This window comes from Miscanthus floridulus, chromosome 8, assembly GCF_019320115.1.
Source record: "Miscanthus floridulus cultivar M001 chromosome 8, ASM1932011v1, whole genome shotgun sequence".
NCBI classification, from domain to species: domain Eukaryota; kingdom Viridiplantae; phylum Streptophyta; class Magnoliopsida; order Poales; family Poaceae; genus Miscanthus; species Miscanthus floridulus.
The window spans coordinates 73,294,077-73,366,165 of NC_089587.1; the positions used below are offsets into that span (position 1 = coordinate 73,294,077).

The 72,089-nt window shown below is 43.9% G+C and overlaps 2 protein-coding genes, 2 non-coding genes and 1 pseudogene across 4 annotated transcripts; all 5 read left to right on the forward strand.

Annotated features, from left to right (window-relative positions):
• Window positions 1-21,588: 21,588 nt before the first annotated feature.
• On the forward strand, window positions 21,589-23,005 carry LOC136469384 (uncharacterized). Its single transcript, XM_066467596.1, has 3 exons — window positions 21,589-21,828; window positions 22,784-22,849; window positions 22,943-23,005. Exons 1-3 carry the CDS (start codon window positions 21,589-21,591, stop codon window positions 23,003-23,005), a joined length of 369 nt encoding a protein of 122 aa, XP_066323693.1.
• On the forward strand, window positions 21,861-21,941 carry LOC136478771 (small nucleolar RNA Z195/SNORD33/SNORD32 family; annotated as a pseudogene).
• Window positions 22,053-22,134, forward strand: LOC136478774 (small nucleolar RNA Z196/R39/R59 family). Its single transcript, XR_010764482.1, has one exon. It is a non-coding gene; the product is annotated as a small nucleolar RNA Z196/R39/R59 family (small nucleolar RNA).
• LOC136478896 (small nucleolar RNA F1/F2/snoR5a) lies at window positions 22,193-22,332 on the forward strand. Its single transcript, XR_010764556.1, has one exon. It is a non-coding gene; the product is annotated as a small nucleolar RNA F1/F2/snoR5a (small nucleolar RNA).
• A 3,137-nt stretch (window positions 23,006-26,142) lies between the features above and the next one.
• LOC136472582 (transcription factor HEC2-like) lies at window positions 26,143-27,507 on the forward strand. The gene has a single exon (XM_066470279.1). It carries the CDS (start codon window positions 26,309-26,311, stop codon window positions 27,359-27,361), a length of 1,053 nt encoding a protein of 350 aa, XP_066326376.1. The 5' UTR covers window positions 26,143-26,308; the 3' UTR covers window positions 27,362-27,507.
• The last annotated feature ends 44,582 nt before the right edge of the window (window positions 27,508-72,089 follow it).

Below are 72,089 nucleotides of genomic sequence, written 5' to 3' on the forward strand. Positions count from 1 at the left end.
AAACTTCTGCCTGCATCCTTGCAAGATAACATTGTTATTTTAATTGGTCAAATGGTTATTCATTGATATATGGAAAAAGTCCATTTTTGGCCCTCTAACTATGGCTACAGTTCGTTTCTAGCCCTCTAACTCGAAAACCAGACACACGCAATCCCTTAACTCTCAAAACCGTTTAAAATTGGCCCTCGCGACCATTCAACCGTGGTTTCGGCCCAGTCAACCCGTCACGACCGTGGTTTCAGCCCAGTCCTCGTCCCTTCGCGACTGCCGTGCGGTCAATGAGCGAGAGCAGAGAGGGAAGGAGAGAGAGAGCGCGCATGGCGGAGCGGAGGGGGCAGAGGGCACTGGGGCACCGGCGGTGGTCTGGGGCCTCGGCGGAGCAGGCTCCGACATGAGCTGGGCGGCAACGGAGGTCACATCCACCCCTCCCTCTCTAGAAGCCTCTAGAAACTTCGCCCACCGCTCACCTGTGACCCATCCTCGCCATGGAGCCCGACGTCGCATCGCCGAGCTACTTGACATGGTCGCAGCCTCCCATGAGCACGCGCGCGAGGCGGTCCGCCATGGTTAGCTCGGAGGCCGCGATAGTAGCCTCCTCCGCGTAGACGAGCGCCGCCATCCTCTTGGTGAAGCCGATGTGGGGCTCCTACGAACCGCCACTGGCGTCGGCAGAGAAGACCTCGAAACGCATGCTCCTCCCGGCACGGAGGCGGACACAGCAGGGATGGTGCGTAGAGACACCTGCTGCTCCCGGTGACAGCGGCAGCGGCCAGGCCAGCCCAAACCCTTCACCAGGCCACCCCGGTTGCTGGCGCGACGGACATGGCAGGCTGCTATCCAATCTACTGCTGCTGTGCTTAGCCTCCTACACTCATGGCGGACATGCCAGGGAGGTGCTAGCCTGCTACACTCATTGCAGGCTGCTATCCAATCTGCTGCTGCCATTCTCCTCCTGCTCGTCGCCTTCAAGCTCTGATTCCGAGCCACCACTCCCTCTGTTCCTCCGCAACAGAGCATGAGTAGCATAGCCGTCGCTACTGTTTACAATGGTGGAGCCCAAGTCGTCCAAGAGCAGCCACGACGGGGATGGCGGGGCGGCGTCTAAGAAGTCCAAGTCTAGCAGCGCCTCCGCAGCCATGCCGGGGACGCTGGACGCGCACTTCGCGCCGTGCACGGACGTTAAGGGCCTCTGCTTCGGCGCGCAGCTCGTCACGCGGGCCACTGGAGCTCCCGCACCTCCTCCGCGCCACGCCCTCCCCCACCCCCTCCCCCACTGGCGCCGGCAACGCCACCACGGACGCGCTGTCGTTAGCGCCTCGACGCCCGCCCTCCCCACACGACTACTCGATGCCATGGAGCTCTGGCTGTGGCCGCTAGATGCCATGGAGGTCCGGTCACGGCCTCGACGCCCGCCCTCCCCGCGTAGCTGCTCGACGCCATGGAGCTCCAGCTGTGGCCGCTGGACGCCGTGGAGGTCCGATCGCGGCCTCGACGCCTGCCCTCCCCACGCAGCTGCTCGACGCCATGGAGCTCCGACTGCGGCCGCTGGACGCCGTGGAGGTCCGGTCGCGGCCTCGATGCCCGCCCTCCCCGCGTAGCTGCTCGATGCCATGGAGCTCCGGCTGTGGCCGCTCGACGCTTGCCTCCCCGTGCATGGCCGCTCGATGCCGTGAAGGTCCGGCCGCGGCCGCTCCACACCCGGCTCGCGCGTCTCCCCGCGCCGACCCGCCTCGACGTCATGGAGGTTCAGCCGTGGCCCTCCTCCCTGTGCCGGTGGAGGGCGCACACCACCTGCGTGGCTACGGCAGCAGAGACACCACCCGCGGCCAAGGCAGCAGTAGAGGCGGCCAGTTCCGCGACGCCGAGGCAGAGCGCAACGGAGCACACGACGCTCTTGGTGTGCCCTCGCCTGCCGCGCCACCAAGACTAAAGCCGCCGCCTCCATGCCGAGCGCCGTTGCCGCCCAGCTCACGCCGGAGCCTGCTCCGCCGAGGCCCCAGGACCGCCGCCGGCGCCCCAGTGCCCTCTGGCCCCTCCGCTCCGCCCTTCTCTCTCTCCTTCCCTCTCTGCTCTCGCTCGTTGACCGCGCGGCAGTCATGAAGGGATGAGGACTGGGCCGAAACCGCGGTCGTGGCGGGTTGACTAGGCCGAAACCACGGTTGAATGGGCGCGAGGGCCAATTTTAAATGGTTTTGAGACTTAAGGGACTACGTGTGTCTGGTTTTAGAGTTAGAGGGCTAGAAATAAACTACAGCCATAGTTAGAGGGCCAAAAATGGACTTTTTCCTTGATATATTCTCCCTAAGCTGATGAAGATGATTATTCTCCTTTTCCATCATACTGCATAAATCATGAAATAATCAATATATGCATGGTCAATTATTCAATGGAAAATCTAGCATATGTTCCCATTATAGTATTTGTTTAGGTTGACATATACAGGAAGGCCATTGAAACATACTTATTGTATACTCTGTTTCCATTTAAGGAACAGCTAGCTAGCAGAATGTACCTAGCTCCTTAATTAGATAAGAAATTAAAGCAATCTGGAGAGATCACTGCTGCATATGCATGCATAATTAATTAGCTACAGTCTGGAGTTACAAATGAACTTATTCTCAATGTCGTTGCTAGCTATAGCTACTACTATATATCAAATTAAACTTTGGCCCTCGTTTAGTTGCTCCGAATTGGCGGCGGCAAATTCACGGTAGACTACTGTAGTGTAATGTAGTATTTTGTTTGTATTTGGTAATAATTGTCCAATTGTTGACTAATTAGGCTCAAAACGTTCGTCTCGCAAAGTACAACCAAACTGTGCAATTAATTTTTGATTTCGTCAACATTTAGTACTCTATATATGTACCGCAAGTTTAATGTGACCAGAAATCTTCTTTTTGCATAGTACCAAAATTTGGATTTTGGTGGAACTAAACGCCCGCTTGGGGTGCATGCCTGGGATGGGGAGGAACCTGCAGCTCACAGGACAACTGGTATTGTCCATGCATGGAACAGAATCTTTGCATTGTCCATTACTCTCTCCTCAATCACTTATATATCTATAAGTAGTGACATTTTGGGCGTCGATATGGTCTTCAAAACACAACTTTATTTGCTGACTAGTATACTTTAGTAATAAAATATTTATGATGCATAATAACAATGGTATACTTTCTTAACTATTGTTACATGCAAATATACAAATTCAACGCGTAAAAAATGATATGCGATGATAAAAGTTTTGAATGGTTGGCTTAAAAGGCATGCATACCTCAAAGTTTGAGTTATGTGTGACAGTACAACATTATGGAGCAAGCTAGCTAGGACACTTGAAGATAAATGAAAGGGTGGTTATATTAGCAGATATATAGATTAATAGATGGTGACTAAGCTATGATCTATACCCGAGGAGGGAAGGTGCACATTGGCTGAAGCAGGAAACCTTGGAATTCAATGCTCTCCTGCTTGCTTTCGTCACATACACACACATTGACATTCATGACTCATGACAGAGAAAGACAGGACCAGAGAGAGAGAGAGAGAGAGAGAGCATAGCTAGGTTCAAGTGCAGCACCATTGTCCACAAGAAATACGCAAGCTCATGCTCCATCCATCCCATTCAGGCCTTGTTTAGATGAGCCCCAAATTCCAAGTTTTTTCACTCTCTCTCCATCACATCAATTTTTAGCCGCTTGCATGGAGCATTAAATGTAGGTAAAAAAAATAACTAATTGCACAGTTTAGTTGGAAATCACGAGATGAATCTTTTGAGCTTAGTTGGTCCACGATTGGACAATATTTACCAAATAAGACGAAAGTGCTACTATTCATCGGGTTGAAAAAATCTTCAATCTAAACAAGGCCTCAATGTTGACCAAGCTGAATTCTAGTACGGCCTTATTTAGATCACCTCCAAATTTCAAGTTTTTTCACTCTCTCTTCTTCACATCAATTTTTGGACGTATGCATGGAGTATTAAATGTAGGTAAAAAAAAATAACTAATTACACAGTTTGGTTATAAATCACGAGACGAATCTTTTGAGCCTAGTTAGTCCATGATCGGACAAAGTTTGTCAAATACAAACGAAACGTGCTTCAGTATCCAGATTACAAAAATTTGCAATCTAAACAAGGCCTACATATTAAACCATGATATGTCACTATCGATTTGATGGATGGGTTCAGTTGATGAGTACTCCTAGTTAAGGAGAGTGGCCGGATTTAATTATATATATGAGAGTGCAGGGGGTAAATCGGATTAATCTTTATATATTGGACGAGCGAGGCCGGTAATTTGTGCATGCAAGCTTGGTGAAAGATCTAATGTGTTTCATCTTCTTCATGGGACCGGCCGGCCGGCCGGCAAAATTCCCAACGACGTCATAAATGGGAGAGATCTAATTTGTACCATGAGCAAGTGAGGACAAGGAAGAGAGATGAATGAATGAAAGAAACCTGAGGAGGGAGAGGAGAGGACAGAGGAGAGGACGGAGGAGAGAAAAGAATACAGGTAAGGTGGCAGCAGCAGCAGCAGGCCTGGACTAGACCTAGGGATGCGTGAGATAAAGCCTGCAGGAGCTTCACGAGGGGGCAGGCAGGCAGGCAGGCAGGCAGGAGAGAGGAGAGACTTTTGTGTAGAGAGAGAAAGGCACGCAGGCAGCCATGGAGGAGAGCTCAGGCCTTTTCCTTCCTCTCCTTAAAGTTTAGCGCTTATTTCATCGATGTTTAAACGCATACGCTGAGTATTAAATGTAGACTAAAAAATAATTAATTATATAAATTGTGACTAATTTGTGAGACAAATTTTTAAGCCTAATTAGTTCATGATTTGACAATGTAGTGCTACGATAAATATACAGTAAACATATGCTAATGACGGATTAATTAGACTTAATAAATTCATCTAGCGGAGTACCTATGACTTCTATAATTTGTTTTATTATTACTATCCGAACACCATCCTAACGTGACATCTGATATGACATCTTAGACTTTTAGGCCCGATTGGTGTTTAGATCCGATGACTAAAATTTAGGAGATATGTAGGAAGGATGTTATATGGAGTGTTCGAATACTAATAAAAAAATAAATTACATAATCCGTCGGTACTCCACGAGATGAATTTTTAAGCCTAATTAATCTATCATTAGCACATGTTACGGTAGCATTACATTGTCAAATCATGAATTAATTAGGCTTAAAAGATTCGGCTTATAAATTAGTCGCAAACTATACAATTAATTTTATAATTAGTCTATATTTAATATTCTATACATGTGTCAAACATTTAATGGAACAACGACTAATAAAAATTAAAAATTAAAAGGGGCAACCAAACACCACCGATGCCTCACTCTCAGCTCAGCATCAGCTGCGTCTCCTTCATTCTCTCTCTCCTGCTGAAGCTCTGATAGCATGGCCATGGCCTGCTGAAACTGCTAGTACTCGCACCCACATCAGCCTTGCATATGCATGCGTCGCCTGTCTTCTTCTTCCGGCCCTCTCCTCTGGCGTGGCCTGCTCCTGTCCTGCTCCTGCTGCGTTGCTGTTGCTGTTGCTGTTGCTGCACCTGCACCCCCGATCGATCGATCGCCATTATTCTATTGCTCTCGCATGCATGCTGCATCACCATTGCCATATTTAGTAACCACCATATCCATCATGGGCAGACCCCACCTCGTGCCCTAGTTACCACGACAGGCCATGGATCTTTCGTCCTACCTGATCCCCCATCCGTCGACTCCCTTCCGCAATAAATACCCGGATATGATGATATCAGAGGAGGGAAATGGAAGAAAAATGTGGCAAATGAGAAATACAAGAACATGCAACTTATTCATATGGAGTATTGTGGTTATTGATTCCTTGGTTCTAAATCATAGTTCACTTTGGTTTTGTCTTTAGTCATACGGAGTATTTTTTTCCAACTTGTTTAAAGATATAGAAGTCTGACTTAGCATAAAACCAACATGAACTATAATTTGGATAGATGGAGTGTTAACGCCGTGGAATAGAAAGTAATGTACTCTTTCCATCTCAAAATATATATTCTTTGGCATTTAAATTTTGTCCGGGATCTTTGAGAATCCATTCTGCATATTAACCAACCATCTATATCATTGATTAGCCCAAGATGCACTACTAGAGAACAGACTTTAGAACGATGTCCTAATTTAACATTAGTCTCGGCATTTTTTTGTCCCCGGGACTAAAGGTTCGTCCCGGTTGGTAATACCAACCGGAACTAAAGGTTCCTGTCCAACGGTCGTTCGCGGGACAGGGATCTTTAGTCCCGGCTGGTATTACCAACCGGGACTAGGGACTAAAGCTTTTAGTCCCGGTTTGGGTGATGCCCCGGGAATAAAGATTAATCTTTAGTCCCGGTTTAGCCCCCTAACCGGGACTAATTATCCCGGCCTATAAACCAGCTCATTTCTTCCTTCCCGAGCCCGAGCCATTCCATTCAAACTCACTGCCTCTGTTCTTCAGCTTGCTGTTGTTCTTGCTCTCTCCCCCTCCATTGGTGTTGCTCTTCGATTTTGGAGGTAACAAACTTAATCCTCTTATATTTTATCAGTAACTTATCTTATTTTGTGATGTAGATGCATGTGTAACTTTATATGTTGAACTTTATTATGATTTTATGTCATTTTTAGCTCAAAATCACATGATGAATTGCATATATGTTTGGATAAATAAAAGTTAAATTAGTTCATCAAAATCACTTGATAGTTTAGTATTGCTAGTATATGTAGTACATTTCATGGTTTAGTTAGATAAATAAATATTTTTATTTTTTTAATATATTACTTTAGAAATGAGAAATTTACAATAGTTTGCAAAAATAAGTATAGAAAGTAACTTGATATGGTGGATTTGATTATGATTTCTATGTCATTTTAGCTCAAAATCACATGATGATTTACAATAGTAAAATCACTTGATAGTTTGGTATTTTACTATTATACATAGTACATATTTCATAGTTTAGTTAGATAAATAAATAATTTTAGTTTTGTTTAAATATATTATTTTAGAAAATGTGAAATTTATATTAGTTTGCAAAAATAAGTATAGAAAGTAGATGACAACTGATACCGGATCCTCGGCCTCTCGTTCGGTTGCGAAACGACTGAGGCCAGAACTCCCTCTCATTATCTGCGGCAAGTGTAAGCAGAAGATTGTGATGGAGTACCGAGTCAAGAGACAGGGACCCAACAAGGGTCGTGTTTTCTACAAGTGCCCGGATCGCGATGTGAGTTTCTTACGCATTTGATTATTATGGCTAATTGACCTACTTTTCTTGAATATTTTTGACTAAATATTTTTTGGCTTTAATTTCAGTGGGAGGGCAATGGATGCGATGGTTGGTACTGGGAGGAAGATTATGCTACATACGTGCAGAATTCGGGTGCGCTTGAGGTAGCGGCTGCTGATGATGAGGCAGTGAGCCAGCAGGAGAAGCCTATTGATATTCAATAGACGAATGATTTGTCTGTTTTAGTTGCGTACGGTCACGAAATAATTATGTTACTGAAGTGCATTGTAGTTTTAGTTTATTTAGTGATAGTTGGGATTACTTACGTTGTAGCCAGGCTTAGTTAATTAATCAACCGTGTGTGTGTCATCTATGTCGTGTAATAAAATACTTAATTATGTTCAAGGTTTTCATAATTTGTCGTGTAATGCAGATTATGTCACGCTATTGGATGTACAATGCCGATCGCCGCTCTCAAGACTTTATTGAGGGCGTGCACTATTTCTTAGGTGTGGCCGAGGCAAATAAGCGGGATGGTTTCATGTGCTGTCCATGTGCCCTATGTAAGAATTTAAAGGAATATTCAAGCTCAATGAGTCTTCATTCACATTTGCTTAAGTCAGGTTTCATGTCAAACTATATATGTTGGACTAAGCATGAAGAAAGCAGGGTCATGATGGAAGAAGGTGAAGGAGATGATTTAGACATTGATGACATTATTGCTCAGTATGGTGCCTTTGATGATACTATAATGGGGGGAGATGAAGAAGAGGTAGCGGCAGAAGATGATCTCGGTGATGCTCTTGGCGATGCCATTCGTGATGCAGAACAAGAATGCGAAAGTGAAAAAGAGAAAGTTAAGTTTGAGCGCATGCTTGAGGATCATAGGAAGTTGCTATACCCGACAGCCGAAGAGGGGCAAAAAAAGCTGGGTACAACACTGGAATTGCTACAGTGGAAGGCAAAGAATGGTGTATCCGACAAGGCATTTGGGAATTTATTGAACCTCATAAAGAAGATGCTTCCGAAGTCAAATGAATTGCTCACCACTACGTACGAAGCAAAAAAGGTTGTCTACCCTTTGGGATTAAAAATCTAGAAGATACATGCATGTCCTAATGACTGCATCATCTACCATGGCAATGAATACGAGAATTTGGATGAATGTCCGATATGTAAAGCATCGCGGTATAAGATCAGGCGCGATGATCCTGGTGACATCGAGGGTGAACAACGTCCTAGAAAGAAAATCCCTGCCAAGGTTATGTGGTATGCTCCTATAATACCACGCTTAAAACGTTTGTTTAGAAATAAAGACCATACAAAGTTGTTGCGGTGGCATAAAGAAGACCGTAAGGTAGACAATATGCTGAGACACCCAGCTGATGGGTCCCAGTGGAGAGTGATAGACAGGGAATTTCTAGAGTTTGCAAATGAGGCTAGAAACTTAAGGTTCGCCTTAAGTACAGATGGTATGAATCCTTTTGGGGAGTAGAGCACTAGTCATAGCACTTGGCTAGTTACTCTATGTATCTATAACCTTCCTCCATGGTTATGCATGAAGCGGAAGTTTATTATGATGCCAATCCTCATCCAAGGTCCGAGGCAACCTGGCAATGACATTGATGTCTATCTAAAGCTATTAGTTGAAGAACTTCTAGTTTTATGGAACAAACCAGGTGTATGTGTCTGGGATGAGTACAAACAAGAACACTTTGACCTACGAGCAATGTTGTTCGTAACAATTAATGATTGGCCTGCTTTAAGTAATCTTTCAGGTCAGACAAACAAAGGATATAATGCATGCACACATTGTTTTGATGACCTTGGCAGTATATATTTGAAAAAGATGTCAAAAGGTCGTGTACCTTGGCCATCGTCGATTCCTTCCTTTGAATCACCAAGTAAGAAAGAAAGAAAGGGAAGCATTTTAAAGGTAAGCCAGACCACCGGAAGAAGCCTCATAACCGAACCGGGGAAGATGTACTCGCAATGGTCAAGGATGTGAAAGTAGTATTTAGAAAGGGACAAGGCAGCGAATCTGTTCCCAAAGATGCTAAGGGACACGCACCCATGTGGAAGAAGAAGTCCATCTTTTGGGAGCTACCCTATTGGCAAGTCCTAGAGGTCCGCAATGCAATCGATGTGATGCACCTGACAAAGAATCTTTATGTGAACCTGTTAGGATTCATGGGTGTGTACGGGAAGCCAAAGGATTCACTTGAAGCACGCCAGGACTTGCAGGGCATGAAAGAACGAGACAACCTTCATCCAGAGAAGATAGATGATGGACGTTATTACTTAAGTCCTGCTAGCTACACGCTTAGCAAAGAAGAGAGGGACAGCATGTTTGAATGTCTAAGCAGCATCAAGGCCCCATCAGGATTCTCCTCCAATATAAAGGGTATAATAAATGTGCCAGAGAAGAAATTCCTAAACTTAAAGTCCCACGACTGCCACGTGCTTATGACGCAATTGCTTCCAGTTGCTTTAAGAGGAATTCTACCTCCACATGTACGTCTAGCCACCGTGAAGCTATGTGCATTCCTCAATGTAATTTCTCAGAAGGCAATCAATCCAGTGGAACTAGCTACTCTACAGAATGATATGGTTCAATGTCTTGTTAGCTTTGAGTTGGTGTTCCCTCCATCCTTCTTTAATATCATGACACACCTCCTAGTTCATTTGGTGAAGGAGATTAGTATTCTTGGACCTGTGTTCTTACATAACATGTTCCCCTTCGAGAGGTTTATGGGAGTCTTGAAGAAATATGTGAAAGTCCGTTCTAAGCCTGAAGGAAGCATCGCCCAGGGCTATGGAACAGAGGAGGTCATTGAGTTCTGTGTTGACTTTATTCCTGACCTTGCCCCGATTGGCGTTCCCGAATCGCGACACGAGGGGAGACTCAGTGGTAAAGGAACGTTAGGGAAGAAAACATATATCGGCATGGAAGACGATTATTTCAATAAAGCACACTACATAGTTCTTCAGAACTCGTCATTGGTGCATCCGTACATCGAGATACATAAGGAGTTCTTACGATCCAAGTTTCCAAGGAAGACTGAAGCTTGGATTAGGCGTCAGTACATGGAAAGTTTCAGTGGTTGATTGCGAAAAGAATGTCAAGGCGATGACAATATTGATGAGCAACTATATTTGTTGGCTAGACAACCATCGTGGCATATCCTCACGTACCAAGGGTACGAGATAAATGGGAATACATTTTACACAGTTGCCCAAGATAAAAGGAGCACCAATTAAAATAGTGGTGTTCGCATAGATGGCACAGATCCAAATGGGAATATACAAATATATTATGGCCGCATAGAAGAGATATAGGAACTAGACTACGCACCTAATTTTAAAGTCCCTTTGTTCCGGTGCCAATGGGTGAAGCTGACCGGAGGAGGGGTAACAGTCGACAAAGAGTATGGAATGACAACAGTGGACCTCAACAATATTGGGTACAAAGACGAACCATTCGTCCTTGCTGCCGATGTGAGTCATGTGTTCTATGTGAAAGACATGTCTACAAAATCAAAGAGAGGAAAAAACGAAGACATCAACTCAATGATCAATGAGCCAAAGCGCCACATAGTTCTTTCTGGGAAAATAAATATAGTGGGAATTGAAAACAAGTCAGACATGTCAGAAGATTATGAAAGAAATGTCCGAATTCCACCCTTCATAGTGAAGAAAGATCCAAGCATCATGTTAAATGATGAAGACACTCCATGGTTACGACAAGATCATAACCAAGGGTCATATGTCAAGAAGAAATTCACTGTTGTGCCCGCATGATGCAACGATGCATGTTTAATATATTATATTTTAGAGACGGATATTATGTAATATGTTATGACTTCACATTGTAATATGTTTAATATATGTTTCAAATTTCACAAGTGTGTGACATAGTTTCAGAAAGTCTATATGAGATTCAAGAATTTGTGACTAGTGTTTGATAAAACTTTCCCAAATGGGAAAATGAGCTATGTAACAATTGTAGATCTTGCTGAGATGATCAAACTTGGTATTCAGAGTTTTTTCATCTGAGGTCATTTATTGTCTCATTTGAGCAAGTTTGACCAAGTCAAATTTGGTCAAATGAAAAAACAACACTTTGACTCTAGTATTATGAACTCTAAATGACTTCAAATTGAAAAGTTTTGAATACCAAGTTTGTTAAACTCATCAAGATATACAATTGTTGTTTTGGTCAACTTTCCATTTGAGAAAGTCTGGACTGTTCAAATTTGTGATTTTTAAATTTCGACGCCTACAAACTAGTTTTAGAAACCCTAGATTATCTCAAATTGAAAAGTTTTGAATACCAAGTTTGTTCAGCTCATCAAGATCTACAATCCTTATATAGGCCATTTTTTCATTTGAGAAAGTTTGAACAAAATATAGTTCAAATTTCATAAGTGTGTGACATAGTTTTAGAAAGTCTTATGAGATTCAAGAATTTATGACTAGTGTTTGATAATACTTTCTCAAATGGGAAAATGAGCTATGTAACAATTGTAGATCTTGCTGATATGATCAAACTTGGTATTCAGAGATTTTTCATCTGAGGTCATTTAGTATCTCATTTGAGCAAGTTTAACCAAGTCAAATTTGGTCAAATGAAAAAACAATACTTTGACTCCAGTATTATGAACTCTAAATGACTTCAAATTGAAAAGTTTTAAATACCAAGTTTGTTAAACTAATCAGGATCTACAATTGTTGTTTTGGTCAACTTTCCATTTGAGAAAGTTTGGACGGTTCAAATTTATGATTTTTAAATTTTGACGCCTATAAACTAGTTTTCGGAACCCTAGATTGTCTCAAATTGAAAAGTTTTGAATACCAAGTTTGTTCAGCTAATCAAGATATACAATTGTTGTTTTGGTCAACTTTCCATTTGAGAAAGTTTAGATGGTTCAAATATGTGATTTTTAAATTTCGACGCTTATAAACTAGTTTTCGGAAGCCTAGATTGTCTCAAATTGAAAAGTTTTGAATATTAAGTTTGTTGAACTCATCAAGATCTACAATCCTTATATAGGCCATTTTTTCATTTGAAAAAGTTGTAGAAAAAAAATACTATATTTTCTTTATTTTTATAGGTTCAACAAAAATTTCCTGTCAATTTTGGTCAAAAACCGAGAAAAAATTGAAACATTGACGTTACAATAATGTGATAATAAATTTCTTATCGAATAATATTAGTTTTATTAATTTTAAGTTACAAATATATTTTTGCATTAACAAAATACTTAGTATTAGTAACATTTATATTCTATATTCATAAAAGAAATTAAAAACTTTAGGTTACAAAATTTTCCTATTTACAATAAATAATTAGTTAATCAATAGTATTTTTTAAAATAAAAATTGCAAAGTATTGAAGTTGCTATAGAATTAATTGATTAACCTAGTATTAAACAAGGAGAACAAAATTAAAATCCGAGGCCTTTCCAATTACTCTGGCGGGCTGCCAAAATTTTCAGGCCTTCAGTCCCGGCCCAGGCCAGGGACGGGGACTAAAGGGTGGGCGGTAATTTCAGCCAAAAATATCTTTAGTCCCGGCTAGTAAGCCGAGCTAGGACTAAAGGGTTGGACCTTTAGTCCCGGTTCGGCTTACCAGCCGGGACTAAATGGTGTTACTAGCCGGGACTAAAGGGTCCCGGCCTATATATATCGAACGGTTCCTGTTCTGTTCATCTTCTACTTTTCGATCTACATGTCGATCATCGCCGCCGCCACCGCCATCTTCGATCTCGCCTCTGTCGCCCAGCCCCGCCCGGCCGTTGAGCTCATCTCTGCCGCGCCATCGTCGTCGTCTACCCCCGCCCGGCCGCGCCATCCGCCTGGCCCGCATCGCGCGCCGTCTCTCCGCAGCATCCCGTCTCCGTCGCCGCACCCGAGCCCACCCTCTGTCGCTGACCGCTTCCCGCCCGGCCTCGTCGTCGAGCCCCGCTCGGCGGCCATTGAGCTCGTCTGCCGCGCCGCGCCGTCATCGTCCCTCGCCCGGCCGCGCCAATCTGCCCGCATCGATCTTACCGTCTCCGCCGCACGTCGTCCTCGCGCGAGGTGCTCCGCTCGGCCCCGTGGCCGGCCAGCACGCCCTGCCCGGCCCGCCATCCGCCCCAGCTAGCCTGCTAGCTGGCTGTTCTCGGCCATATTTTTTTACAAAGTTTCTAGTTTTTTTAGATTGTTTTTGATATATATGTTAGATTAAAATGTATGTTAAATTTAATTACTAGTTTATTTAGATAGTTTTTGATATATATGTTAGATTAAAATGTATTAAAATTTAATTAGTAGTTTATTGTTAGTTTTTAGATAGTTTTTGATATATGTTAGATTTAAATGTATTAAAATTTAATTAGTACTTTATTTAGATAGTTTTTTAGATAGTTTTTTATTATAGTTTTTGATATATGTTAGATTAAATGTATTATCTATTACTAGTTTATCTAATTTCATGTTAGATTTATTTAATTGGATTTAGTAATTATATATTCTATCTCTCTATATATGTTAATTAGATTTAATTTTGATTTAGTAATTCTATCTATGTATATATGTTTATTATATTTTATTGGATTTAGTAATTATTATTCTATCTCTCTCTATATATGTGTTAGATTTAATTTTGATTTAGTAATTCTATCTATGTATATATGTTAGGTTTAATTAGATTTAGTAATTAATTCTATCTAGATATATGTGTGTTATTATATTTAATTGGATTTAGTAATTATATTCTATCTCTCTATATATATGTTAGATTTAATTTTGTTTTAGTAATTGACACATGGATATTTTATTAGTAATTCTATCTCTATATCACATGCATATTTTATTTTAGTAATTCTATCTATATATCACTTGGATATTTTATTAGTAATTCTATCTATATCACATGCATATCTAGAGAGAGATTCTATATGTATACATATGTACATAATTATTTCTATGTGTATATATACATGTACTTATTTCCATGTGTTGAGAGAGAGAGAAAATTGTATCTGGAGAGACATTCTATGTGTTATCACATGCATATCTAGAGATATATATATATGCACTTATTTCTATGTGTTGAGAGAGAGAGAAAATTATATCATTCTATGTGTATATATACATGTACTTATTTCCATGTTTTTGGATCGAAAGTGTTTTTGATTCGATTCCAAAGCCTATACCTTATTATTGTTTATCCTTATGAAATATTATATGTTATTATATTTAATTGGATTTAGTAATTCTATATGTGTTATCACATGTACTTATGTTATGTTCCATAGTAATTCTATCTATGTGTTATCTCGAAGATACAAATGGCTGCTCCGGATGATAACTTGAATGATGACATAATGGCGGATATTATCAACGTCGGCACCAATGCGGATGTAGATGACGCGAGTCAGTACTTTGCTGATTATGACGATATCCTAAATATTCCGGTGGTTGAAGATCAACAAATTGTCGCGTAAGAAAATACTGGCGAGGTATATTCGATTATCTATCATCTCTTATAGATGTATGCGTACGTATATTTGTTGTTAATCGTTGTGTTTCTACTCATGTAGCCGGTCTCTGTATCTACATCAACCACCGGCAAGAGTAGGAAAGTCCGAGGGCCAAAAAAGCCATTAGAGGGCCATTTTATAATATCAGAATTCGACACCGACACCGGCAAACCATTGGGACCACATGCTCAGACATATGTCAATCAATGTGGGTTCATTGTAAGGGATAGGATCCCAGTTAGTGCTCGTGAATGGAAGCAGAAGATATCCGCTCCTAATGTTAGTTTTGTATCTGATCGTGACAAGAACCTAGCTTGGAGAGATATCACTCAGCATTTCACATTACAAGTAGATGATGCTTTGAAGGAGCTAGTGAGGGATTGGACAATGAAGAAGATGGCAACATTGTTCTAGAGTTGGAAGAAGACATTGTATAAAAAGTTTATCTTGAAGAATGATACGCTGGATTTCAATGCTAAGGTGTTTGTCAAGTTGGAGTCCCATTGGGATGACTTCGTAGAATATAAGACATCTCAAGAGAGTGAGGAACGTGTGATGAGGAATCAGCAGAATACCCGATAGAAGCAATACCATCATCGCATGGGATTAGGTGGTTATAGGAGTGCTATTCCCAAATGGCAGAACCTAGAAGCAGAGATTACTGCTAAGGGAATCATACCTGAAACAATAGAGAAGAACTGGCCTCAACGCGTGAAGAATTGGTTCTACGCTCATGGGGGAAGCCTAGACCCAGACACTGGCAAGCTAATTTTTGGCCAAAAAATTGAGAGAGCAACACAGAGACTAGCTCGTGCTAGGGAAGAAGCTGATAGTGGTGTTTTCAAGCCCAACAGAGAGAAGGATGAATTGACATATGCCCTAGAGAATCCCGAACACGGTGGTCGAACAAGAGGCTATGGGGTGGTTTCATGGCTATAAGCATTCCCAGCAGACAAGGATACCTACAGAAGCCGCCAGAGAAAGAAGGATGAGAAGGCAGACCGAATCCGTGTATTGGAGCAATTTGTTAATGAGTCACGACAAGCATGGCTTAAATCACGCGAACGAGAAAAATCTCTTGAGGCAAGAATGCAGGAGGAGATCAAGAGGCAAGTGCAGCTAGCAATGAGTCAAATGCAATCGCAATCAATGCCGGGAGTCACCATTAGCCCCGTTGGTCAGATGAAAAGCAGTTGTGCTTCCACGGAGCTGCCAGTTATTCAAGATGACGCTGGGTTGCGCTTCCCTGTTGATGACATTACCGAGCCTCTAACAACATGTGAGCTGCACATTCCAGATGGTAATAATGCATCAATCATGGTGGCTGTCGGGGTTGTATCTCCAATAGACTGAACGAAGACACCAAGAATCCATGGGTCAGTTATTCAACCTGGATATGCTAGCGTCTCGGTCAATAGAGTGCTCAAAGGTTACAGCAATGTTCCTCTTGACATTGAAGGCGGTGATGGGGAGAAGACACTAGGAGAAGTAGAGAAGACATTTATTCAATGGCGCAAACGCTTCATCATCATTCTTGGGGCGCCACCGCTTCCCCTACCTCACCCTAGGTACGAATGAAAGTGAATGAAATATTATTTTCCATTAATTTTCTATTGGCTTCAAAAATAATTGACTCACAACTTGTTTTTGTAGCAGGGTCTCCCCACAGCCTAGCCCAATCATTCATTCCCCATCTCATCACAGCGTTGCAGGGGGCGAGACGACTTCATCCCCACGGCGATCTCCAACTCCTACACCGGCCCCATCGCCTCCACAACGATCTCCAACTCCTACACCAGCCCCACCACCTCCACAATGATCTCCAACGCCTCCACGCCGGTCTCCAACATCGGCCTCATCGCCTCCACGCGGGTCTCCAACACCGCCCCCAGCCCCTCCACAGCGACGCACTACAGAGATGTCTAAGGTCCCAACGACAAAGAAGACCCCAAAAAAGAGTTATTTCTCAAGAAATACTTCCTAAAAAGACTGATGAGCAAATAGCAGCTGAAGAAGACAAAAAAGTGAAAGATTTTTTTATAGATATCGAAAAGCAGAGACAAGCGAAGCTTAAGGAGAAGCCGTACTTTTACATACCACGAGATCTGCTGAGGCAGAAGGTCGAAGCTCACAAGAAAAAGATGCTTGAACTTCGTAAGCCTCTGCCACTATCAGACTATGACCGCTCCCTCATGAAGTCACATGATACAGATAAGAAAAGGAAAAGAGCATCAGGGAAGGATGTCCCACAGCTCGGACAACAGAAGCAACCAATGCAAAATCTTGTTGTTGCTAATGAATATGGTTCCAACATAGAAGTCTATCGACCAGACAACTCTAGAGAAATGTCAGTTCAAGACCTTAATGCTTTTTTTGAAGATACTGGTTTAACCTTGGATCAATTGACGAGCAAAGCTCCAATCCAGAACCTGGAAGTTGATACTTGGAAGACTTATAAATTTGGCAAAAGTCTGTACAACCCTGTGGCTCTGAATGAATTGGGTACGCAAATGTACTGGCTCAACAAGTGGTACATGCAGGCGTGTGGCAGGGGTGAGGAGTGGATCTTTGTCAGATTTAGAGACCATCATTACTTCTGTGGCGATGACATCTTACATATTAGTTTCGAAGAATTGCATCAACTATACCACATGGACGCTCTGGACAAATCAATCATTAGCTGCTTTTGTTTGTAAGTGATTCTTACTTTTATTTAATAAACTCACTTCCATGCGTACGTGTATATAATTATCCTCACATGTAACTTATATTTATATATAGATTCCAGATGTCAGAGCTCCAAAGAATACAAGACACCAGTGTTGGCTTCATTGATCCTTATATAGTATTCAAAACCGATATTATTGTCAAGGTGCAGTGGGTATCTGAAGCACAGAAGAATATCATGAGGTTCTTCGTGAAGCAGCATGACAAGACAACAATACTTTTCCCGTACAACTTTGAGTAAGTGTTAATAATAATGTAGTCTACACATTTTATGTAATATCAATATAACTTATATGCATGTACGTGTGTGTATAAACTAATGCAGGTTTCACTAAATACTCGTTGTCATTGAGTTAAACTCAAGTCGGTTAGTAATCTTGGACTCGTGGAGAAAAGAGCGGGCACTATACCAAGATATGATAGACATTATCCAGGGGTAATTTCGATCTCTCGCGCACAACTATTATTGAATAGACTTTGTCATAATTTATTAACGATCGTACATTATTGGTCGCACAGGGTTTGGAAAGAGTTTATTCGGCAACACCGCAAGGATTGCAAGGCACCACTTAATGTAGTTAAAATAACAGTAAGTTGTACTATATATACTTCCCCATGTATTTAATTACTATATCGTACTTCAATTTACATGTGAGATGATGAGAATAATCTTCTTCTCGTACAGTGGTGTTTGCGGCAGCAACCAGGTAATAATTTGTGTGGATACTACATTTGTGAATTTATCACTGCGCTCATAAGAAGAACTCCTGAAGATGTCCTCAGAGTACGTATATATCAATTTTTATTTATTTTTAAATGAATAATATATATATATATATATGTATGTATTAATACTTTTCCTTTTATTTCAAATGCAAGACTGAATGGTTGAAACAAAGGGTCATACAAAAAGACCATCTGAAAGCAGTTCAAGAGTCAATAGCAGGATTTCTTCTAGAAAAAGTGCTAAATCCCAACGGCGAGTTCTACTTTGATCCTAAGGAATAAATGATTTAAATTAAATGTTTATTGATATCGTTATTTTCGAGAACAAGATTATGAAAGTGTTGTATATATACATATATATCTATAATATATATAGTTTCATACTTTATTCGAATATAATAATGCTCGAGATGAGAATTAGATGTAATTATATGCGTGCGTGTATTTATATTAGCAGCGTAGAATACGTACATAAAAACATATTATATATTAAACAAATATGTGTAACTGAACTGAAAATAAATTAAACAAAAAAAAGAAAAAGAAAAAGAAAAGGAACATTTAGTTCCGGTTGGGGTTACCAACCGGGACTAAAGGGTGCGGCCACGTTTGCTCGGCTGGAGGGCCTTTAGTCCCGGTTGGTAACACCAACCGGGACTAAAGGTCTCTCTTTAGTCCCGGCTCGATGACCCAGGACTGAAGGTTCCACCTTTAGTCCCGGGATCGTTGTCCCGGCGCGGTAACCGGGACTAAAGGCCGTTACCGCCCGGGACAACAAGGCCATCCTGTAGTAGTGATGGCACACAGGTAAGACAATCGGGAGCTGACCTACCTTTTAATCCGGGGCATGATGGACTTCACACTTAAATTACTACTTAATTTGTCCCACCTTTATATTTTGGGACGACATACGAAGTAATATATATGAGTAGCGTAAAAGGAACGAAAATTAATTTTGAATGGAAGAGGATGATCAATCTATTCATATTGTGAAAATAAAATAAGGTCTCAAAGGAAAAAAAAGAAACAATATATTCTCTCTCCCACAAGGAAAACATAGGTACAAGAAATTACATGTGAGAGCTCAACCAATTTGATTAGGGAAACAATATAGCTCAAATTAATCAAGTCAATGGAATGAGATAGCCCATGGAAAATGGTCATTACAAGAGAACATGGATGCTAGAAAATTTAGGCTTTGTAGCATGAGTTTGCGGTATGAAGCAAGTGATGGAAAGGCACATAAAGTCACCTGCAAATGATGCAAATGTAACCTCCAAGGGTGCTAATATTCAAGTCATTAATGAAGGAATGGTTCCATTGGATAACAGAGTTGGCTTGGGCTACACATACTCAAGATTAAAATGACAGTAGATTAGGGAGTGGCTACGTTAGATTGAATTCAACAAGAAATTTAAGAATCAGAAAAAGATTTGTCATTCAAAGCATGAGGTAGTTCTGATGTTAGGTATAGGCGGCTTAGCGAGGAAATACCTACAAATTGAAGATACTACATATTCAACCTCAAGTAATAACATGAGCGGGGCAGAGCCAGGACTAGACGAAGGGGGTCCGATCCTTGGTGCTTTTGTTTTGTCTAGATAGGTGCTTAACTACTCAAATTTGATTTCCTAGATATTCTTAGAAGGAATGCATATACATCAAGATTTCTTGAGTATACATGGGCTAGAGAGTGTTGTGGTATCGGCAACACCACTACTATAGGTCCATGGCCGCTGGGTACAAAATCGGTATTACTATCCAAATCGAACCTGTCAGAGAGGGTAATCGGCAATGTGATGAGCTTGCATATCACTTCCAGTTCCCAAACTCCATAGTGATAGGAAGACATCACTACCGGGTCAAGGCTAAACCCACCAATGATAGGATAAGGATCACTGTTGGGTCAAGCCTCTAACCAGCAATGAGAGTATGATCCTCATTGTTGAGTTAGTGCCTTCAACACGACAGTGCCCTTTATTTCTTAATTTTTATTGATATAATTTTTATTACATTTAAACAAAGGTTATTGTCTAACATTTTACTCATCACTGACTCCACCTCAGTGATAGGTGACATTGAAGAAGTTGTACAATATTTGGTCAAAACATCGAAACAAAACTTTAGTCATGTATATACAGGGTGAGAAATTGTTGATCACTTATATTCAAATAAATTAACAAGGAAACTTAGAAATCAAGCTCTGGAGTTATTGTTGAGCATCATAATGTCTTGGTGTCATAGAGGCGGTGGTGGAGAGGTGCGACCCACATGCCAAAAAAAACTATGACCTTTGGTGAGAGTGAGACAAAGAGAATGACAAAGTCATGGATCAACATATGCATACACTTACTCGAATTGCCCTGTGGGTGACGAATTTTTCTGTGCGTTTTTTTCGGTACGCATAGAAAAATTACGATTATTCTGTCGGTTCTAAAATATCCCGACAGAAAAATACGAAAACCCACAGAATAATTGTATTAATTTTCTGTGCGTGACAATACACACACGAAAAAATCAGCACCGACAGAAAAATGCAATTTATTCTGTTGGTTCTTTAAAAATGCACAGAAAAAACAATATATGCACGCATAGGATAAATAAAAAACAAAGAAGTCCTAACCCTAACCCACCGGCCGCCGCCCCCAAACACCCTCGCACGCACGCACTCGCGGACACGCTTGCTCGGCTCTCCTCTCGCACGCACGCACACGCTGGACCGCCGCCGCAGCTACGCACGCCCGCCCGCCCCACCGCCTTCTTCTTCCCCGGCGGGCGGCCGCCCCTCCCCTCCCCCTTCACCCGGCCCCAGCGCCCCGCCCCTCCCCCTTCTTCTTCCCCGGCGGGCGGCCTCCCCTCCCCTTCCCCTTCTTTACCCGGTCGGATCCAATCCTCCCTCTCCCGGATCCGGCCGGTGGCTGCAGTGGTGGTCGTGGTGGCCGCCAGCGGGGCGTGGTGGTGGCGGCGACCCTCCCCTCCCTCTTCTTCTCCCCCGTCGGCGCCCCTCCCCTCCCCCTTCTTCTTCCCCGGTGGGTGCCCCTCCCCTCCCCCTTCTTCACCCGGGCGGATCTGGCCCTCCCTCTCCCAGATCCGACCGGTGGTGGTGGTGGTGGTCGGTGGTGGGGCGTGGTGGTGGCGGTGGCCCTCCCCTCCCCCTTCTTCTCCCCCACCGGCACCCCTCCCCTCCCCCTTCTTCTTCCCCGGCGGGCGCCCCTCCCCTCCCCCTTCTTCTTCCCCGGTGGGTGCCCCTCCCCTCCCCCTTCTTCTTCCCCGGCGGGTGCCCCTCCCCTCCCCCTTCTTCACCCGACCGGATCCGGCCCTCCCTCTCCTGGATCCAGCTAGTGGCTGCGATGGTGGTGGTGGTGGCCGGTGATGGGGCGTGGTGGTGGCGGCCGGTGACGGGGCGTGGTGGTGGCGGCGGCCCTCCCCTCCCCTCCCCTTTCTTCACCCGGCCGGATCCGGCCCTCCCTCTCCCGGATCTGGCCGATGGCTGCTGTGGTGGTGGTGGTGGCCGATGGCGGGGCGTGGTGGTGGCGACGGCCCTCCCCTCCCCCTTCTGCTCTGATATTTTGATCATGTCTATGGTTGAGGTTTATTAGAGTTGTATAAGATGAATTTTAATGGGAGAAGTGATGATATCATAACATAGGAGATATCTGCATTCATTGTGATGATCACATCATGCACTACCATCTGATCTCTCTTTAACATTTCATTTTTACTATAAACTTTTGCCAGTTTTATAGTATCTTGTAAGTCAGCGGTAGTTCTCTAAAGTCTAAATAGTTATTTGTTGGTTGTTGTATTTTTTATGTGCAATCTGTGATGCAAATTCCCATTTCCTGAATCATTGTGATTATTGCAACAAAAATCACCATCTTTCGACTGAGATTGCACCGCAAATTTAGTTTTTATTGCATTCAGAGTATGTTTTCTAGTGTAATTTGTTGTAGTCAATGCCATTTGGTATCTGACTTGCGGTCATTCTTTGTGATTGTGTGTCTCGAAACATGGCAGAATACAAGGGGGAACGGATCTTGCGACACTGGTTGCTTATTTATGAGTTTCCAGTTACTATATGCCCGTTTACATGTTCTGATTGTTCTAATGATCATGACTGAAAAAACTGATGATTGTTTTTTCTTAGCTAGTTAGCCAGCTAGGTGTAATTTATTTTCTGAATATAGTCTTTTGTTTTTTCTTAGCTAGCTAGCCAACTAGTGTAATTTGTTTTCTAAATACAGTCTTACTATTATTATTGGAGTTCACTTGATTGGCCTTTCTACTAGTGGCATCTTGACTGAAAACTGATGTGAATGGATTAGAAGCATACTTAATAGCCGATCCATTCAGAAACTGAGTTCTGAACGTGGTCATGTATCTCGCAGCTCCGAAGGGAGAAGATCTCTGACAGGATGAAGAACTTATAGGAGCTCGTTCTAAACACCAACAGGGTACTCGATTGCATCCTCTTCGACTATTTCTTGTCAAAGCACAGTCGACTGTAGTACATCAGTTTCTGAAACCTGCGTTTATCCTGTGCAGACTGACAAGGCATCCATGCTTGAAGAGATCATCGAATACGTCAAATTTTTCCAACTGCAAGTGAAGGTTCGCTCACCACCACCACCATTCCTCTGTTCCATGTTGTCTGGCTTACCATCCTCTCGTCTGCTGATCTGTATTGCCTGTCTTTGATTGAAGGTTCTCAGCATGAGCAGGCTGGGCACGACGGAAGCCGTCATCCCTCTCCTGACGGAGTCCTAGACTGAGGTAAATCACATCACGCGAGACTGAATGAACTCATAATACATTGTGCGTGCTTCTCGTGACTGGGCTGCTGCTGGCAATGTAGAGCTCCGGTGGCCTTCTCCTGTCCCCGAGGTCAGGCTCAGGCTCAGGCAGGCAGCGGGAAGGCGGAGGCAGCCTGTCGTCGTCTGAGGCCCGGGACGGCGCGGCATTCGAGCATGAGGTGGCGCAGCTGATAGGAGCAGCAATGAAAGAGCTAAGAGCCGCTCATTTTTAATGGTAGCAACATCGATCTGGTTGTCAGCATAGTAGTGCAATAGTTATCAGTAGTGAAATTCATGAACTACTGAGATGAGATGGTATTGCTTTTGAATGTATTGATGCCGGAATATTTGGACATCATCTACATGTAGCCTGGATGCTATGAATGAATGTGATGAAATTACTTAATGGATAGTCCATATTTTAATATGCCGTTGCTATTGTTTTCAAATAATTATTGTATTCAATTTGTTGTATGGGTAAGTGTATATTATTCTATCGGTGGTCTGTTAACACCAGAAAAATACAATTTTTCTGTACGTTCACCTAACCCGATAGAAAAATACAATTTTTTTCCTGTGAGTGCACCTCTGCAACTCTGACGGGACAACACTAACAGAAAAATGATTTTCTGTCGGGTTTTTCTTTTTTCTGTGAGGAATAATGCACATAAATTTTATTTTTAATCTGGTCAAACATAATTTTTCTGTACGTGTAACACCCATAGAAAAATTATTTTTGACGGCGAACACACAGAACAATTGAATTTTTCTATCATTATATTTCCGTGTGTATTTTTCTGAGGGTACACCGTCAGAAAAATATTTTTCTGACGGTATTCGTATTTTTCTATGTATTTTCGCACACACCGAAGAATACGAGTTTCCAGTAGTGATATGTTGTTGACATGATTTTTAGTTACATCAAAGCTATATTATGCCTAACCTATATAATTTGCAAGGATTACCTCATCACTAGTTGTTTCTTATGAGATACCTACGTACAATAGAAGTCCAAACACTAGTGGCTTCTAACCATTAGATTGCATTATTTGTTATTTATTGTTACATATTCTGAGCCTACTGTTGGAATCGGTGGTGATCACCGAGTTCTTGATTTTGGAGCTGGCTTGTAGTCGGCCTGACTCGTTACCACGAGCCTGCGCTCCCACTGGTCCCAGGTCCGATGGAGCTACAACATATAAGGTTTTGGGCCTTCCTCAACCCAAAAGACTAGCCTGAGAGGTGGTAATTATCCCATCTTATATGTTGTGGGCCTTCCTCAATCCAAAAGACTAGCCTGAGAGGTGGGGTTATGCCATCTTATATGTTGTGCTCCCCACCATCGCTACACGATATGAGACTAAACTCTAACAATCTCTCTCTTAGTCATACATCGGGGTGCCCCCGCCATATGTGACGCTTGAGATTTTTTATTAGGTTTAGCTTTTTCGACCATGGGCTCTGATATCAATTGTTGAAAACAGTGGTGACCACCGAGTTCTCGATCTAGGAGCTGGCTTGCAGCCGGTCCGGCTCGTTACCACGAGCTTGCGCTCCCACAGGTCACCACCGAGTTCTCGATCTTGGAGCTGGCTTACAGCCGGCCCTGATCTTGGAGCTGACTTGCAGCCGGCCCGGTTCGTTACCACGAGCCTACGCTTCCATAGGTCCCAGGTCCACCAGAGCTACAACATATAAGGCCTTGGGCCTTACTCCTTACTCAACTCAAAAGACTAGCCTGAGAGGTGGGGGTTATCCCATCTTATATGTTGTGCTCCCCTACCATCGCTACATGATGTGGGACTAAACCCCAATAATCTCTCCCTTAGTCATACATCGGGGTGCCTCCGCCATATGCGATGCTTGAGATTTTTATTAGGTTTAGCTTTTTCGACCATAGGCTTCGATACCAATTGCTGAAAACGGTGATGACCATCGAGTTCTCGATCTTGGAGCTGGCTTGCAGCTGGCCCGGCTCGTTACCACGAGCCTGCGCTCCCACAGGTCACCACCGAGTTCTCGATCTTGGAGCTGTCTTGCAGCCGGCCCCGATCTTGGAGCTGGCTTGTAGCCGGCCCGGCTCGTTACCACGAGCATGCGCTCCCACAGATCCCAGATCCACCGGAGCTACAACATATAAGATCTTGAGCCTTACTCAACCCAAAAGACTAGCCTGAAAGGTGGGGTTATCCCATCTTATATGTTGTGCTCCTCTATCATCGTTACATGATGTAGGACTAAACCCCAACACCTACTAGCTACCTATACAGTGCCTTAGGTGCTAGCTAACGGTGGTCAAAGATAGTGGCAGGAAAAAGAAGAAAAAGGAAAGAAAAGAGAGAGGAGAGCCAAACAAAGATCTGCCCTCGAGAATCCTGATTCCGAGTATAGTATATAGAGTTTACAGAAACTTATAACTGTCCATGATAGTGCTAAAAGAGATTACACCGAAAACTATATGCCGGACAAGCACAAGCTATATATGCAGAGATAGAAAGGGGCAACAGACAGGAGCTACTCTATATTATATATGGGGATTGTCAATTAGCGCTAGCTAGTGACTAACTGTCAAGGCATGCGTACAACAGACAGGTACCTAGATGTTAAGGCAAACTTTGCCCCACCTTCTAAGCATGCAATGCATATTGCCCCTGATCTGCAGCAGCACCGTGACAAGCTTGCAAGTTCTATCTCTCCAGCTCTTTGCCTGTGCCGCCCTTAACCTTTGTTCTTGTAGCCTCACACACATGACACCTGCTGGCTGCTGCTGCTGCTGCACTACCATGCATATCTAGGAAGGACTACTAGTACCGGTAGTACACAACTCTTTCTTACAAATCAAATTTAGCTTATATTGATACTTATGTTAAAATATTACGAGAAAAAAATACTTTTTTATTATTGAAAAGTAGCTCAAGCGAGCAGAGTGATTATTTATCACCTCATCAGTCATCAAGCTGCCTTAGCTTCTTCCTTCCTTAGCTTCTTCTTCTTCCCCCTCCTCCTCTCTTGCTATTGCTAGCTCCTCCCCATTCCCCTATAAAGCCCTCACTTATGTGACCACTCATGGGCTCCCTCTCCTCTCCCCCTCTCTCTGAGAGACAGCATCAGCATCAGCAGCAGCTTCTCTTCTTGCTAGCTAGCTAGCTAGGTTTACATACACGCTGCACTTGGGAGCTAGCTCGTCTACTACAGTGTGTGGTCGCTGTACCAAGGCAAGCTGCAAGAAGGTGTCGCCGGGGGCGGTGCTGTCCGTGTCCGTGGGCGGCCGGCCGGCATGGACAACATCACGCACAACTCGAGCAGCAGCAGCTCATGGGATTTGGACATGAGCCTCGGCAGCCACCACCACCCGCTCCTCTTCGACAGCCATCCCAACCCGGGGCCGCCGCCGCCATTACCCTTCCACCTCTCCTCATCCCATCCTGCACACCACCATCCTCCACCGCATCCTGCACACCACCATCCTCCACCGCATCCTGCACACCACCACCACCATCCCGGCTTGGATCCTTCGCCGTCTTCCTCCCTGTTCCCACCGCACCACCACCACCACCGGCTCCACCTCCTCGGCCTCGACCTCGACCCCGCCTCCCATTCTCACGGCCACCACCGGCACCACGAGTACGGCGGCGGCGGCCACGGCGAGCAGCAGGAGCCCGGCGGCGGCGGGCACGGGCATCAGGAGGAGATGAGGCAGCAGCAGTACGAGGCGGGCGGCGGCGGAGGAGGGCAGGAGGACCGCGGCGGCGGTGGCGCCGAGGACGTGGAGGAGGAGCTCGGCGCCATGAAGGAGATGATGTACCGGATCGCCGCCATGCAGCCGGTGGACATCGACCCGGCCACCATCAAGAAGCCCCGGCGCCGCAACGTGCGCATCAGCGAGGACCCGCAGAGCGTGGCTGCGCGGCACCGGCGCGAGCGGATCAGCGAGCGCATCCGCATCCTGCAGCGCCTCGTCCCCGGCGGCACCAAGATGGACACCGCCTCCATGCTCGACGAGGCCATCCGCTACATCAAGTTCCTCAAGCGCCAGGTGCAGGAGCTCCAGCACCAGCCGCCGCCGACGCAGCAGCAGTACCCGGCGGCCGCCGGAGCCGGGCCCAGCACGTCAGTCGTGGGCGCGGCGGCGCCAGGGCGACCCGTTGGCGGGCCGCCGTTCCTGCCGCTGGGTCCAGGGCCGCTTATTGACTGGGCCGGCCTCGTCAGGCCCGTCGACATCCACGGGCCGACGTCGTCCTCGTCCTCGTCGTCGATGGGCGGCGCCCATGCCGCCCTAGGCTTCGGCTTCAGCAGCGCCGGCGGCCAGAGCAGCCATGGAATGCACTGAGCAAGCTGTCGAGCGAGCGAGGAGGGCAAATTAATTAAAGGAGCTTCCTTTTCTTAATTTGTAGCAGATCGGATTAACTAGGAATCATCTGTCTATCCATGATAGACGATGATGGTGGATCGATTGGTGGATGGAGATGATGAGATGACGAACTAGTGATATATCAGAGGTAATTTTGATTTGATCATAATATAATCATTCTAGCTAGCTAGTCAGCTCTTGTGATAAATCCAGGGTAGTAATCCATGTGTTTTCATCAGTTCTCTCCCAGTCTCTGGTGTTAATTCATGTTTTAATTTATCATCAAAGTAAACTAATCAATAAGTTTATTAGCTAGGGTTTGTGCCAATTTTTACCGGCCCTTCTTCTTCGTCTTGATCAGTTCATCAGGGCAGGTGTATTTCTTGCTGTACTGCTGTTCTTTTCTCCCCAACTCCCTGATTAATTATATAACATATATACATACATATCCCTGAATGTTCATCATATATAATATCTTTGGGAAATTTCAACCATCAATATCTAAGGAAGGAATAATGAACTGACCCAGAATTTAAATTGAATCTTAGGGACGGCGACAGTATGTACTAGATGCTATGCTACACATATAAGGGGGTGTTTGGTTCTTTAGGCGCTCCTAAAATTTATGTCAGATCAAATGTTTAGAGGCTTTAAGCCTAATTAATCTATCATTAGCACATATTTACTGTAGCACCAGGTTGTCAAATCATGGACTAATTAGGCTTAAAAGATTCGTCTCGTAAATTAGTCACACATTATGTAATTAGTTTCGTAATTAGTCTATATTTAATACTCTATGCATGTGTTTAAATATTCAATGTGACAAAAATTTTAGGAGGAGAGGAAGGAACCAGCCCCTAAAATTGTCCATGCATGCATGATGTGTTGTTGTGTCGTTGTACTAGCATTGCTGGCTTGCGTGTGGTGTCACCGTGTCATGGTGGCAAGCATTCCATCATCCATCGTCCAAGCCTGCAGGCTGCAGTCACAGGGCTGGTTGACTAGCTACATATATACTCCGTACACTGCTACCTGCTGTATGGATGGATCAGAGAGTCGATCCATGAATGCAGATCGCTTTTGTTGGTTATTGTTAGCAGTTTGTCATACTACTAACTACTTTGCATTTTTGTTTTGATTCATTCATTTCATTAATTAATTCAAGAGATACTCTTATATACTACCTCCACCCCAAGAAAACCAATTCAAGGCCGACCAAAGATGAAACTATCTTGGGGGTGTTTGGTTCTTTAGTTGCTCCTAAAATTTATGTCACATCAAATGTTTAGAGGCTAATAAGGGGCATTAAATATAAATTAATTACAAAACAATTACATAGATGGAGGCTAATTTCAGAGACGAATTTTTTAAGCCTAATTAATCTATCATTAGCACATGTTTACCGTAGCACCACGCTGTCAAATCATGGACTAATTAGGTTTAAAAGATTCGTCTCGCAAATTAGTCGCAAGTTGTGCAATTAATTTCGTAATTAGTCTATATTTAATACTCCATGCATGTGTCTAAACATTCGATGTGACAGAAATTTTAGGAGGATGGGAAGGAACCAAACAGGCCCTTAATATAAGTTTGACTAAATTTATAGAAAATATCATAAGTATGCATAACTTCGAATGGGTATATATACACTATAAAAATATATTTCATAAAAAAATCTACTGATACTAATTTAGTATGAGAAATATTGGTTATTTTTATATAAATTTAGCTATAAGCTTGAAATCATTTGACTTAATAACACTACTTTAAAATTGCATCTTTGTTTTTTTTGGGTGGTGGTGGTGGAAGGAGTATATACACATATATTTTTCTCTTGAAATTTTTATATATACTAGCTAGTGTATATAATGGACCTCCTGCAGGAAGGAAGAGGGAGATGAGGAGGTAGAGCTACTGGTAGTCGTAGTAGATAGGAGGGGAGGGGAGGTGGAGGATGAATTATTGGTGCAAGGTATTCAGTGCCATGATCAGTCATAAGTGGTGAGGTGCTGAATTCTATGCATCAAGAGACAGAGAGAAAGAGAGAAAAATATTGGAGATTTTGGTTGGAGAGAGTTCCCAGAGGATCGGACCAAACCAACCATCGAAAAGCTGTGCGTGACGACCTCTCTCTAGCTACACCGATCGTCGTCTACCACCTATGGCATGCATGATGTCTAGTGGATCACGCTTACCTCACCACCACCCTACCCTCTCTAGTACGGAGTAGCCTGCATGCACCGTGCTGCTCTTAGCTAGCATCGAAAAAAATGACAATGTTTTGTGCTCTTTTTCTTCGTCCCACCCTTGCCAAAAATTCCATTACACATATATGCATGCATGTACAGGATATATATGCTTCTAGCAATGCAATTCATATTATTATTTTCTGGAGAGCACGTTTACTAATTATTCTACTAATTATTTTCTGGAGAACACATTTTCTGGAGAGTACATATATGCATGTTTAATCCAGATCAAACACAGGTTAAACACATGCCATGCACATGTTCATATTTTGATGTAATCTGAAAAAATGTTCATATTTTGATGTCAAGCTTGCATTATGTATAGTTGTATAATTTCAGCCTTCTAATGTGCATATGTATAATGATAATGGCACTTGAATTATCTGAAGCATAAAACAATTTTTTTCTTCTGATATTTGACATGTTCTGAGATGTTAATTATTCTCTTTGTCTTCACAAAGCCCAGCTGTATTATGTCAATTACTACTCCCCCTTGTTTCTCCTATATTTTTTTTATAATGTCAGATCTAATGAAAATAACGACATATTCTACATCACACTTCACATATAACTAATGCTCTAATGCATATAAGGCTGCTTTTGACGTCTTCAGATTGCAAGACAACTGATTGTTGTTCAAGACCACACAATGAACTTTGTACGAGTTGGTTTTATATTTTCCCCCAATTATAAGGCATGTAAAGAGTGCACCATGGTAACCTAATATAGCAGGTCTTGTGCATGCAAATGCATTCACAACGAGCTGAAATGAAGTAATAAGATACCATGCTTGTAAGATGCACGTAAATCATGCGTGTATTTTGATTTTTTTTAATTTACACACTCATTTTCAACAACTTCTAAATCAAAACACAAACATTTGATGCCATAAAAGAATTTAATTTGTGTACCTTCAAGTAGTGATGCTGAATTTATTTCTATGTATATAGATATCTAGCGCAATTGCACGCTTCACCATTAAAAGGACAAGTATGTTTTTCACCATTAAGAATGATGAAATAACACTTATCTGGCCCAATTGGTAGCTTCATTTGAGCCCAATTGTTGACCTAATCTAAACATTATGTTTGCTAGTAAAGAGCGATGAATCAATCATATGTAATTCCACTTTGTGTCGATACACTCATCAATCATTGTGTACATGTATACAATGCAGATTGCATATGTTACATTGTTGCTGTATTGGTGCACGCCGATATGTGTGTTCCATTCACAAGAGGATTCTATATATCTCAAATGGCAAAGCCTAGGTATATATGCCAGGAGAAAGTGCAACCTTGACACCCATATGAGTTATATGTTTTTTTTAAATGTAAGCTAAGGTTCTGATTTTGATATAAAACCAAACCTATGCTCTCTTGCTGATCATCAGTTCAAACTCATTTGGAGTGCATTTGTCATCTACAACACTACAATGCTATGTTGATACATCTTTTACAGTTTGATTCCATGTCAAAGTTTTGTTAAAAATACTAGGGAAACTTGAACAAAGGGTCCACACTTATACATGATGCAGTCTCGGTACAAAATGAATATGTAGAAGGGAACATACACCAAATGAAATTTTCCTTGAACTAGCTTAAGGAAAGAATTGGCATAAACGACACTTATATATGCAGTTTATCATATTCTAATATTTTTTAGAAAACTTGATATACCTTATTTTGATAACACTGTTGCTATAGAATTGTTGGGATTGGGCCAAATCATTAGAACAAATGTTAACAAAAAAAAAATACTAAAATGAAAATAAAATAGAAGTCTCAGCATGTTGCCTCCCCCCCCACCCACCCCCCCACCCACTCGTATGTTAAGCTAAGCCTGACTTTTTCCGAGACATTCGAGCTTACCCTCGTGTGTGCGGTTAGTTATATGTTAATATAATATGGTAATAATGTATATATGGTACAATATAGTGTCACTCTTAAGTGTTACTTTAATATGGTTATGTGCATCTATATATATATCATACCAAGAAATATAGAAACAACGCAAATAAAAGTGATGGGTTATTATTATTATTACCACTAAATCAAAAGAATTACATAGGTGGGGAAACCAATTAATTTTCACACATGTATTGTGCTGATATTAATAAAAAAGAAGATGATCCATGCTTTATTTATATGTAGCAACTATCCAAGAAAAAGAGCATTGAAACCTTGACATTGGCTTAATGGATGTCCTGGTTTAGTTAAATTTATTTTTCTATTCCCTGGTTATTCCAACAGTACGCACTATTTCAGTCTCCACATCCACAGGAACATACATGGCAATTAAAAAAACTGCTTCCATTGTAAGGTAGTACCCTGAGTTGTTCCAGTGCGTTACATGTGTCATGTATCTTCAGAAACAGTAACAATATAGAAAATGAGCTCCCACTCATAGATACACACATATGGTCCTCATCGAAATATACACGTATATGCACATGCGCAGTGTGCATTACATGATCAAAAGAGATTTTGTAGGCCCTTGTATCAGGCTATCAGCAAGTTGTTTAAGCCACGTCTTATTTATGAAAGAAATGAAATGTGCATGCCATACACACATGTCACTACGTTAGAATTGCACTTCACTGCCGGTTCAAAATACCCCATCACTGTCAGATTTTAAACCGGCACAACCATACCGGCAGTGATGAGGGTAAGCTATCACTGTCGGTTCCTACAAACCAACAGTGTTCTTCAACTTCACTGCCGGTTATTTACATAACCGGCAGAGTTCAGTTCCACCAACACTGCCGGTTCATAAGACCACCCGGTAGAGTTTATTTCCACCAACACTGTCGGTTTGTGTTTGAACCGACAGTGATGGCTAAGCCAACGCTGCCGGTTTGTGGCTCCAGCCGGCAGTGCCATCACTGCCGGTTTGTTGCTAACCGACAGTGATGTTTACGACAACACTGCCGGTTTTCTGCTAACCGGCAGTGATGTCACGTTCGTATTTTATTGTTTTATAATTTATTTTAATTTATATTTTTTCGTGGAATCGGGTTTCGCTTTATATACGCTACTTAAACGATAGGTCCATCAATATTAAACATTACAAAGGTTACGGTTACAGTTCAAATGTTCTTATCAAGATCTCGATCCCTCAAAATAAAAAAGAAATATTCTTGGACTTCACAGATTGTGCAATGCTTCTCGGACTTCTTACAATAATCTGGCGAGCCGCTCTGGGCCATACTGGTCCTTGAACTTCATGGATTGTGCAATGAAAAATACTCCATCTTTTTCCAATACCTCGGCTAAGATGAATTTTGCCAGCTCCGATTGCAGCGCGACGATCTCTATGTCTAACAACCTTTCGTGGTTATATTTCTTGCGTCGTCGTTCAAAAAAGATGATATCATTTTGTTGAATGATTAACATACATAAATGAAATGGGGATTATACACACCAACTTATCGGCTTCTTCCGATTTCCCGCCGATGTAGCAAAGCATTGTCCACATTACATAAAACCCGCATTCATTGTTCCCCGCTGGCTGTTTTAGGTACTTCCCCTCCATTTTGACAACCTTGAATGGGACCTACGTCCCACCGATATGTCTTCTTCGGACACTGAGCAATATTAAAAGGAGAAACGTTAGAAAGCGGTATGTGTGATTAGAAAATAATATGTTATTAGGATCATTTACTAATTCAGCACTGCCACCAGTGCATCCAGATGATGAAATAACTTTTTCTTCGAGTCCCACACCTCGATCAGATTTTTTGCAAGATTAACACAAATGAAGACGAAATGGTGGCTACAATCACAGAATCCTAATTATCGAATAATCTTAATGAAAAAAGAAGCATAAAATTAAAAGCCGAGAACACATACTCACAGTTGTAGGCTAGAAGTATGTGGGTTTTGTTCTTCATCTTGAATTCGTCGAAAACAATAATCAATCCTTGTTTCAGGTCTTCCACGTCACATCCATGGAGGCCTAGACATGTCTTCTCATTGACTCGCAAGGGGTCCAAGAAGCCTATGTTCTCCCATTTGCTTTTTAGAATGCAAAATTTTGCTATACACCTACATAAAATCATGGAAAGTGCTCAAAACTTAACAATTTGTGTCCCGAGAGAGTAGTTAATTGTAATATCGTGCGTGTATGGTACTTACATAGTTCACTACGTCAATATTTATGTATCGAGGGAGCGTTTCTGGTATAGCTGGAACAAGCACTCCCACTTGATAACAAATTTCTCTTCTTCGGGATAATTAAAAACATGTGGCGAACGGATAATAACCTCAAAACCAAAGTCCTTCGTCTCTGTTGTTGGAGCCATGTAATATTCATGCAACTGGCGCATATATGTTGTCAAATTTTTATACTCGTGATCGGGAACCAGAAGATTGCCCCTTTCATACTTCATTGCCGGTGTTGCCGTCCCTTGTACATCATAATAGATGGTCGCAGCCTCTTCCATGGTTAATTCGGGGTTGTCTTTGACGAACTTCTGTATCTTCCTTAAATCTTCATTGTGTATTTCATCGGCTCTTGTTGTAGCGTACTGATTCTGTGTTTGCCTTTCGAATTCAGACTTTAACAAAAACGGAGGCAGTGAGGCACAGAGATTGAAGAAACTAATACAATCTTCCTTCGAGATGTGTGCTGTAAATTTTCCTTCCATCAAGTTTGTAACGCTGCCACTGAACGACCTTTTTTCTTTTTTTGTTGGTCCACTTTGGGAGCATTAGCGACCGAATCCAATGACCTTTTCTACGACTGCGATAATGCCTTTGATCTTGTTTTGGGCTGAGGTGGAGGAGGAGGAGGATGACGACGAGAATTCTATTTTCTCGGGGCAGATGAAGATGGAGGAGGAGTCTTCTGTTTTCTCGAGGCTGATGAAGATGGAGTCGGACGAGGAGGAATAGAAGGAGACCTCTGTCTTCTCAAGGGTGATAGCAAGGGATGAGGAGGGGAGTGATCTCTTTTGGGAGATGGTGAGTGATCATCGCGGGTGGGCGAAGACTCACAGTCGTCCTCATCATCAGAGGACAATTGGTGGTCAAGCTTAATGAAGCACTTGCGCCAGGCCACTTGAGAGCCCTTGTTATGACCAAGTTTTAGCCTGTCTTCCGCTGTGGGGTACTCAATGTGTATCTTGTTATACTTTTATCAAGTATTCTGCCAATGGTGACACGAGCGTACCCCTGTGGAATTGGGCCACCATTAATGGTCCCGTCTCCCGTAGGCCAGGCCTGGCCAAGTGCCATCTTGTCCTTTGTCCATTTTTGACGGATGTACAACTTGACATTGATGGGTTTAGTGATGCCGTCCACCGGACGAGGCACATTCGCATCTTCTTCATTGAGCGGGGTCGATCCACAGCTGCTGCGACCCCTAAACTGTGGGCTAAAGGCAGTAGGAGTAGGGTTTTGTGGTACTCCTGACCCCTTGGACAGCAAAATTTGTTGGACTCGTGCTTCAACAGTCGTCTCAATCCGTGCGTCCATTCTTTCTTCCATCTCTTTTAGTCGCCTCAAATACTCTGCCTCCTGATCCGCTCTACCCCTCAAGCGGCTCTAGTAAGTGTTAGATTCTTGGGGGAATGCTAGTTTCCAAGGAACAATATCGGTTCCTCTAGTGCGACCAGGGTGCTCCTTGGTTTCGAGTGCTTGGGTGAGCACGTCTTTCTCCCTATTAGAAGTGCGAGTCCCTTGCCTCACCTCCTCAGTTACCTGGGAGATCCTCTGGATGAGTTCGCTCATGGGTTGATTTGTGGAGCTAAAGCTCCATTCCTCGGCGTGCCATACATTCCTCCCCATATAGTATATTACCGATCTAGGCTCTCAATCGGCGGTCTCAACCTGAACGCCTTCCTCAGCAAGGCGATCCATCGTTTGAAGCTCTGCTTCAAATTCTGGTATCTTTTTGGCGTAGCCATGAGAGCCGAGATGATGAGGATTTATCGCTTTCTGTGAGTTCTCCTTATTCTTTCTGCTCAGTTCTAAGTACTCCTCGGATAACCTGTATTCCTTAAAATCCTGCCAGAAGTCCTTCTGCTCGCTAAACTATCCACCATTGAAATCTGGCTCTTTATTTTGGTGGACAGAATTCTTGTACAATATCTCCTTGAAATTCTTGAAGCATGTCCCCATGATTTCTTTTGCTTTTTTCTTGACTAACTCCCTGTCATACTCGGTTGGAAAAGTGAAATACTCTAGGATCTTGACATCCCATATGTGTCGACGAAATATGGTCGGTAGTCTACCTAGGGGTATACCCAAGGTAGTAGATTATCGGCAGACAGATGCGCAAGCTATAAACAAGATGGTGACGCAAGACAGACACGAGGTTTTATCTAGGTTCGGCCGCCGTGAAGACGTAATACCTACGTTCTGCGTCTGATTGTATTGTTGTATGTCAATGAGAGATGTTTTTTAGAGGGGCCCCTGCCCACCTTATATAGTCCAGGGGGCAGGGTTATAGATCTGGAAACTAATCCTAACCAGTTACAATTGCCATAGGTGGCCAGATAAGGATTCCTATTCTAACCGACCAGGATCTTGCTTGATCTCCAAATCCATCTTGATTCCTTGCGCGGGACTCCAAACAGATTGGCCAGGCCATGCGTCGTCTTCTAGTGGGCCAGACCCCCTGGTCCGGGCCGGCCCAAGCCCAGCCGTAAGGGTATAGGGGTTAATACCCCCATAGCCAATCCCCGAGCACCATGTATTATGCTGCGACACGCCATTCGATCTCCGTCGGCTAATGCGATCCGTCTTCATGTCATCTCCAACTGGTTGAAATATTGACCAATCGAATGTACCAGTATTTTGGTCAGAACAAAGAGCAGTAGACCACGATTATAGCCGAAGATTCCGGTTGTCCGAAGAATACATGGTGCTCTAAAGAAAAAAGAAAAAAATTTCTTTCCTTATCAAGTGTGCCCACTTGTATTTCTGAAAAGAAATGTAAGTGACCCTTGGACAATAGTAAATCTAGCCAACAGTCAGAGCGTAGGGGTCGATAAAATAAGCACATTCACCGCAGGTGAAGTGTGCCCACTTAGTCTCCGAGCCTAGTAGTAGGTGACGTAGGCACGTGGTGCCAGGGTCTAAAAAGAATTCCCACTGAAGTCGAGAATCCAATCGTCGTACAAGCAATACGAGATGCACTGGTAGGTGCATCATACCGATGTAGTCCCCGAGCTTTCTAGAAGGCGAGGTATCAGCCTTGTAGCAAGGTCTAAATAAATGCCTCTCAACTGTATGTGAGTACAAATCACATGTAGCCGAGGAGAGCAGTCTCCGAGCAATGTTCGGAGAGTGGTCGGGGTAGTCCCCGAGCATGACAGTGGTCGGAACAGTCCCCGTGCATGATGGTGGTCTGGACAGTCCCCGAGCACGATAGTGGTCTAGACAGTCCCCGAGCACAAAAGTGGTCTGGACAGTCCCCGAGCACGATTGTGGTCTGGACAGTCCCCGAGCACGAGAAGTGTAGCGAAAAACCATATGCCACTTGCACTATTATTTTGTGTTGTTTTTTTTGTTTTTTTACTTGCTCTGTCAAGTCCAATCTGACACGTCTGGTCAAAAAAGTAGACTGGTATAGCACGTCATACTGCCTTCTTGTCTTTTCAAACAAATAGTTGCATGGCACCTGTAAGTAGGTGCGTCAGCGTGGGCCCTCTCACACTAGCAACGAAGAGGCGCATATATTGGCATAGATCTCGAGGCTGTGAAAACAACCGTCTGCGGCGCATGCGCACGTCTCCCAAGAATCTCGGGCAGACGAAACGGCATAACTCTTGGGTTAAATACAGTATAGGATAGGTAAGTTACTTTTTACTGCACCCCATTGACATTCGCAGCCGCATCCATCTTCTTCCTTTCGCTAACCCTAATACCAATCAATCCTCTGCCAGTTCCTTGTTCATCAACAAGGCCAGATCCATGGCGAAAAGCGATGCGCAGAAGAAAGCCGGAGTCATGGCGAAGGAGTGGTGGAAATCAAGAAGCAACAAGCAGACCATTGAAGACCTTGTCACCATGGGAGTACTCCACAACAAGGAGCTCGCAGGATGGCATGTGCCGGAGGGCGAGGGATACCCCGATCCACAACTAGGTGAGATCGTGGTGTTTGAAGACTTCTTTAAGCGAGAATTTGGGGTTCCTGTTCATCCTTTTCTTCAGGGGCTCTGTCTTTACTATGAGATTGGGATTTGCAATCTGCATCCCAACTCGATCCTCCTTGTCGCCACTTTCATTTATCTTTGCGAAGCATATGGTGGCTTCCAGCCCCATTTCGATTTTTTTCGCCATCTTTTCTGTCTGCGGAAAAAAGGAAGCGGCAGATCGAAGATTGCCGGAGGTGTGTACCTCAACCTCCGTGATGGCATGAAAGCCCAGTACCTGCATTGCCCATGGAACACGTCGCTTGACGACTGGTATAAGAAATGGTTCTACGTCCACGAAGAGCCGAACACAATCACACTGTGCGACGTGGGGTACATCCCGAAAAAGAGGACAAGCTAGTCAGAGAAGCCCGAGCACCTGGAATAGATTCCAGAAATAGTTGGGTTGATCTCGTGGAAAAAACTGGACAGTCCGAGCGTGGTCGGGAGCTTCGTTAGCCGGTGGATCTAGCCCTGCCAGAGGAGGGTACATCCTAGCTATGAGTATCAAGGTAGCGTAGACCCGACGAGGACGAGGTAGGGAGCGCTTGACAAAAACGAAGTTAGAGCCAAAATTGGAGAGCTATTCAACTTAGCTAATCCAAATTATGTTAGATTGAGCGACATCGAGCACGTTTTCAAGCTCGCCCGACCTCCCCCAAAGGTAACTCATCTTGACTTGTACACGTAGTCTTATATTGTGGCAGAAACTTACTGTGTTCACTCCCATTTGTTTCCCAGATTAATGGTCGGGATAGAGCGACAGTGTTTGTGTCGCCACCCCCTGGAGTAGATTGGCCACAAGGAGCTGACCCAACCACCCAGACCAGCGTCGGGACCGAGGACGTCGACTGGGCAGTGCTCGAAGCTAGAGAGGAGGTGGTGGCCAAAGCTGCTGGTAAGCGGCCAGTAGCCAGCAAGCGTTGTTAGGTGATTTTTACTTTGTCGGACGATGACACGGAGGAGGGAGAGGATGCAGACACCTTTTGACTCATCCCTCAAAAGAGGAGGAGGCAACTAGAGTCGATGGAGCAAGGTGGCTCCTCCGTGCCGGTGGGACCTACATCACCGACCACTGCAGCGCGAAGGACAAGCGGCGGAGGGGTCGAGCACCAAGGCCCAGCGACAGTGCTAGATGTAGAGGGAGACCAGGAGTCAATCGCACAGCACGTGGAGCAAGCACGGCCGAAGAGACGCACCTTCGCCACATGATTCCGCGCTTCCAACATGTAAGTATTTGTAACCTTGATGTAAGCTGGCAATTTATATTGAATATGCTTGCCTTCTGAACTTATATCGGATGTACTAGTTCGGCGTCCACCGAAAGTCTGGACCAGCTAGCCGGAAGTTTCGTGGCTCCACCAATAAGTTCATAATAGACTGCCCAGCAGCTAGTCACCGAGGAAGCCACAGTAGAAGATCCATCGGGGCCTCAGCAAGGGAGCAGTCAGACAACAGTCCCCGAGCAGGTGGTCGAGGGACCAACTGAGCCGGGCATGAGTGCTCCGAGCACTCGACCTGCTGAGGGCAACACTTCAGCATCGAGGGTGACGGAGCAGACAGAGGAGCAACAACCAGAGGTGAGAGCACAACCCACATTCGCTGACACTGAAGCCCATGGGAAGGCTTTGGTGATTGCAGAAGCTGCCGACGCCGGACCAACACCGAGACCTGAGGAAGAGCCCAAATAGGACGAAGTGGAGGAGGTCCTGGGCCACCCACAGGACAAGCGACAGCATGTATATGTGTCGCGTTGGTGGAACGACCAATGGGTTGTTCATGAGGAAATCCCGGAGGTCGAAGAGACCAAAAAAGTTGAACGGGCGGCGAAGCGGCTGGTGACGGAAGTGCAGGTAAGCTTCGCTTCACCCCCTAACCTCGTTGTCTAGTCATAGCTGTCTTACGTAGCAATCTGCACATAGGACTTAATGAAGACTACAAGGTACCGCAAGAAATGCTTCGACCAGATCGAGGGAATCGCTGCACGCAACAAGGAGCTGACGGTAGAGGTGGAACGCTTGCGCCACCGACTTGAAGCCGCCAACCATGAGAAGACGGAGCAAGAGTCGCAGAACCAGAACCTGGTCGTCCAGCTCAGTAATAAAGAGCAGGAAAGAACAAGTAAGTAGCCACTTTATCACAACGAATACTGACAAGTGTTGTTGCATTATTGGTAGTAACAGCTGTAGTGCAGGCTTAGAAGCCGAAGTGGTCCGTCTCCGAGAGGAGAACAGTCGTGCGGTCGTGGAGTGTGGTCGCCTGAAAGAGGACAATAGAAAACTAGTGCACGACCAGTCGCAGCTTCGAGACCACACGACCAAGATGACAGAGGAACTAAAAAGTAAGTTTTCCAAACCCCTTTGCTCACTTTTGTTGCCCGCCTTATTTTGTTGTGGTATGACGTTTTAATAGCTTGTGCAGTTTGCAGTTTTAAAAGTCAATGCCAAGAAGCATCTGGAGGCCGTGATAAAAGACCGTGACGGCTGGAAGGCGCAGTGCGAAGAGATCACCAAGGATCGGGACACCTAGGAAAACCGGTGCCAGGAGGTAGCAACGGGCATTTTGCCGGTCCTTAACCTCATCGATCCAGCGCTAACAGAGAACGTGAGAAGGACGCCGCAGCTAGGATTGATCGATAGATGCCGAAAGGCATGGGGATGGTTCCAGGAGTTTGTGAAGGAGGTGGGTGAGTACATAGGCGCACATGTGCTAAGCATGGTACGTGCTCACTACCCCTTGATCGATCTCAAGCGCCTGGAGGCTAGATACCCGAAGGAGGTAGATCCAGACAAGGCTGAGGAGCTATGGATGACCCAGCTGGACTTGTCGGCGAAAATAATTGGCGACATTAACCAGTGTGGAGGTAGGATAGCACCTGTACAGGGAACGCCATCAACAAGTCAGCTGGAAGCGCCGTCATTTTTAAGCCAACCGGCCAAGCCTGCGGTCTCAACTAGCCAGGCATCGGTGAGGCCATCTTCTTCAGGTCGAACAATGCTAGAGTCCCTGAGACCCTTGCACGATGTCAGGCCCAGCGAGCAGCAGGTGCCGTGTGCCCTGACTAGCCAATACTATAGGCTATAGCTGTGGAAGAAGATGTAGTTGTGTTATTGTAAACTTGGAGTCTTTCAGGCAAGCTTGTAATAACATAACTGTATATCAGCATAAGCTTGTTTGTTTTGTATAAAACGTATTTAAGCTTGAATATCATGTTGGTGTAACTAAGTAAGAACATGTTAGCGTTCTGTTTAGTTGTACCAGTTTAATCGACACATCATCCTGAAAGGTTTGTATGGCCCTAGTTTGTCTTGTGGTCGGAGTGTGAGGTGCGCAGCCTGTGCACACGTAGACACACACAAGTCAAACCAGAGAGCACCTGCCGATCACCTGTAGCGTAGAGAGCAGATCCCATGCATGCGCTGGGAGGAACCGGAGACAGGGCTTGCTTCGAAAACCCGAGAAAGGATGGTGGTCGGTTTTAACTAGTTGAGTTAGATTAACAATGGACTTCCAAGTGACACATTAGAGTGGTCGGAGAAATCATAATAGCTTTATTGAATTAAATAAAAAATACAAGAGGAGTACATATCTTAGTAGTTAAGCATAGAAACACCTAAGCTTGTCGATGTGCCATGAATTGGGTACGTCTGTACCGTCCAGGTGAGCTAACCTGTAAGACATTGGTCGTGTAACCTCCTTGACCATGAAGGGCCCTTCCCATGGGGTTGTGAGTTTGTGGACGCTAGCCTGATTCGTCTTCCACTTCAGGACTAGGTCCCCAACCATGAAGAACCACTCCTTGACGTTCTTGTTGTAGTACCTGCGCAAAATAGAAAGGTATTTGGTTGTACGTACACAAGAATCGAGCCGCTTCTCTTCTGCACTATTCACTTCTAGCTCCCGTACTTCATTGGCCTTCTCTTCGTCGAAGTTTTCTACTCATGCCGATCTGAAAGCTATATCTGCTGGGAGCACTGCCTCAGCGCCATAAACCATAAAGTATGGTGATATGCCGGTATTGCGACTAGGCTAGGTTCTGAGACCCCAGACCATGGCTGGTAACTCTTTGAGCCATCTTTCGGGAGCCTTGTCATTTTCTCTGTACACCCTCTTCTTAAGTGCGTCTAGGATCATACCATTTGCCCGCTCGACCTATCCATTAGCTCTAGGGCGCGCCACCGAGACGTATTTTACTAATATGCTCCTTTCATCGCAGAAGTCCCAAAAAGCGTTCCCGGTGAACTGAGTACCCAGGTCAGTGATGATGCTGTTGGGTATGCCGAAGCGGTGGATGACCTGGTCGATGAACGTGATAGCCTTTTCTGAAGATGCCTGGACTAGGGGCATGTACTCTATCCACTTGGAAAATTTGTCGATCAGCACAAAGACGCATGTAAATTTCCCAGGGGCCGGTTTGAAAGGCCCGATCACATCTAGTCCCCAGCATGCGAAGGGCCAAGAGGCTGGTATTGTCTGAATCTCGTGTGCTGGCACGTGGATCCTCTTGGCGAAGAACTGACAACCTTCACAATGGCAGACTAGCTTCTCTGCATTGGCTACGGCTGACGGCCAATAGAACCCTACTTGGAAAGCCTTGCCAACCAGCGTTCTCGAGGCCACATGGTTGCCGCAAGAGCCAAAGTGGATTTGGTCCAGGATCACCATCCTCCTGGGTTATACACTTCATCAAGATTTCCTCCTTCGCGTTCTTGCGCCACAATTTGCCATCGACGAGCAGATACTGCTTACTGCGACGCATCAGGCGTTTGTTTTCTATCCGATTGGTGTAACCGTTACCATATGTCAGGTACTTGATGAAAGGTATTCTCTAGTCAAGCTCCTTAGTGGTTGGAGGTGGTTCGGTGGTGTTTGATGCCAGAACCATAGCCACCAATAGCTGGTCTGGAGGCTTGTCGACCATGGGATCTTCTTCTTTGATGGAAGGCATGAGCAGGTCTTGAACAAATACGCCATGTGGGACTTTGGCTTGGGATGATCCTAACTTTGACAGCGCATCTACTGCTTGATTTTTGTCCCAAACCACATGTATGTACTCGATGCCATAGAACTTGCCTTCCAGCTTTCTGATTGATTTGCAGTATGCATCCATCTTTTCGCTGGTCGTATCCCAGTCCTTGTTGAGTTGGTTGATGACCAGAGCTGAGTCTCCATAGACATAGAGACGTTTGACACCGAGCTCAACCGCAATGCGCAGACCATGTAGGCATGCTTCGTACTCAGCGGCGTTATTGGATGCCGGGAAATAAATCCTAAGGACATACCGGAGCTGCTCCTTGGATGGTGACACGAAAAGGACTCCTGCTCCTACACCATCGATGTTGAGAGAGCCGTCGAAGTACATCTTCCAATACTCGTTGGGCCCCTAAGAGGCAGGTGTGTTGAAGTCTATCCACTCGACGATGAAATCGACAAGTGCCTGAGACTTGATTGTAGTACGGCTTGCAAATTCCAAGGAGAAAGGGCATAGCTCCATTGCCCATTTGATGATGTGCTCATTCATATCCTTGTTGCGAATGATGTCTCCCAGAGGGTACTTGGTCATGACCACCACACGATATCCGTCGAAGTAATGTTTCAACTTTCGGGATGTTATCAGTATGGCATAGATTAGTTTCTGAATCTGTGGGTACCTAGTCTTGGATTCATTGAGTACCTCACTGATGAAATAGATTGGTCATTGTACCTTGTAGACATGGCCAGGCTCATCATGCTCGACCACCATGGCAGTGGAGACCACTCGATTGGTTGCCGCAATGTAAAGCAGGAGGGTTTCGTCTTCTCTGGGAGCAGTGAGGACCGGAGGTGATGTAAGGAATTGTTTCAGCTGTGTGAAGGCAACGTCTACTTCCTCCGACCACTCAAACTTCTCGGATGCTTTGAGTAGCTTGAAAAATGGTAGTCTTTTTTTACCTAATCTTGATATGAAATGACTGAGGGCAGCCATGCATTCGGTAAGCTTCTAAACATCCTTCACCTTTTTGGGCGGCTTCATGTCCAAGATAGCTTTGACTTTCTCTGGGTTAGGGTGTATGCCGTCGTGACTGACGACGTTGCCAAGCAGTATACCAGAAGGAACACCAAAGATGCACTTCTTTGGGTTTAATTTCCATTGGAATGTATTAAGGGCTGCAAAGGTGTGTTCCAGGTTCTCAACAAGGGTATGTGCTTCCTTGGTTTTGACAACTACATCATCAACATAGGCCTCGATGAGGTCATCTTTTATCTTGTCTTTGAGGCAGGCCTGTATGGCGCGTTGGTAGGTAGCCCCGGCGTTCTTGAGCCCGAACGACATGGTCATGTAGCAGTAGGCGCCGAAAGGCGTGATGAAGGATGTCTTGATCTGGTCGTCTTTTTTTAGAGCGATCTAGTGATAACTAGAGTAGCAATCGAGAAAGGAAAGCAGCTCACAACCAGCAGTTCAATCTACGACCTCGTCTATGCGAGGTAAGCCAAAGGGGTCTTTAGGGCAGTGTTTGTTGAGATCAGTGTAATCAACGTACATTCTCCATTCATTATTCTTTTTGCGTACAAGACCCGGGTTGGCTAACCACTCCGGATGATACACTTCTTTGATAAATCCAGCTGCCAAAAGCTATGTAACTTCTACCCTAATAGCCTCCTTTTTGTCGCGAGCGAATCGTCGTAGCTTCTGCTTGATAGGTTTGGCCTTGACATCGACATTTAAGGAGTGCTAGATCAAGTTTCGAGGTACACCGGGCATGTCAGTAGGTTTCCATGCGAACACACTCACGTTGCTCCTCAAGAACCTGACGAGCGCATCTTCCTATTTAGGATCCAGGTTGGCCCCGATAAGGGCTGTTTTGCTGGGATCACCGTCGACCAGCTGGATCACTTTGTGCTCTTTGGACTTGATGTTCTTGCATGGGGCCTCGAGCTCTGGGATCTCTAGGTGGTCGGCTGGGGTCTTCTTGGCATCGAGCGTGGTCTCGGCCATGCGAATAGAGAGGTCGTGAGCCTCTGCTATTTTGAAACTATTGTCCTCACAGGTATAAGCTATGTATACGTTGCCCCTGAGAGTTAGAACCTCTTTCTCGGTAGGCATCTTGAGCACCAAATACCTGTGTGAGGTATGGCCATGAATTTGGTGAGCGATGGACGACCAAGGATAGCATGGTAGGTGCCGTCGATGTCAGTGACCATGAAGTTGACATAGTCGTGCGGAAGTGGTCCGGGGTACCAAATTGCATAGGTAGCGTGATCTGCCCGAGAGGTGTAGAGCTCTGTCTAGGGAGAACACCCCAGAACTCTGCCTCTTATGGCTTGAGATCCGCCTGCGTTATCTTCAGGGCTGGCAAACTATTCTTGAACAGTATATCGATGGAACTGCCACCGTCAATCAGCACTCTGTCGAACTAAACCTTGTTGATACAAGGATCGAGAACCAGAGGAAAACATCCTAGCTCAGGTATTGCAGCACATTGGTCTTTTCTGCTGAAGGAGATCTCGTGGTGAGACCAAGGAGGGAGCCATGGATCGGTGATGAGGTTGTCGGTGTTGGCCACGTTCAAGCAGGCGCGGGCGAGCAGCTTGCGTTCTCGTTTGGTCTCGATGGACACTTTGCCTCCAATGATGGTGTGGACGTGATCGGTTGGCTTGACGTACTTGTGACGGGGATCTACGTCTTCATCGTCATTGTCCTCGTTACGCTGCTCCCCGGTGTCGTTAGGCTTGTCGGATGTATCCGGAGCTTGTTGGCGTGTGTAGATAGATTTGAGAACACGATAATTCTCCATGGTATGGTTTGACTTGGGATGGAGCTGGCAGGGTCCTTTCAATGCTTTGGCGTAGTCTTCTTCGTAGTTGCGACATCCGCCACCTTTTTTAACGGTGTTGACCTCACCATCGTCTTCCCAAGCACGCTTGCCCCTGTAATTGTCACAGCGATTACGCCACTGATTACGCTGGTCGCGGTGGTCGCGGGAGTCGTTGCGCTGGGTACGGCGGTCAAAATTGTCGTTCTGACCACGGTTGCCGTGGTAGTCATCGTGGTGTGGGGGGTGGTCGGAGCGTGGAACCCTTGCTGCTTCTTCGATGATTATCTTTTTTGCATCTGGTTGCGGCGATCAAAATTGTTGTTCCGACCATGGTTGCTGTGGTAGTCGTCGCGGTGTGGGGGTGGTCGGAGCGTGGAACCCTTGCTGCTTCTTCGATGATTATCTTTTTTGCATCGTCGACATCCGCATATTTCTTAGCAGTGGCTAGGAGCGCTGTGACTGATTTAGGTCTCTTGCGGAGGAGCTTTTCCCTTAGGGCATCGTGGAAGTGGAGGCCAGTGATGAAAGCCTCGATTGCCTCATTGTCGGAGATTGACAGGACCTTGATGCGCATCTCCGAGAAACGCCGGATGTACTCGTGCAGTGGCTCATCTTTCCGATCTCGAATCTGCTGCAGATCATATTTGTTGCCGGGTTGCTCGCAAGTAGCAATGAAGTTGTCGATGAATGCTTGCTTGAGCTCTTGCCAAGAATCAAAGTAGTTCGCCAGTAGGCTGACCTACCATTGGTGGCATGCATGGCCGACGGCGACTAGGAAGTAATTAGACATGACGTGCTCGTCAGCCATGGCTGATCTGCACGCGGTTTCATAGAGCATGACCCATAATTCGGGGTTCTCCTTGCCATCGTACTTCTGAAGTTTTTCGAGCTTGAAGTTCTTAGGCCATATGACTTTGGCGAAGGTGTGGAGTAAACTGCTTCAAACCCGGAGGGCCATGGGCAGTATCATATTCCATACGGCGATAGCTTTCGTGGGATGCACGATCGTTGGCTCTTTGGTTAATGCGATCACGCTCTCTGAGGTAATGGCGGAGATCGTTATTGCCATCACGGCGATCCCGGTTGCCACCCTGGTTAACCCTATGACCGCGGTTATCACGGCGATTATCGTGGTTGTCTCGGTGGTTGTCGTCCCAGTAGTCGCGGCGGTTGTCGTCCCGGTGGTGGTTGTCGTCCCGACCACCATCATGGCCACCGTTTCCGCCTTGACGGTTGTCTGATGGGTCGTTGTTGCGTGAGCCACGTTGGTTGGGTGGCTGTGAGCGACTTGAGAACTGGCGGCTGTTGCTTGATTCGACTGAGACGGATGGATCCCAGGCTTGATTTACAATCTCTGCGGTCTGGGCCATAGTAGCCGTCAGGTAAGCTTGTATATCATCATGAACTGCCTGAGTTTCCGAGGTATTGGGTAGTCGTTGCATTGTCGCCATAGCAACGACTACGTTGGCGCTTGGAGTCCTGAAGACCTGCTTGTCCCCCACCCTATCAAAGGCATTATTAAGGTCGCGTGGCTGGACCCTTATGCGTCGGGCCTCCTTTTCTGCCTTGGCTTTGATTTGTCAGCGATTAAACCGGTCAATATTGTGTGCTTCGCGTGCTAGCCTTTCTTGTTCTGTTTCGCCAACTGCCGGTGGTTCGTCATTACTGACAACATTGATCAAGTCTCCTCGCTTTGGTGGGAAGGATGGGAATCATGGGAATCCTGGGGCATGGTCTAGGATATCCAGATCGTATTCAACGCCTTCATCGTCATGATGCTGGAGCTCGGTGTGGACAGAGGCATTAGATGCGATGCCGAACGAGGAGCTTGAGCCACCCTCTTGAACTATGTGGACCGATCCTTCTTGATAATCCTCAATCCAGACCATGTTGACGAAGTTGCACAGGCCATAGAGCTGGGCCTGATGGTTCTCCATCGAGGCTTCGTACTCGGAGAGCCGGAGACCCATCGCGGGGGCTGGCCAGCGATGAACGGAGCGCCCTTCAGGAGTAGATGTGACCACGGGATCCGTACTGAGTCGTGCAGGCCGACTGGCCTGAGCTGGTCAGGTAGATCTGTTGTGGGTAGTGGTTACCTGCTCATTAGGTTGACTTTGAATCGAACTTACCAGAGCTAGGGTTTCAGCAAGTTTGGTGCCAACCCGATCGATGGAGTCGAGTAGGTCGGTGTTGTCGATCTGCCTCCCTTTGTAGCGAGGAAGCGGACGACGGGTTGTTGACGTGGCTGGAGATGATGCTAGCGTGGCCAGAGCCAGATCCACCATGGTCGGAGCCATAGCCGATGCAGGTGAAGCAGTGGTCGACACAGATGGAATCCGCGCCTCCTCCGGGGTCATGGCGATGAAGTCATCAGAGCCCGTGGTCCAGGTGATCTGGCCAATGGTGAACGTGAGGCCATTCGACGTAGCCATGGAACCAGGGATGATGACCATCTTGTTTGCCTAGAGAGCAGTACGCACACCCCCTACCTGGCGCGCCACTATCAACAAAATATGGTCGGCAGTCTACCTAGGGGTATGCCCAAGGTAGTAGATTATCGGCAGACAGATGCGCAAGCTACAAACAAGATGGTGACGCAAGACAGACACGAGGTTTTATCCAGGTTCGGCCGCCGTGAAGGCGTAATACCTACGTCCTGCGTCTGATTGTATTGCTATATGTCAATGAGAGATGTTTTTTAGAGAGGTCCCCTGCCCGCCTTATATAGTCTAGGGGGCAGGGTTACAGATCTGGAAACTAATCCTAACCAGTTACAATTGCCATAGGTGGCCGGATAAGGATTCTTATTCTAACCGACTATTATCTTGCTTGATCTCCAAATCCATCTTGATTCCTTGCGCGGGACTCCAAACAGATTGGCCAGGCCGCGCGTCATCTTCTAGTAGGCCAGGCCCCCTGGTCTAGGCCGGCCCAAGCCTAGCCATAAGGGTATAGGGGTTAATACCCCCACAATATTTAATCCTTCTCACTTTCGGGAACCCTCCATGGGTCATCATCTTTCCCAATCCACTTCATGTACCTAATCGGAATGAAGTCGCTAACAAGTAACCCGAGGATAGTCTTGTATTTGGTCAAAGCTATAGGCGGTGCGAGCGAATCCCCGAATTCATCGAACTCAGTAATGTGCCAGTGTGCATTCCTACCAATAGGAATCTTTGACACGCCTCACTTGGATCTGGCCTTCCTGCTACCTGAACCCTCTAGCTCCTCAGCTGGTGGAGGCTCCTACTAGAGACACCAAGTAAGCTATGACCCTCTCAATTGATTAGCATGTGTAGCTATATAGTCACATGATACCAAAGTTACCTGGCCATCTTGGTCATTTTGACCCAGATCGAGCAGGCCAGATGGGGTCCATGGCTGCTCATTCTTACCGTCCTGATTGGCACCATCACCATTTGTCGGATCATGCGACTCTCCCGTCCCAGCGACATCAGCCGCTTCTTGTTGCCGATCTGTTCTTCGGCGACGGGGTAACAGGCGACGATGAGTCATGGCTATGACACGATCGTGGTTAGTTTTGGCTACGGACAACTACTAATAGCATATGTTCATATTATATATAATATGTTTAATGCAAAGTCTAATAATAAGTCCACATACAACAAAGTCAAATAATAGCATATGTTCACCTAGAACAAATTCATTATTTGATTGACCACATACAACAAAGTCCACCTACTGTTCTATGAAACTAAGCCTACATCAACTTCCAAATAAGAAAAACAATGACCATAGCCATAAATAAAAGCATGACATCTTTCCAAGACCAAGGAGCAATTCCCCTAATCTTCACATCTTCGGTGGGTGGCTTCTCTTCAATCTCCAGTGCTAGCGGATGGCCATGGTTTGCATTGATTGGACCATAGTAGTCCAGTTGCCCATGGTTTGCAAGGTAGGCTGGATGACTATAGTAGGCCCTCAAAGCTTCAGCTTCTGTGTTGTACTTTTTGTGCAAATTACTAGGGTAGCGATTGACTTGAGCATAGCAATCTTCCTAGGTTTGATAAATCCCAGGCACGTGACCAACATGCACTACATACCATGCCATGGTTGCCTATACATTTAAGTAAATTAGGCATGTCATAAGTGGTAATAGTAACTCACTGAACTAGGGAAGCTTAAGAGTAAGAACATTGTTTAGCAATACATTGTCAGTATTGCTGATGTGCAAGATGAATAACCAAATTCTTCATTGCTCCCAATAGCCATATTATACCGATTGGTTTATGAATTTTGGAGGAAGTTGTAATTGACTTATATAGTCATATCTTAATAAAATCCACTTATTCAGGTGTCACCTATCGATGTCATGTTTTACATTGCCATTAGTATCTAAAAAAACCTCTCATTGATGCATTGGTAATCCACACACTATTATATCAAAATCTACATGAAATATGAGGCTATGAATACAAATGCTCTAATGAACAATATTTGTAGGTATGTCAATGGGGCTTTTGTTGTAAAAGGGTTGATGAACAAATAATAGAAAACCACATCTTCTAGAAAATTAAAAAAATCAACTAGATGCATTTTTGGGATGCTGGTGCATGTCTGTGCCATTGAAATGTATCATTTCTTCTCTTGACTGATAGAGAGGCGAGAGCACACAAATTTGTACTTGAACATCAAATATGTAGCTACAGTGATTGTATCAAGATCACACAATACATCATCATCAGTAATCATCTAAAATCTGGTAGAAAAGACTATCTTAGTAAGGATGCTAGAAAGCTCATAAAAACCAGCAAATGCTCTTCGAAGTCACAAGGCAGTTCTTTATTTTTTGTTCCCTGAACTAACGGTGCAAACATTGAGGGTTCCATAAGTAGCTAGCAATCAGACTCATGACCTAATCCTGACATCTGACATCTACTAATGCTAGAGCACTAAATCCTCTTGTAGAGTAGTACTCTGTACATGTGATGTTATTTGTTACCAGCATGTCACAATCACAGAATGAGCATAGATCAGGAATAAACAGTCAAAAGCTAAAACTGTCCCCATTATGCAATCATTGGAACTATGTCAAGAAACTCTTTAAGAAATGAGACTGAGAGTTCTAGAAATGTATTAAAGACTAGGAACTAATTCAAGTAAGCAGCAACACCTCTACTAATTCATAGCAACACCTCTACTGATTCAAGTAAGCAGCAACACCGTGGGGCATTTCATTAAACACATAGCGGGCAGTGAGCCACGCACTCACCGTGGGGGAGGGAAAGTAGCTGTTCGCGTGCTCCTGAAGGCCTCAGCGGTGGGAGTGTAGGTGTGAAGGAGGAGGGGCATGGTTGGCGTCGTGGACGACGAACGAGGGCACAGACGGCGTGGTGCTCTGGCTTGGGGCGGTGCTCCAGCGTGGGCTGGTGCTCCGGCAGCGCGGGGGGAGGGGTTGACGTGGGGTTGAAATGAATTTGGATAATTTCAACCCACACCTCTTTTATACCAGTAGCTGATCACTGCCGGTTCTAATTATAAACCGACAGTGATGGGGTACATCACTACCGGGTCATTCTCCAAACCGGTAGTGATGTGGTGTAGCAGTTAGGTGTTAAGTAGGATAAATTTTCATTTTCTTTTAAACTCCTCCTACTGGCACAATGGTTAAGACCCCTCAACTTAGCCCCCGAGACCCGTGTTCGAGTCCCAGGCGGCCCAAATTTTTTTGTTCTATTTTATAAATTATTAATTTACTTCGGGAAATAGCTCATCATTGCCGGTTCTAATTGTAAACCGACAATGATAGGGTACATCACTGCGGGGTCATTCCCCAAACCGGCAGTGAGCAGTTAGGTGTTAAGTAGGACAACTTTTCATTTTCTTTCAAACTCCTCCTACTGGCGCAACGGTTAAGACCCCTCAACTTAGCTCCAGAGACCCGTGTTCGACTCCTAGGCGGACCAATTTTTTTTGTTCTATTTTATAAATTATTAATTTACTTTGAGAAATAGCTCATCACTGCTGGTTTTGATTGTAAACCAACAGTGATGGTGGTATATCACTGCCGGGTGATTCTCTAAATTGGCAGTGAAGTTGTGTAGCAGGTAGGTGTTAAGTAGGATAACTTTTAGTTTTCTTTCGAACTCCTACTGGCGCAACGGTTAAGACACCTCAACTTAGCCCCCAAGACCCGTGTTCGAGTTCCAGGCGGCCCAAATTTTTTGTTCTATTTTATAAATTATTAATTTACTTCGGGAAATAGCTCATCATTGCCGGTTCTGATTGTAAACCGACAGTGATGGGGTACATCACTGCCAGATCATTCCCCAAACTGGTAGTGATGTGGTGTAGTAGTTAGGTGTTAAGTAGGATAACTTTTCGTTTTCTTTCAAACTCCTCCTACGGGCGCAACAATTAAGACCCCTCAACTTAGCCCCAGAGACCCGTGTTCGAGTCCCACGTGGCCCATATTTTTTTGTTCTATTTTATAAATTATTAATTTACTTCGAGAAATAGCTCATCACTGCCGGTTTTGATTGTAAACCGACAGTGATGGTGGTATATCACTGTCGGATCATTCTCCAAACCGGCAGTGAAGTTGTGTAGCAGGTAGGTGTTAAGTAGGATAACTTTTAGTTTTCTTTTGAACTTCTACTGGTGCAACGGTTAAGACCCCTCAACTTAGCCCCCGAGACCCGTGTTCGAGTTCCAGGCAGCCCAAATTTTTTTGTTCTATTTTATAAGTTATTAATTTACTTCGGGAAATAGCTCATCATTGCCGGTTCTGATTATAAACCGACAGTGATGGGGTACATCACTGCCAGGTCATTCCCCAAACCGGTAGTGATGTGGTGTAGCAGTTACAATAACTTTTCATTTTCTTTCAAACTCCTCCTACTGGCGCAACGGTTAAGACCCCTTAACTTAGCCCCAGAGACCCGTGTTCGAGTTCCACGCGGCCTATAATTTTTTGTTCTATTTTATAAATTATTAATTTACTTCAAGAAATAGCTCATCACTGCCGGTTTTGATTGTAAACCGATAGTGATGGTGGTATATCACTGCCGGGTGATTCTCCAAACCGGTAGTGAAGTTGTGTAGCAGGTAGGTGTTAAGTAGGACAACTTTTAGTTTTCTTTCAAACTCCTACTGGCGCAACGGTTAAGACCCCTCAACTTAACCCCCGAGACCCGTGTTTGAGTTCCAGGCGGTCCAAATTTTTTTGTTCTATTTTATAAATTATTAATTTACTTTGGGAAATAGCTCATCATTGCCGGTTCTGATTGTAAACCGACAGTGATGGGGTACATCACTGTCGGGTCATTCCCCAAACCGGTAGTGATGTGGTGTAGCAGTTAGGTGTTAAGTAGGATAACTTTTCGTTTTCTTTCAAACTCCTCCTACTGGCGCAATGGTTAAGACCCCTCAACTTAGCCACAGAGACTCGTGTTCGAGTCCCACGCGGCCCATATTTTTTTGTTCTATTTTATAAATTATTAATTTACTTCAAGAAATAGCTCATCACTGTCGGTTTTGATTGTAAACCGACAGTGATGGTGGTATATCACTGCCGGGTGATTCTCCAAACCGGCAGTGAAGTGGTGTAGCAGGTAGGTGTTAAGTAGGATAACTTTTAGTTTTCTTTCGAACTCCTATTGGCGCAACGGTTAAGACCCCTCAACTTAGCCCCCGAGACTCGTGTTCGAGTCCTAGGTGGCCTAAATTTTTTTATTCTATTTTATAATTTATTAAGCAGCCTAATGGTCAAAAGGATAAAATAAATCACACTTGGCACACATCCTATACTAGCACAATAGTTAAGTCTCTGAACTCTGCAGCCCGAGACTTGAGCTCGAACCCAAGGGATGGCACAATTTTTTTAATTTTTATATATCACTGCCGGTTTTCAAAATAAACTGGCAGTGATAACCAGCATCATAGTCGGTTTATTCTCATCAATGCCAGTTTTTCAAAACCGGCAATGATGTTTATATATATTAAAAAAATCTTTTATATACTGAATAAATAGAAGCATATGTATTCCTATGTCGAAATGGTTTGAAATTTTTTTGACAAGCTTGTACACCCAAATTAAGACCCCATATAGGATCTTAGGTTTTTCTGATCAGTTTTTTTATTTATTATATTTTTTGTGTGCTGAATGAGACAAAAGAGGGTGAATTTCATCTTGGACCCAATAGATTTTTTCATCCACCTCCACAAAATTCTTATCCCTAGGATATATTAGAGCCTATGTAAAAGTTTGGCACCATTCCGGATCTTTTCTTAGGTAGACTCAGTTCAACCTATAATTAAACGGTGTCGTCGCGCGAAAATTCAATTAAACCTGAAAAAGTAGCAAACCATCTCCGAAAAAACACAAACTTGGTGTTTCCTTCACACGTGGCATTTGCAAGCTTAAGAAAAAGTTTGACATGAATACAACACCAAAATGTCTATGAACCACAGAAACCTTAATAACCTATGTGTATAGTCATGGTTCGATGAAAAGGCACACGTACATCTGTGAAGCATGTATACTCCGTCTATGTCAAAATGGTTTGAAATTTTTTTGACAAGCATGTACACCCAAATTAAGATCCCACACAGGATCTGAGGTTTTTCTAATCATTTTTTATTTATTATGTTTTTCTCTATGCCGACTGAGACAAAAGATGGTGAATTTCATCTTGGACCCAATAGATTTTGTTATCCACCTCCACAAAATTCATATTCGTAGGGCACATTAGAGCATATGTAAAAGTTTGGCACCATTCTAGATCTTTTCGTGGGTAGACTCAGTTCAACCTATAATTAAACGGTGTCATCGCGCAGAAATTTAATTAAACCTTAGAAAGTAGCAAACCATCTCTGGAAAATCCTAAACTTGGTGTTTCCTTCACACATGGCATGTGCAAGCCTAAAAAAAAGTTTGAGACGAATACGACACCAGAATACCTATGAACCACAGAAACCTTGATAACCTATGTGTATAGTTATGGTTCGATGAAAAGACACATGTACCTCTGTGAAGCATGTATACTTCGCCTATGTCGAAGTAGCTTGAAATTTTTTTGGCAAGCATGTACACCAAAATTAAAGACCCCACACAGGATCTGAGATTTTTCTGATCATTTTTTTATTTATTATATTTTTCTTTGTGCCAAATGAGACAAAAGAGGATGAATTTCATCTTGGACCCAATAGATTTTGTCATCCACCTCCACAAAATTCTTATCCCTATGGCACATTAGAGCCTGTGTAAAAGTTTGGTATCATTCTAGATCTTTTCGTGGGTAGACTCTGTTCAACCTATAATTAACTAGTGTCGTCGCGCGAAAATTCAATTAAACCTCAGAAAGCAGCAAACCATCTTCGGAAAATCCCAAACTCGGTGTTTCCTTGACACGTGGCACGTGCAAGCCTAAGAAAAAGTTTGAGACAAATATGACACTGGAATATATATTTCTAGTTGCCCAACAAATATTACACGAATTACATGCATGACAATAATTAAACACACAAAGCCATACAAATTAAAATTAGAACCCAATTAAACTACGACCTTAAAAACAACCTAATAAACATTAATTACTATCGGAATCACTATCGGGTTCGATCGGGCCACGCACACTAACATGCCTCTGTAGCCATATATGGTAATTGATGTCACAGATTATGTATCCGCTTGTATCGATGAAGTCCAATGCCCGTATGAGTGCACTCTCTGGTGCCTCACAATACCGAAAGAATGGTCGGCCATAGATGTAACCTACTGAACAACCATTGCCCCTATTAGTAATCCTTATATAGTACTGGCGTCCTTCTATAGTGAGCTAGAATGAGATTACCGTTGCAGAAGTCCCAATCGTACCCGAGTTGCTCCGTAGCTTGGTCTAGAACGGCCCACAAGCCACATGCAGCATAGGTAAGGTCCTAGAGCGCAATCTGCATACGGAGAAAAAGAAAAAATTAGAGAATGTTATTACAATAATAAACAATAAATAACCACGACTTAGGTATAAGTGACCATTTTACCACATCCGTACGGTTGTAGCTCGCAAACCATTCGCTTGCTTGTGGGACAGGGATATCACCAGCATTCAAAGCAAGTGCCTTGAAGTACGAGAAATCAGGCATATCATAACAAACACGTCGAAGTGCCTCTAAACAGATGCACACGGCACTGAATTGGGCGCTTATAATGTTCGGGCTCTGTCTTCCCGTCTCATGGATATGGTTTTGATAATTTGCACCCCTCAAAGGGATGGAAAAACTGAGTTCACACATCCATGGCCAACCACTTGCATTAGATGTCGTGTTCTCGACGATGTCCGAGATAAAGAACCAGCCAAGTGCTATTCGCAGCCAATCTATTGGGGATATAGTTTGCGACATATATGTATGCAACAATGATATTAAACTAATTTCACTTATTTGTTAGCATCAAAAAACAAAAGATGTTGAAAAATATTTCATACAATAGCTAGAACAGGGAACCGTGGAATGATCACATTAGGAGTGAATGGCCCATCGCTAGGGTGGAAACCTGGTTCTTGTGGTGGGGGAGGTCCGTTGTTCATAACACCTGATCGATAAAATGCCAAAAAAATATGAACATAAAATATATGCACAAAAAAATCTTCTAAGTAAAATGTGGCAACATAATTAAATATAGATTGAATGCAAGGAATAAGAATATATATAAATGTAGAATGCAAAGAAACATGAATATAAATATAGATCAAATGAATATAGATAGAATATTAGAGAAGACAACATATCAATACCATTGAAAAATGCAGGAGCCATGACCAAATCACGTAGAGAGAGTGGATTTCCTAAGAAGTGAGAGTGAAACGTGAGAAATGAGACTGTGAGAGTTCGTGGGTGGGTGGGATCGATGTATGTGGTCGGCGGTTTGTTTTGTATAGGGGAGTATGGACATTACTGCTGGTTTTTAAATAGAACTGACAGTGAAAGTTAATATCACTGCCGGAGTGCTAGTTTGTAAGTAGAACCGACAGTGAAGGTGCATATATGTAAAGGATATATTTATTTAGATAGTACAATGGGAAAGTTTTAACAACAATGATATATTTATTTAGATAGTAATGAAATACATCAAAAAATAACAAAAATATTAGAAATAGATTACATATACGATAACAAAGACCTTACACTAAAATTCCATATACGATAACAAAGACCTATGTGCGTACATGTCAATGTTACAATCAATGTGTATCAACACATTATAATGTAACCACCTTAGTAGCATTCTTCTAGCACCACAACTAGGGTCAAACAGCAGCACCAAGGTGGCCTACAAGCTATACCAGTTGGAGATGACAAGGTGGCATCGATGAATCCACCTTGTCTGTACATGGCCCTTTTCCAGATGCGCACCGCAGCGGATGGCTCTGTGAACCTCATGGCATCTCCAATCTTTGGCGTTGCTCTATCTTCAGTAGCATTCTTCTAGTACCTCTTGTGTGCACCATTTTGGTGTACTACGACGCATAATGATATCTATGGTTTGTTGTGAGAGGAAAATATTGTATCATGGCTGATAAGGCCTGGTTGAAACCAACATGCATGGAGAGACTAGCTCCTGGCTGAGGGCCATTTTATAGGGGCTAGCAGTCGTGGTATATTTTTATTTATAAACTAAAGTTGTCGAGGTAGGTAGAAGCAGTGTTCCAACTGTTGTGGTCAGTGGGAGCATTGTTGGCATGTGAGGAGCATCTACACATCACTGTCAGTTTAAGTTTAAAAACCGACAATGAATGGAGTCTTCTGTGTCGGTTCGAGCAATCGACTATGATAGAAGCTATCACTCACGGTTTTAAAACCAAAACCGGCAGTGATGTGGTGTAGCAGTTTTTTTGAAAAATGTAGCAGTTAGGTGTTAAGTAGGATAACTTTTCATTTTTCTTTCGAACTCCTTTGACTGACTCAATGGTTAAGACCCCTCAACCTAGCCCCCAAGACCCGTGTTTGAGTCCTAGGCTGCCCAAATTTTTTTGTTCAATTTTATAAATTATTTAGTTACTTCGGGAAATAGCTCATCATTGCCGGTTCTCATTATAAACCGACAGTGATGGGGGCACATCACTGTTGGTTCATTCCCCAAACCGGCAGTGATGTGGTGTAGCAGTTTTTTTTTGAAAATATAGCAGTTAGGTGTTAAGTAGGATAACTTTTCATTTTCTTTCGAACTCCTTCGACTGGCTCAACGGTTAAGACACCTCAACTTAGCCTCCGAGACCCGTGTTCGAGTCCTAGGTGGCCCAAAATATTTGTTTCAATTTTATAAATTATTAAATGAATTTTCTCTGTGCACCTTCTTTCTCTGTGGCCTTCTTAGCGTTCCTCTTCATCTCGACCTGATCTAGAGACTAGAACAGTACATGCATCAAGTAAATGGATCACTCAACAGTCAACACACAAGCCACAAGCATTCCCATTCACATCTCTAGGAGCACATACATCAATGATCAATGAAGGTTGGAGCTACTACACCTTTGCTCAATGCCTACTATGGGCTGGGCTCCTTCGAGTATTGCGAGCAGGGACTACAAACTAGTTGGGGACCAGTGGCGCCGAGGAGCTATCGATCCCTCACAACTAGTAGTAGCTCGAAAGAGAATGACCGCCCCAATATCCTTCTATCGGAAGTCTAGACATATATATTTATATTTATATTTATATTTAGCTGGTGTTTAAATTCATAGAGTAAAGTTTAGAAATGTTACGTCCGATGTCTAATCGAGTGTTTGAATAGTAATAAGGTCAATCTCAATGGTAGTTTTAAATAACTTTCATTCTCATTAATTGCTATGATACGTCGGCATATTTGCTGAGTTGGCAGAGTATTAACGAGGAGGAGAGAGGAGATGAGAGTTTCATCAGGATCAAACATCATTCATGGTTATGTGCATAATGATTACAAAGTTAACAATAATCTAACTATCTTTACGTGCATCAACAATGAGGGCCTCATTGTGATCAAGCCGTACGTAAGCAGGTTCGTCACCCTCTTGAAGGATAGGTAGGGGTACGTTCGTCCCAAATGGAGGCATTTCCTGATAGCCCCTATAGTCTTCTTCATCCGTCACTCCATCGACACCGACAATCTTCCTTTTCCCTTCTAGGACTACTTTTAGCCTTCCTTTTGTCTTGTTGTCCCTTGCATAGAAGACTTGCATAACATCTTTTGCAATGATGAAGGGGTCATCTCTGTATGTGGTCTTAGTGAGATCAACGGTAGTGAACCCTTCGCTGTCAGTGTTGATTTTCTTGAGCCGAACCCACTGGTAGCGAAAAAGAGCTGCCTTCAATGGACCGTAGGCTAGCTCTCATATCTCCTCTATGAAACCATAGTATGTCGCCTGCACGTTGCCGTTTTCATCATGAGCATCAAAACGAACACCATAATTTTGGTATGTGCTCTTTCTATCTTGCTTTTTTGTGTAAAATATGAATCCATTGATCTCATACCCTTGGTACTTAAGATATGTACTCGAAGGTCCCTTGGCTAAGGCATCCGGTTGATTACCCAACTTTATTCCAAGCAAGCGACATCGCAACCAGTTGACGAATTCCTCCTTATGTTTTTTATCCAGCCAAGCCAATGACCTGCTCGAATACAGAGTTTGTAGCGATTGTCTGTGCTCATCAATGTATGGCATCACACCCTTGTCTTGCTAGAGAATAGCAAACTATGCCTGTCTAAAAGAAATAGGGTTGTCTACTATAACAAATTTCTCCCCAATCGTTCCTTTGCCACTTAGTCTTCCCTCGTGACGAGATTCTAGAACTCTAACCCTTTTGATGTCCAGATAATACGTGTAGAACTCAATGGCCTCCTCCGTTGACCATCTTCAACCATGCCCCCTTCTGGCCTAAATCTGTTCCTAACATACTTCATGAAAACTTTCATCAACCTTTTGAAATGGAACATTTGATGTAGGTACATTGGGCTAAGGGCTCTAATTTGGTCAACAAGATGAATGAGCAGATGCAATGAGATATCAAAGTAAGTTGGTGGGAAATGCATCTCAAGCCTAACAAGAGTTTTAGCTATGTCCCACTGTAGCTGCTCTAGTGTGGACACATCAATGACCTTTTTTGAGATCGCATTGAAGAACGAGCAAAGCTTTATGATTGGGGCGTGAACCTTTGGGGGGAGGATACCATGCAGGGCAACAGGGAGTAGCTGAGTCATAATGACATGATAGTCATGGGCCTTCATAGGGCCATAGTTGAACTTGAGTTCTCTCATATTCACTAGCCTCTTCAGGTTCGCACAATAGCCCATCAGGACTTTGAGTTCATTGAAGAAAGGAATAAGCGCACGCTATTCTTCCTTCTTCAATGTCCATGATGCAACCGGAAGTTCAAACTGGCCATTCTCTAGCTCCACGGGATGCAGCTCCTTCTTGATTCCCAAGTGTTGCATGTCTAGGCGTGTGGCTAGTGAATCCTTCGATGTCCCCCGGTGTCCATCAAGGTGTTAAGAGTGTTAGCGCACATGTTTTTAGTGATGTGCATGGGATCAAGACAGTGACGTACACTTAGAAATGGCCAGTAAGGGTGTTTCTAGAAAACCAATTTTTTCTTTGAAAGCTCTAGTTTGGTTTTGGTGAATTAATGAAACCCTAAGTGCTAACCTAGTTTATCAAGTGATCATGAGATACATAGCACATTCCAAGTGGTGAAGCAAATGAAGATCATAGCATGATGATGATGATGCCATGATGATGATCAAGTGCTTGGACTTGGAAAGAACAAAGAGAAAAACAAAAAGCTCAAGGCAAAGGTATAAACCATAGGAGCTATTTTGTTTTGGTGATCAAGACACTTAGAGAGTGTGATCACATTTAGGTTTGATAGCCATACTATTAAGAGGGGTGAAACTCATATCGAAATGCGGTTATCAAAGTGCCACTAGATGCTCTAACTCATTGCATATGCATTTAGGATCTAGTGGAATGCTAACACCCTTGAAAACATTTGTGAAAATATGCTAACACATGTGCACAAGGTGATACACTTGGTGGCTGGCACATTTGAGCAAGGGTGAAGAAGTTAGAGGTGAAAAGGAGTTAGTCTCGCTGGTCACAAAGTGACCGAACGCTGGTCCTAGAGGAACCGGCGCATCCTGTCAGTTGTAACAACGGAGACGCTGGCGTCGGTCAAACGACCGAACGCTGGGTCGCTCAGCGATCGAACGCTGGCAGGGTGTGTCCGGTCCTGTTGCCGGGCAGCGCACAGAGGATAGGGTCTCTGACCGAGCGCTAGCAGGGTCCGGTCGAGCATGATCGGACGCATCCGGTGGGCAAAATGTGTTTCTAGAACCTTACTGGAAACGACCGAACGATGGTGGCTCAGTGTCCGGTCAGTTATAGCGCAGCGTCCGGTCAACTCAAGTGACTATTGAGATCGGGACACATGGCTGTCATTGGATGACCGGACACTGAGGTCCAGCGTCCGGTCAATCCAACCGGAGCGTCCGGTCACCCCGCATTGTGCCCAGTGAAGGGGTACAACGGCACTATTTCATGGGGGCTTCTATTTAAGCCCCATGGCCGGTTGAAGCTCATACTTTTGGCCATTTTCATTGACATAGCAACCTTGTGAGCTTAGCCAAAGCTCTCCCACTCATCTCCATCATTGATTCATCATCTTTGTGAGATTGGGAGTGAATCCAAGTGCATTGCTTGAGTGTTTGCATCTAGAGGCACTTGGTGTTCGTGTTTCGCTGCGGGATTTGCTTGTTACTCTTGGTGGTTGCCGCCACCTAGATGGCTTGGAGCAGCGAGGATCGTCGAGCGAAGGTTGGTGATTGTCTCTGGCTCCGATCATGGTGATTGTTAGGGGTTCTTGACCTTTCCCCGGTGGAGAGCCAAAAGGTACTCTAGTGGATTGCTCGTGGCTTGTGTGATCCTTATCTTGTGTTGGTTGTGCGGCACCCTATTAAGGGTTTGGCGTGTGAAGCCAATTAGTGCGTGAACCTCCAAGTGAGTGAATCACCACAATGAGGACTAGCTTTCCAGCAAGCAAGTGAACCTTGATAAAAAATCATTGTGTTCATCATTGATTCCGAGGTGATTGGTCTTTATTGTTATTCATCCTTGTGATTGATTAGTTCCTTCATCCATATGGAGGTATAATCTTCTTGATCACTCTCTTTACATTACCGCAAACTAGTTGTCAAGCTCTTTAGTGTAGCTAGTTGTGAGAGCTTTCTTGGTTGGTTGGTGTGGCTCTTTAGTTAGCCTTTGAGAGCACACTAACATAGAGTAGTGTCATAGCTTTTTGTGTGAATTGATACTATCTAAACTAGAATTGTGGTAGGTGGCTTGCATTTTGAGTATGCTAGCGCAACACTTGCTTCGCCTCATAATTGTCTAACCATTTTGTTAAGTGTTGTTGTAGAATTTTTTATTAGGCTATTCACCCCCCCCTCTAGCCATTAGGACCTTTCAAGTGGTATCAGAGCCGAGGTCACCATGATTTGAGGCTTAACAACCTTCGGTGTAAAAATGGCTCAAATCAACAACACCAAAAAGCCTCCCAATTTGATGGCTCAAATTATCCTTATTGGAAGGCTAAGATGACAACTTATATCAAGTCAGTCAATATGAAGATTTGGAAAGTGGTAGAAACAAAGATTGAGATAGAAGATGAAGAGGCTCCCACCGCCGCCGAAGAAATACTTCTCCAAAACAATGACATTGCTCTTAGTGACATCCATGATGCTTTGGATGAGAGAACCTTTGAGCAAATCAAGAACATTGAGAGAGCTCATGAGGCATGGAAGAAGTTGGAAGAGTCATTTGAGGGCACTCCAGCCATGAAGGGTGCAAAGGCATATATTCTCAAAGAAAAGTTTGTAAGCTTCAAGATGAAGGAAGATGAGAGTGTGCCGGACATGTTCCATCAGATGGAAGTGATTGTCAATGATCTCAAAGCACTAGGTGAGAAGATAGAGGACAAGGACTTCTCAAATAAGTTCTTACGATGTTTACCTGCAAGATTTGGCATGTTGGTCACCTTGCTAGTAAGGACCGGTTTGAACACAATGACACCAAACCAAATCTTGGGAGATATTATGACCGATGATGCTTATAGAGATGAAGATGAGAAGGAAGAAAAGAAGGAGAAGAAAGATGAGAAGAAGGATGATAAGAAGAAGAGCATGGCATTCAAGGCCACATCATCCATAGGCAAAGCTAAGCAAGAAACATCAAGTGAAGACGATGATTCATGTGATGATGATGATGATGAGAAGATGGCTCTCTTTGTTAAGAGATTTGGCAAGTTCATGGTAAAGAAGGGCTACCGAGCTAGAAGGAAGAAGTCTTCATCCAAGAACAAAGAAGAGTCAAGAAGGTGCTTCAAGTGTGGAAGCAAAGATCATCTTGTTGCTCAATGTCCATACAATAGCGACAATGATGATGACAACAAGAAGAACAAGAAGAAGGATAAGAAGGAAAAGAAAGAGAAGAAGGACAAGATGGCCTTCAAGAAGAAGAAAGGTGGTTCATATGTAGTTACTTGGGATAGTGATGCTTCCTCAAGTGATGATGATGATGATAGTGATGATAACAAGACCACCAAGAAGAAGGTTCTTGCAAGCATTGCAATCAATGAGAAGCCTTCTCTCTTCGAATCTTCATCATGCTTCATGGCTAAGGCCACTAAGGTACAAACTAGTGATGATGAAAGCGATGAAGAACATGATGATGAAAATGAAAATAACCATGATAGTGATAGTGATGATAATGAACCCACCAAAGATGAATAATTTGACATGCTAGAGGATGCTAGAGAACACTTTGACATCAAGAGAAGGGAATGCAAAAGCTTGTGTAAGGAACTAAAAGCCCTTAAGCAAGGCTTTGATGAGCTCACTGCATCTCATGAGAGGCTAGAGGAAGCTAATGAGAAGCTTGAAAAGGCTCATTCCTCTTTGCTTGATGAGCAAAATAAAAAGAAGCATGTTGAAACTTGTAATATAGGTTTCACGTGTGATATAATTGATGAATCACTATCTATGCCTATCATTGTTCCTCCCACTAAGCCTTCTTGTAGCACTTCCACTTCTACCTCATCTAGTAGTGATGGTCTCACTTGTGATGCCTCACTAGTGGTTGAGAATGAGAACCTCAAGAAGGAGGTTAATAAGCTCACTCACACCTTGGCTAAGGCCTATGGTGGTGAGGACCGCTTGCTTATGTGCTTGGGTAGCCAAAGAGCTTCTCTTTACAAAGAGCGATTGGGCTATACCCCCAAGAAAGGTAAGGCGGCCTTTGCTCCTCACAAGACTAGTTTTGTGAAGAACAATGGTCGGTTTTACACTAGTTGCAAGCAAGTGGGTCATAAAGAGCAAGAATACAACAACAAGACCAAAAATGCTAATGTATCCTCCATAAAGCTTGATTCATGCTATATGCTTACTAAGGGTACAAATGGTGTGAAGGCTAAGTTTATTGGTAAACCATGGATGGGCTCAAAGAAGAAAGCCATTTGGGTACCAAAGAGCTTAGTAACTAACATTCAAGGACCCAAGCAAGTTTGGGTACCTAAAAAGAATTGATCTTTTTTGTAGGTCAATTACAAAGCCGAAGGAAGGCATTGGATTCTTGATAGTGGGTGCACTCAACACATGACCGGTGATGCAAGATTGTTCAACTCAATCAACACCAATGGCAATGATGGTTATGATAGCATCACATTTGGTGATAACGGCAAAGGCAAGGTCAAAGGGCTTGGTAAGATTGTAATATCCAATGACATGAGCATATCCAATGTGTTGCTAGTAGAGAGCTTGAACTTCAATTTGCTATCCGTGGCTCAATTGTGTGATCTTGGATTCAAATGCATATTTGGGGTAGATGATGTAGAGATAATAAGTGTAGATGGCTCTAACTTGATCTTCAAAGGCTTTAGATATGAGAATCTATACTTGGTTGATTTCAATGCTAGTGAAGCTAGATTATCTACATGTTTGTTCACTAAGTCTAGCATGGGTTGGTTATGGCATAGAAGGCTTGGTCATGTTGGAATGAAACAATTGAATAGATTGGTTAAGCATGACTTAGTTAAAGGCTTGAAAGATGTTGTGTTTGAAAAAGATAAGCTTTGTAGCTCTTGTCAAGCCGGCAAATAAGTTGGAAACACCCATCCTAAGAAAAGCATGATGAGCACTAGTAAAGTATTTGAGTTATTGCACATGGACTTGTTTGGGCCAACACAATACACTAGCATCGGTGGTAGCAAATATGGCTTTGTGATAGTGGATGATTACACTAGATACACTTGGGTATTCTTTCTAGTGGACAAAACTGATGTGTTTGCAACATTCAAATCATTTGTCAAGGGCATTCACAATGAGTTTGAAACAACCATCAAGAGAGTTAGAAGTGACAATGGTAGTGAGTTCAAGAATACTAGAATTGATGAGTTGTGTGATGAATTTAGAATTAGACATCAATTCTTAGCCAAGTACACTCCATAATCAAATGGCTTTATTGAGAGAAAGAATAGAACACTCATTGATATGGCAAGGTCTATGCTTAGTGAATACAATGTGAGTCAATCTTTTTGGGCCAAAGCTATCAACATGGCTTGCTATTGTAGCAACCGACTCTATTGTCACCCATTGAAAGAGAAGACACTATATGAGCTCTTGAATGGTAGAAAGCCCAACATTGCATATTTTTTGGTCTTTGGTTGCAAATGCTATATCTTGAAGAAAGGCACTAGATTGGGCAAGTTTGATAAGAAATGTGATGAAGGATTTCTACTTGGTTATTCCACTACAAGCAAAGCATATAGAGTTTGGAATTTGGATAGTGGTACTCTTGAGGAAGTTCATGATGTTGAATTTGATGAAACCAAGGGTTCACAAGTAGAGAATGAGAACTTGGAAGATGTTAGAGGCATTCAACTTTCAAATGCCATGAAGAACATGGATATTGGTGAATTGAGGCCTAGGCAAGTGAATGACGATGGAGATTGTCGACGAAATATGGTCGGCAGTCCATCTAGGGGTATGCCCATGATGGTAGATTGTCGGTAGACGGTGCACGTAATCAGGAACCAGATGGTTACAGAGGCACAAGACACAAGATTTATATAGGTTCGGTCGCCGCATTGGCATAATACCTACGTCCTGTGTCCCATTATTCTGTATTGATTGAGATCTAGATGGATTGTCCCCTGAGGGGGACCCTTGCCTCTCCTTATATAGTATAGAGGAGGAGGGTTACAAGTAAAGTATCCTATTTGGTACTATTACAATATCTAGTACAACTTGTAATCTTGCCGTGCACGCCTCGATCTTACGGGCCGAGCCACCTCGGATGGTGCGGCCCATGTACCAACTTGTGGTACCCGGGGGTATATTCCCCACAGCTAGTCCTCGAGCGTCATGTATTCTGATGCGACACACCATTTTAACCTTCTCCGAACAGTGAGGCTTGAGTTCTTGACATCTCTGACCACCGTTGTCGCTGGAGAAGTAGGTTGTCCGAAGAATGTATGGTGCTCTTAAGAAGAAAGAAAAAGATTTCCATCCTAGGAAGTGTGCCCACTTGGGTTTCTGTGAAGAAACGTATGTGTGTCTTGAAGCGTAGCGTCTTTGATCATCAGAGGCGTAGGGGTTGAAAAACAAACACATTCACCGCAAGGTGAAGTGTGCCCACTTAGTCCCCGAGCCTGGCAGTAGGTGACGTAGGCACGTGGTGCCAGGGTCTAAAAAGAATTCCTAGTTAAGTTGAGAATCCAATCGCCGTACAGGCGATACAAGATGCACCGGTAGGTGCATCGTACCGATGTAGTCCCCGAGCTTGCTGGAAGGCGAGGTATGAGCCTTATAGCAAGGTCTAAGTGAGAAAAAATATCCCAACTGTATGCGAGTCGCCAGTCGCATGTAGTCGAGACGCAAAGTCCCCGAGCCATGGTCGGAGAGTGATCGAGGCAGTCCCCGAGCACAGGTCGAGGAGCGAGCGACGAAGTCCCCGAGCGGTGGTCGGAGAGTGATCGAGGCAGTCCCCGTGCGTAGGTCGAGAAGCGAGCGACGAAGTCCCCAAGCTGTGGTCAGAGAGTGATCGAGGCAGTCCCCAAGCATAGGTCGAGAAGCAAGCGACGAAGTCCCCGAGCTGTGGTCGGAGAGTGATCGAGGCAGTCCCCGAGCATAGGTCGAGAAGCGAGCGACGAAGTCCCCGAGCATAGCTCAAAATTCCTATAGAATGGTAGTACATGATGTACAAAATAATAAATTATGGAGAAAAAATCAGCGGTGAAGAAATAGCGTATGACGCTCAGCAGTCATTTGCAAATGAGCATGATGTGATAAAGCAGTTGGTGCTTTGTAAACATCAGTGTTAATGTGAAGTTTGTGTTTATATTTAATATAAACCGCCCGACCATTTAGTATATAGCTGAGTCTCCAGCCCTAGCTAGCCCATTAACCATAACGCGGGGCGCGGAGCCCATGCACGTGTAGGAAGAACAAAGCGTCACTAAGGAGCCGCTGCCGACCACCCATAACGCAGAGGGCAGACGCTCGTGCACGTGTAGGGAGGAGCCGGAGATAGGGCCATTTCTGGAGACATCGAGCGTCAACATGACTGGTCGAGGATTTGCATTAAGTATAGTTGTATGTCATCTTTAAGATGGTATACAAGGACAAACATTATTTGAAGAATAATCATGATGAGGACGTTTGTGGAGAAACGTCGTAATGAAAATTGTATTAAATATAAATATTAGAAGTGTACTTATCTTTGGATAGAAATCTGGTCGATGGCGATAAAGTTGTCCGGTCCTCGTGCTTTTTGGCCTGTTATGATGGTGGTCGCGGTTGTCATAGCGCCGTTCTTCACGGCGATCATCATTGCGACGTGGTCTGGTGGTCGAGGTGGTCGGAGCTTAGCGGAGCCGCTTGGGACATGGTCGACATGGTCCGTGGTCGACGTGGTCCGTGGTCGACGTGGTCGGAGCTCGGCGGAGCCACTCGGGACGTGGTCGACATGGTCGTAGTCGGCGTGAGCTCGGCGGAGCTGCTTAGGACGTGGTCGACGTGGTCGTAGTCGGCGTGAGCTCGGTGGAGCTGCTTAGGACGTGGTCAATGTGGTCATAGTCGGCGTGAGCTCGGTGGAGCTGCTTAGGACGTGGTCGACGTGGTCTCGGACGGCTTGTTCAGCGACTCGGTGGGGCTTGCCGACATCGTACAGGATGGACGCACGCGTACTTCACGTACACATATGAGTACATGCACAAATCACCTAGCTTTCGTGTCTTGTAGATCGCGGCTGGCATGCATTAGGCTGCCGATTGTCCATGTTTCCGTAGAGGTGATGTAGACCAAGTGATCAAAATATGTCGTCGTGGAAGCTGCAGACAATCATGATGGTAGATGTAGAAGTATATACACAATAGAATTGCTTATAATAATTTAATAATAGAAACGACTTAGCTCGTTCAATTGGAGTGGATCCGATCTTGGAAACGTGGCTCGGCGAACAAATCCACACGACGTGTGTATGTGGATACACGTACAAATAGCGACGTCCTATCCATGGATTGCTGGAGCAGGAGTCCCGTTCTTGTGCCGTATCTAGCACGTGTCTGAATAGGCCATGTGCCCGACTGTGTGCATCGTCTTGCATGCATGTATGGACTCGTCCTTTTGTTGCTTGCTGGTCGCTTGTTGCCACGCGCCGACCAGACAACATGTGAGCCAGATCCTTGTCGCCGCTTGATGTTCCCTAATTTGCTAGTCGTCGTGATTAAGCGGCAACGACATTGGGTATCCGTAGATCGGAATCATGAGAGCAATAGGATATGATTAGATTTCTCCCAACGGAAATCACGCAGACATACGGATGTGTGTCTGGAAGTATTCATATAATAATAATATTGAATTATTATAAAGTAACTTGACTTAGCTTTCTGGACGTGATGGTTATCACGTGATCGCGGTTGGCGCTTGACATGCGTGCTTGTCGAGTCGATTTGCTCACACCCGCGAGATGCGTTGCGGCATCAGGTCCTTGTTGTAGGTCGTCGTGGTTGCCGAAGGATGCTGCCGCGATCAGTCGAGTTGTTATTGACATGTTGAAGAAGAAAATCCCATCTGATTCATCGAAAGATCAGCGCGCACAACCCCTAAAGGGGACCCCTACCTGGCACACCACTGTCGACGAAATATGGTCGGCAGTCCATCTAGGGGTATGCCCATGATGGTAGATTGTCGGTAGACGATGCACATAATCAGGAACCAGATGGTTACAGAGGCACAAGACACAAGATTTATATAGATTCGGCCGCCGTGTTGGCGTAATACCTACGTCCTGTGTCCCATTATTCTGTATTGATTGAGATCTAGATGGATTGTCCCCTGAGGGGGACCCCTGCCTCTCCTTATATAGTCTGGAGGAGGAGGGTTACAAGTAAAGTATCCTATTTGTTAGTATTACAATATCTAGTACAACTTGTAATCTTGCCGTGCACACCTCAATCTTACGGGCCGGGCCACCTCGGATGGTGCGGCCCATGTACCATCTTGTGGTACCCGGGGGTATATCCCCCACAAAGATGATCAAGTGCAAGTGCTCTCTAACTCAAATGTGCAAGATGATACAAATCAAGTTAGTGCAAGCAGATCTCATGATAATGAATAAGATCAAGTGGCTAGTACATCATCTCAACCCAATGATCAAGCAAGTGCAAGCAATCAAGTTCCAATCCTCCAACCAACCAAAGTTGCAAGGGATCATCCACTAGACACTATCATTGGTGATATTTCTACAGGTGTGCAAACTAGATCAAGATTAGTTTCATTTTGTGAGCATTTCTCATTTGTGTCATCCATTGAACCAAAGAAGATAGATGAAGCATTGAAGGATATTGATTGGGTAAATGCTATGCATGAAGAATTGAATAACTTCACAAGAAATCAAGTATGAGAGTTGGTGGAAAGACCAAAGGGACACAATGTGATTAGAACCAAATGGATCTTTAGAAACAAACAAGATCAAGATGGGATAGTAGTAAGGAACAAAGCAAGATTGGTAGCACAAGGCTATACACAAGTTGAAGGTCTTGACTTTGGAGAAACATATGCCCTGGTTGCTAGATTGGAAGCAATTAGAATCTTGCTAGCCTATGCTTGTGCCCACAACATCAAGCTCTATCAAATGGATGTTAAGAGTGCATTTCTTAATGGCTACATCAATGAAGAAGTATATGTTGAGCAACCTCCCAGTTTTGAAGATGACAAGAAGCCCAACCATGTGTACAAGTTGAAGAAGGCTTTGTATGGATTGAAACAAGCACCTAGAGCATGGTATGAGAGATTGAGGGACTTCCTACTCTCTAAAGGGTTTACAATGGGTAAGGTTGACACCACTCTTTTCATCAAGAAGATTGGAAAAGACTTATTTGTGTTGCAAATCTATGTTGATGACATCATATTTGGATCAACCAATCAAGACTTTTGTGATGAGTTTTGAAAGATGATGGCTAATGAGTTTGAGATGTCCATGATTGGAGAGTTGAGTTACTTTCTTGGTCTTCAAATCAAGCAATTGAAAAATGGTACATTTGTGAGTCAAGGCAAGTATATCAAGGACATGATCAAGAAGTTTGGCATGAGTGATAGTAAAGCCATTAGCACATCAATGGGAACAAATGGCAACTTGGATAGTGATGCAAGTGGCAATATGGTGGATCAAAAATTGTATCGGTCTATGATTGGAAGCCTACTCTATGTGACCGCATCAAGGCCGGATGTCATGTTTAGTCTATGCATGTGTGTAAGATTTCAAGCCTCGCCAAGAGAAAGTCATTTGAAGGCTACAAAGAGAATATTGAGGTACTTGAAGCATACACCAAATGTTGGTTTGTGGTATCCCAAAGGAGTAAAGTTTGAGCTAGTTGGTTACTCTGACTCAGATTATGCGGGATGCAAGGTTGAAAGGAAGAGCACCTCGGGCACATGTCAATTGTTGGGAAGATCACTTGTTTCATGGTCATCAAAGAAGCAAAATAGTGTTGCATTATCAACCTCCGAAGCCGAATACATATCCGCCGGTAGTTGTTGTGCACAAATACTTTGGATGAAGGCCACTTTAAGTGACTTTGGAATCAAGTTCAAGAAAGTGCCATTGCTATGTGACAATGAGAGTGCAATCAAGTTGACCAACAATCCGGTTCAACATGCAAGAACAAAGCACATTGATGTCCGCCACCATTTCATAAGAGATCACCATCAAAAGGGGGACATTTGTATTGAGAGTGTAGGCACCGAAGATCAACTTGCCGATATATTCACCAAGCCATTGGATGAGAAAAGGTTTTGCAAACTAAGGAATGAGTTGAACATATTGGATTTCTCAAATATGTGTTGATGCACCCCCCCACTTATATGACATGCCTCTCCTTCGAGCAATCCAAGGTAAAAGTTGATTGGCATGGCATACATCCTTGCTAAGGACTTGTTTAGTGCATCTAGTCATCTCTCCACTTTATTAGGCTCATTCATGAAAATCAAATGAATTTGATGTTTATATGGTATCACTATTGCTTCTATGCTTGACTTAATCTAGTGGTAGCATATGACATGTTTATGGGCTTGTACACCTAGTGTTTAATCTAGAAAATGAACTCTAAGTGTTTAACTCAACATGGTACAAGATAACCCTTATTTGGAGGTGTGAAGAAGCTTGTCCTTGGATCAAACCGAGTTAAATATCTTTGGCAAACGATCTAGATTGGACCAAATTTGGGAAAATGATCCTCACCCCATTGATTGACATTGATAATCTCTACCTATCTATATTTTAAACCTTTGTGGTCATTGATGATAAAGGGGGAGAAATAGTGCACAAAGATAGTGAAAAGACAACACAAATTAGAGAGAAATAAAGATACAAGTGATAGAGGGAGAACTTTACATAAGGGGAGAAATATGACAAAGGAAAGGAATCAATTAAAATTTTGAGCACACAAGTAGGGGGAGCAAGCTCATGAACTTGTATGGTGCATTTGAATGTGCATTTCATATGTTTGCTTGCATGGCATAAGTTCTAAATTTTAAAATATCCATGCTTGTGTGATGAATGCTAGTTGTAAGATTGAATGATGAAATAAAATTACTAGATAACTTTCTTTTTCAAGTAAGTTTTTACAAGTGGTATCTTTTCAAAGTATGTTTCCAAGTGGTATAGAACTAACCATGGTGTTAAGGATGGTATAATGGTGCACTCCGATTGGTATCACGCTTCAAAGGTCCATCTTTTATACCTTAGCATCATTTGGTAGACATTGTCTCCTATATTTCCAATCTAAGCATATGTGCAAGCTTCAATCCAAACTCTTAGCACATATGTAGAGGGAGCAATTGCTACCATTTGGGGTTCATGAAACTTGTCCATATTCTTTTACACATGGTAAATATGCTTGGACAAGCAACATGGATTCAACTGAATTTCAATTCATATATTTGTGAAAGGGCTGTCATCAATTACCAAAAAGGGGAA

Coding starts and splice junctions, on each gene's coding strand:
- LOC136469384 (XM_066467596.1), top strand. CDS start 21,589: ATGGTGGTGGTGGTGGCCGGTGATGGGGCGTGGTGGTGGCGGCCGGTG. Junction 21,829..22,783: donor TGATCATGTCTATGGTTGAG/GTTTATTAGAGT, acceptor TATCCTGTGCAG/ACTGACAAGGCATCCATGCT. Junction 22,850..22,942: donor TTTTCCAACTGCAAGTGAAG/GTTCGCTCACCA, acceptor CTTTGATTGAAG/GTTCTCAGCATGAGCAGGCT.
- LOC136472582 (XM_066470279.1), top strand. CDS start 26,309: ATGGACAACATCACGCACAACTCGAGCAGCAGCAGCTCATGGGATTTG.